Below are 71068 nucleotides of genomic sequence, written 5' to 3'. Positions count from 1 at the left end.
CAGCACTTAACTCAGAGGATTTAAACATTTGCCTCAAAGAGACAGCACATAACCTAGGCGGCATATTAGACACAAAGCTCTTAACAACTTGCATTGTTAAGTGCCTTGGGACAACCTTGTTGTGAAAGGCGCTATATAGAAATACATTGATTTGAATTGAATTGACAATGTAAAATGTTGTGTGTGTTGTTTGTTAAACAAGACTGTCTTTATTTATCAAAAAATAAAAGGAATTTGCTAGGAATGCAAACGTTAGGTTGCGCTTCTTCATGCTGCATCGTCGGCATGAGTGGAGCTTTTTAAACATCTGTACTTACTGTGCCCCATAAGAAATCGTTTGTCCCCGTTCAAAAGAGATTGTGCGATGTCCTGCAGTGTTCGCAAAGCAAACCTTTGACAGTTTGAAAAGAGGAATTTATTCTGCTTCCTGTGTGTGCAGTAGTTACAAAGTTGAACGTCTTTACACGATTTGCTGCAGTTTTCAGTGGGCGGGCTTTGTCAGATGGCTTGGAAAAACGCACTGTGTTTCGGCTTGGGAAACATCATGAGAAGTGTCCTGCATGTTTTCTGTGTATAGCTGTCTTTTAACGCATACAGAATTCATTCGAAATCATTGATTTCTCCAATTAACAAGGGTCCCTTAAAGGATGAGTCAAAGTAACGTCTAATCGGATTAGTTTCCTTAGAGCTGGTTCAGAGTTTCCTCAAGAGTTTACCTTACACAGATGCGCAAAGAAGAATGTTGGGGGTGCACGCTTCAAGGTGCCTTACAGCTGTAGGGAGTGATTCGAGATGATTCGTGGCGTGTGCTCGTTCCCATATACCGTACGCCCCGGGGTGCAGTGCTAGGATGACGTACAATACCGCTTGGGCACATAACGGCGTTATATGCAAGTGCGGGACGTGAGGGTTTTCGTTTGTTCATTTTGTTTTGCTCTGCTTTGCTTTGTTTCATGGTCAAGAGGCGTAAGGTAAGTCGTAATCCAGGGAGAACACTGGTGGCAAACAGTCCAAGGTGAGAGGCGAGGTCCAAAGTCAAAAAGGCAGAAGGGGAGTCCAATATCCAGAATAAACGAGGTAATGGAAAAAACGCCAGGTAGAGCTCTCAAGGAGTAGACTCAATACCAGCGGGAAGCAGGTAAAGATGGTAAAAATAGCACTGCGTACCGCACGGTGGAGTGTGTGCAGGTGGGTTAACTCGTGCGGCGGCGTTTGTTAATAATCATCCGCTGCTGGTGCTGTTTAGATTGCTTAAGAGTTGGTCTTAACTGCCTGGCAGTCATGACAAGCTCCTCTTTAAGCTGTGGTTTAGTTTTGCATTCATGTGTTTCTAGAGCAGTTATTTATGGGGGTGGGTGGGTCTTTCACAGAGGCTCAGGACAAATCCCCTGCATGAAAGTCTACTGTGTGCGTTCAAACAGTCACAGGTCAAGAGCCAGGCAGGAGGACAATGGACAGAAGAAGCAACGAACTAAAAATAAAAGAACGAATATGAAAAAGCCACCATCTTGTTCTTTTTGACATTTTCCGACTTTCATGCAAGCCAGGACAAAGTTGCTCGTAGCTACTTGTGGATTCAAATACTCTATCGAGTGCTTTGATGAGTTTTTGCAATTTGATTGTCGTCCTGTCAGCCTGTTTCTGTTTTTCTTTTCAATCTAGTGATGGAAAGTAAGAGGGAAATGATGGAGCAATCAATAACTGCTCCGGAAAAATGGCAGAAAGAAATGGCCCGTCACTAAGGACATTTGTGAAGCAGAGGAGTGACATCACCACAAAGGCGACACATTCTGCTGATGGTTTTGGTGAATAATGATTGAGGCGCGTTAAGAGAAAGGTAGCTGTGTCAGCATGCGTAGGCTGCAAAAGATAAAGCAAAGGTTTACTCCATGCTGAAAAGAGAAGAAAAGAAGCACAACGTTTCGGCTGTGGAGTCTTCTGTGCCATCTTCTTTAGCGATGGTGATGATGTTTACATTGGAAAAACTGAGACACGCATACTGGAGGGGCTTGAACCACCAACTTTTCAGCACCACAGAGTCTGACAGTCTTTTGTGCGCCCTACATTTGCAGGTTTATGGTCAAAGAAAACAATCACTTGCGCTTCTTGCAGCCGGCAATCTTTTTCCACTGACAACCAAGAAATGGATTTCATCTTTCACAAGCTGTATGGATTTCTTCAAAAACAAGTTATTCCAGAAAGGAAATGAATTCTTGCATTAAACTGAACCAAGCTGTACATGTTTGTCTGAAATGAGACATTCGGCACAACAAGACACGGAGAGAGGCACCGCTGGTATTCAGACCCAGGATCGCCTGCTTACTAGGCAGGCACTTTAAGCCACTAGGGAACAGCGCCAGCGGAGCCCGGCGCTTTTACAGACACTTGGATTTGGGTTTTTTTCATTTATGTTTGTGGACCTTCACCATTTGAGGAAGTGAGTTAGATAAGAAAGTTACAGGTATGGTGAGCAATGACTAACAAAGGCACGTACTGCGTATTCCTTACAGAAGAGTAAGCAATTTGTTCTAAAAAACACCGGCTAAAGTCCAACATCGTTAGCAATCTTATTACTTAAATAGAATAAACATCAATAAACTGTAAGGTGCTGGTATATGCGAGTAGATTTGATCTTCTATTAAACAAAAATGCAATTACAGCTCTAAAAAGGTCAACCTAGACTTCTGTAACAGATCTGTTCAGGTCATCGCTGTTCCTCTGACCTTGTGAGTCTTTGGAATTTTAAAAGTGTATTTTGCTTGCCTTTCATGTGGTCTGTGTACAAGTCACTGTGGCGTATGCGGTCCTACACAGCCTTGCTATAGACGTGACGAGCCTCCGCTATGTTGCAATGGAGAACAGGTTCAGTACGGAGCTGCCGAGAAAATTCAGCTGGAAAGCTTGTTGCAGAAAAGCATCGTTATCTGCGTCCAGCTGCAAAGCGTCACTCGTGGGTGCTGAAGAATCGATTTCACAGGCTGCGGGTATAGGCGATTTAGAGTGTTAAAGGTCCCAGCGAAAACAAAACAGCGCTGGTCCTTTTTCATGCACGCACGAGAGCAAATGCAAAGGATTTGAACCTGCGCAGGGAGACCCAAACAGATTTCAAGTGTGTTGCCTTAACCACTCGGCCACGATTACAGTAAGTACGCCAGCTGTTGGCTTCTTGCTACAATCGAACAAGGAGTGCAAGGCGGCGGCGGCAACTTTTTTCAAGTTCGCTCTCCGTTTAAGAAACCTTTTACGCCATACGTGTAAGCAGACACACACCTCAGAGTACTTAAGGGTGGCTTCAAGTTGGAATGATAAAGTCTCCCCGTTCGGACATGAAAATAGAACTTTCTTAGACAGAAAGAAATCAACAACGGAGACATGTGGATGACGATTTCAGTCACTGCACTTTGAATAGCATTTTTACTCGAGTTACAGGAGATGCACGAATGGCCCTTGACCTACGCTCTTACGAATGACTTGGAACATTCAAAGAGAACAGCCCTCAAGTCCTGCGGTTTATTATAATGCTGTTGCGTGTCGAGGCAGTATTTGACTCCGTCCTACCGTTGAGACAGGGGGCGTACTGTAAATGAACTGCACCTGACAGCTTTAGAAAAACACCTGGGCTCAGTACGGTGCTGAGAGCTCAGCGTTGCTGTTGTTCTTATTAGCACGCACTGCATCGGCTATGACCCGAACTTTTCAATTATTCCGATCAGTAAGTCAACACGTAGTCCACATGAAAGGTAGAAATATTCTCTTGTCTGTCTCATGTTTTTATAGAACTGAATGTCCCTGACAATGTACTGTTAGTTTTAATTGAAGAACGGCATCTGTGTTCAAATATACCAGAAAAGTTTACGTAACTGCTCATGCAACACTCAGTTGTAATTAATCAAGAAATAAAGTCGAACAACAGCTGCGAGATTGATTCTGAACGTATGAGATTGCAGCGCCTTTTACTTCCATTGACAAATGATAGATATTCGAAGAGAGATCCTTCAGACCAGCAAGCAAACCCACGGCTATTTCGGTTTTCTATCTAGGCAACGTTGGTGTCTGCAATAGCATACATGAAAGCGTGATGCAATTTCTGTGGCTACATTAGTTGCACGTCATGCACAGTAAGAGTGTTTCTAACACCAAATACAAAGTCAACAATTAGCGATCACGCCTTCTCCTCAGTTAACCCACTGAAACCCTTGCTGTTAACAGTTCTTTACTGCGTGCTTTACGAGCACCTACATATTGTGTCGGTTCTTTCAGCTTTATTCATTACGTTTTCAAAGGCATAAGTAGAGCACCAGAGGTGCGAACACAAAGTGTGTGGTTACTTGAAGAATTGATTTCCATGGCAGCGGGGACAATTGATTTAGCGTTTTTATAGCACGAGGAAAGGAGAAGCAGCACTACGCCTTTTCCGCGCAGGCACAAAGCGACGTGCGGCAGACGCCGTAGTCTGCAGGATTCGAATCTGTACGGGGAGTCCCCAATGCATTTCGAGTCCATCACCTTAACCACTCGGCTACGACTACAGCGAGCTCGCCGCTGCCGCATTCCTCCTATAATCTAACACGGAGTGCGAGGTGGCTGCGGAAACCTTTTTAAAGTCGCTCTCCGTTAAAAAAAAATACCTTTCACAAGATTCGTGCCGGCAGACAGACACGCCTCAGAGGGTTTAAGGCTGGCTTCACGTTCAAATGATAAAGTCTCCCCGTCCGGATGTCAAAATGCAACTTTGGCAGACAGAAAAAACATCAACAAACCACAAATGTGGACAAGGATTTTACAAGCTGCACCACACTGCACTTTCAAAAGCATTTACATTCGTGTTAGCCGCAGGAATTGCCTTTGATTTGCGCGCTTACGAACGCCATGGAAAACGAAACAAAACTAAAGCCCTCAGCTCTTGCACTTGATTATAATGCTGTTACGTGTCGAAGCAGTAATTTACGTCATCCTACCACTGCAACACGAGGAATAGAGGGAAATGAGCACACGCTACGAATCGTCTCAATCACTCCCTAGAGTTGTAAGGCGCATTGAAGGGTGCACCCCCATCATTAATCGTTGCGCCTCTGTGAAAGGAAAGCTCTTGAACAGTCTTTGAAACAGCTCGGATGAAACACTTGATTGCTTCCATGTGCATCTGGAGCCCATTTCTTATTTTCACTTCACGCCGCCCAAAGCATTTCTAAAACAGGAGATTCGCGTTTGGGAATGCTCCCTGCCCTACAAATAAAACAGGTCTACGGGCTGAAACCTGCTCCACGGAAAACAGTTCTGTTGCGCTTTTGATCACATAACACCCAAAGGGGCTTCTTTGGAGCTGGATTCCAACCAGCATCCTAAAGTTTCTTGGCGGTACCATTTACAGTCCTCTATTCGGTCGACAAGGGACAGAAGGGGGCAGCTTTCCTCACACATAGAGTGCAATGTACTGTAGTGTTCCCGTTCATTGAATTTCTCAGTTCTGCATCAGACCTCTAACTCGTTTCCTTAGCTTGGATTTAAGCCACGAAGCAGGCTTCTAGTGTATAAACGTCTAGAGGAATCACAAACTATTTGAGAGGCCATCATCCCAGGGGGAACTGACAAAGTCTATCCCTAAACACCTAGCGCAGTCTCTCGAGAGACTGTCAAAAATCGCTTTCTCCGTTTCTCCGTGCAAGTAAGTGAAAACGCGGTCTCAACCCAGAGCCACTTGGCAGCAGCGGCACGTAAATACTGGTACTGCCACTGCTCGATACCGACGTTAGCCTACTATACCTTCTTCAGCCACCGCTAGAAAATGTATGGCTCTAGTACCAGAGCAAACAACAGGAGGGCCAACGTCGAACAGGCACACATATCAGACATGGAAAGCGACAAGAACGGGATTTGAACCCATGCGTGCAGAGCACAATGGATTAGCGGTCCATCACCTTGGCCACTCGGCCACCTCGTCGAAACTTGTTGGGTAATGCGCTCCTGTCTAGTAAACAGGAGATCCTGGGTCCGAATCCCAGCAGTGCCTTCTTTGTTCTGTCTTCTCTAACAGAACTGGTCCTTACGGACAACCGCCTACGGCTAGACTTAATTAAATACAAGTATGCATTTCCTGTCTTTAACGCGACTTGTTTTTCTTAAAATGGATGCAACTTGCAAAACATGAAATACAAACCTGGCTAATTAGCGCTAGCGGCAGGCAAAAAAAAAAAGAAGTCAGCAATGTTTTTTTTCTTTAACCTTAACCCTGCTAATGGAGAAGAGTTAAACGACCGAGTCTATGCAGCTTAAACGCACGTCAGGTTCTTAGCTGAAAGGTTGGTAAATCACGCTCACCCCAGTCCTTAATCTTTTAAAGAGGATACAAAATTGAACCTAGTCGCCACATCACATACATCCTGTTCATTGATAAAAAGGTAACATCTATCCTCGCTCCAGAGTAAATCTTACGTTGAGGGCATAGTTTTTTTCACTTTACCGTGAGTCGGGCTTGGCTGCACAGAGGAGAGAGCAGAGCAATGAGGTCACGGGGACAGGGGAGTCACACGCTGGCGGTTTGAATACGCGGAAGATCACTGAGGGATCCACAGTATGTGGACCCTCCGTGCGCCATCAGTCCACACTCCGGACTCTGAATCCTGCCATCCGAGTTAAGATCTCGGCGGAACCTGAGGCGCAGTTCCTTCTTAAAACGTAATCTGGTGAGCATTTCTAGAATCGTACTTGTATAGATGCAGCCTTTAATGTGTTGCTAGGTTAAAATTGATGACTTCTTGTATTTCAGTAGGCAACTGCCCTCTTTATTTCGGATTGAATTTCTTTATTACAGGGGCGCTTTTATGAAGACAGAGTCATGTTCAGGTACTTTGGTTGATGGAGGAAGCTCATTTCGGACTCTGTGATCTGCTCACCTGGAAAGGTCTGCTGTACTACTACAAGAGAGAAGTAGAGTCTGGAAGAAGGGACAATTTTATGATGCTTTGGAAGATAATGTTTTTTTTTTCTTATACTGAAAATGAAAGGTAGGTGTTTATATATGGACTCAGTCTTTGGAATTTGTATATATATATATTTCAGTGATCCCTCAGCCATTCCTTCTGTATTGTAATTCAATTTCTCTTTTAAAATTCCTTCCCCACTTCTAGGACCTGCAGTTGCTGAACTCCACAATGGCTTCTATTGGAAAGTCTGTGACTGAGACCAAGTAATTGTTCACTTTTTTATGAAACCATTATTTATTTTGGAGCAATGAGCAATTCTTATATAAATGCAATAAAATCATTATGCTCAAACTATGAGAGAGAATTTTAAGGATAATTTAAGAAATCAGTCTTAGCTTGTTTCTATACACAGATGGTATTATTTATTTTCAAAGGAAACCCGTGAGGATTCCCCTGGTGTGCAAGATGTGCCTGAATACTTTTGATCAGCTTCCTGCTCACTTGAAGAGGGCATGTATGAAGCACGCCACGGCAGAAGAGATCAGGATGGCCTCTCAACAGGCGAGGGAGGACATGATGAATCACCTGAAGAACGGGGTCATCGTGGATTACCACAGAACAGAGATCGTGTCTGGTGAGGCAAACAGGATAGTGGTTGTAAGACTGCTAGAGTCCTTGGGCCTTTTTGTACACGGGAAGCCTGAAGACACATCGGCAAGGTGAGATATTTTTAATCTGTAAGGCTTCTGTAGTTTCTTTTTGAAATCATTGTTACAACATATTATGTAAAAGCATGTTGAAAAGAATCTACCTGCATTCCAGCGGCCCTGAGCAAGAGGCCGCTGTCCAGGAGGAAAAGATGCCAGAGGCTCCTCTAGAAACTGAAACAGAAGCGGATAAGGAAGGGAAAGATGTGAGCTCTGAAGAACTCTATCAGCAGTAAGACTTTTTATTTTTCAGATGTATCTTTTTTTACTAAAATTCTAATTTGTCTTATAGGTATAAAATGTTTAAGCCGGTGTTTTATATCCTTACAGGCCCTGAGTAGTTAAAAAGTATCAGCAGGCCGGAAGAGAGTGGCCCAAGCTGGACTCTATAGAAAGCACTCCCTGGATGCTCCTCTCCTGATTGGATTCAAACAGTACCTTACCAAGGATCTGGGAGTGGCAAATTATTCTCAGGAGGTATTTATTTTTTAAAGGCATTAAAAATTAAGCAATGGTATCTTCATTGTAAATGTTTTTATTTCTTAGCTTAAAATTCACACATGTGAAATGATGTCAGCCATAAACATCATGACTCTATATTTCCTACCTGAATCTATTCTACTTAAATTATTACATTATACACAATTTGAGTTCATTTTAAAAAGTAAAAGGTAATGAAAGGAATGCATTTTTATAAGAAAGATAATACCGATATGCATGTGATAATCTTCCTTATATCATGTAGTGCGTCATTTGGACACTTTGTGGGCTTGAAATACAAAGAAAATCATGTTCTATGGTACAAGATAAATACCAAACTTAAGCTTTTATTTTAATTAGATTTGTTTATAAAGCATAAGCAATCATTTATTACATCGCTTCTTGAATTAAATCTTTTGACAAGAGGTAAGACTTCTATTTTACATTTAAACCCATGTTTAGGTGTGTTTTTTAGATTTAACTGAACCAATTTCTGTGTGTGATAATGTCCTTGAATTCTGACAACATCACACTAAATTACATGATATAAAACAGCTAATGTTTCTAGAGATAAAGTTTCTGGGATGCTTCTAATTACTTTTTATTACCAGGGACAGTTTAATTCACCTTGTACAGTACTGAAAGACCAAGATGCTTTTTTTAAAAGTTATTTAACATTTTATAGAACTTTGTCTACTATGGCAACATGATGAGCTTGGTGAAACTTGGAAAAATACTGCTTGGCCACTTATCTTAAGATAAAGATAGGATAAAGGTTTATCTTTTGCACCTACCTGACCCCCAGGGAAGGCCAATGCTTTCTAAGTTGATGGTTCCCTACAGTAGACTGTACCTTATCTTCAAAGGTAATGTATATTGACCCAAATCAGTTTTGGAATCCAATCTACTGACGAGATGGAGCACATCCTTTTTTCAGGATTTTAGCATCATACGTTTGGTATATTTAGTCCCTAATGCTGAAAGAAATGATCATAGAACATTTGGACACTTTGTGGGCTTGAAATACAAAGCAAATCATGTTCTATGGTACAAGATAAATACAAAACTTAAGCTTTTATTTTAATTAGATTTGTTTATAAAGCATAAGCAATCATTTATTACATTAATATATGTGAAAATAACATTTAAGCATCATACGTTTAGTATATTTAGTCCCTAATGCTGAAAGAAATGATCATAGAACATGACATCTAACCTTACCTGTGGCGTCTTTAATCCCTATTGCTCAATGCACGGTGAAAGCATTGCATACATGTGTCTGACAATGAGGAATGGGCCCCTGAGACAGTCATTTGCATGTTTCACAAACGATCGTATATTACTAGAGATTCTGTTTGGGATTTGAATGTGCATTCGGACAGCAATCCCTTTCAAGAAATGATATGTTCTGGATGAGGTCAAAGGTGATGGAACACTGTATTTAGGATGTGTTTGCAGTGATTGTGTGTCTCCTGCTTCAACGCAGTGATATATAGATGTGCTCCTGTAATTTATTGGTTCATGCCCAGGGCAGTAAGCAGTCTGAGGATTTATTTCCAGACGGCATAGAGCAGTGAAGCAGTGAAGTAGTGCAACACACTGGATCATTATATTATTAGAATCTATTCTACTTAAATTATTACATTATGCACAATTTGAGTTCATTTTAAAAAGTAAAAGGTAATGAAAGGAATGCATTTTCATAAGAAAGATAATACCGATATGCATGTGATAATCTTCCTTATATCATGTAGTGCGTCATTTGGACACTTTGTGGGCTTGAAATACAAAGAAAATCATGTTCTATGGTACAAGATAAATACAAAACTTAAGCTTTTATTTAAATTCGATTTGTTTATAAAGCATAAGCAATAATTGATTACATTAATATATGTGAAAATAACATTTTAGCATCATATTATTACATACAGGTCTCTAGCTTCAACACAGTGCTATATATATATATGCTCAGTGATTTATTGGTACATGCCCAGGGCAACAATCAGAATGAGGATTTATTTCCAGACGGGCTACAGGTAGTGTTGTGAAATACTTCAACACACTGGATCACAGATTTAGACCCCCTGCACTCTTACTCCTTAAAAACCAAAGAAATGAAGATATGTAGCAATCACATTGTAACAGGGGTGACAGTGACTTAATGCTTATACTAGTGGACTTCTGGTACCTTTAGGGTACGGTGTTCCCTGAAGGGCTCTCAAACCCCGCATTTCAAATGCCTAGCTGTATCGCTGATGTGTTGCACCTCAGAATCACTTTTAAACCTTACCTCTGGTATCTTTAATCCTTATTGCTCAACGCATGGTGAAAGTATTGCATAAATGTGTCTGAAAATGAGCAATGGGCACCTGAGAGACTCATTTGCCTGTTTCACAAATGATCATATTTGACTAGAGATTCTATTTGGGATTCAGTTGTGCATTCTGACAGCAATCCCTTTAAAAAAACGATACATTCCGGATGAGGTCAAAGGTGCAGGAACACTGTTACTTGTTCCTTTATAACCCGGTTATTGATGTCATTAACAACATTAATCCCAAACAGAGCTGTTGGACTCCCTCCTCTGGCCGTTTTCCACCAGTTGATTATTTCATCAACCAATGCACTAATCAAGCTCCCAAGGCACTCTCTATACCCAGTAAACATAGGTCTAACCTCACCCAAGGAGAAAATCAGGCGCTCCAGTCTCTCCGCAACAGGGATGATATCGTCATCAAACCAGCGGACAAAGGAGGTGCTGTTGTGGTGTGGGTAAGGATCTATATATCTTTGAAGCCTCTAGACAACTAACTGACACTTCTGCCTACCTCCCTCTCCAACCGGACCCTACCACTGACTACCAAAAGGAAGTGGTATCCACCATTTCCCTTCTTATCAGCAGTAACGAGCTCCCCCAGGAGGCGAACCGGCTCATCATGGAACATCCACAGGTATCTCAATTTTACCTCCTCCCCAAAATCCACAAACCTGACACCCCTGGACGCCCCATCGTATCAACATGTAACTGTCCAACTACTTACATCTCAGCCTTTCTCGACAGCCTCATGAGACCGCTGGTTGAAGATCTTCCCTCATACATCAAAGACACCAACCACGCGCTCCAACTTTTCAATGATTTCCAATTTCAGGGTACCGAATGCCACATTTTTACCATGGACATCACATCTCTGTACACCGTCATTCCCCATAATGACGGCCTTACAGCCCTCAAGCACACGCTGGACAAACGCACAGTGCTTGATCCACCCACCCACACCCTGGTACGCCTTGCAGAATTGGTCCTCACACTGAACGCATTCTCTTTCAATAATCTTTTTTACCAACAGGTCAGTGGAGTGGCCATGGGCACCAGAATGGGACCCAGCTATGCCAACATTTTTGTCAGCTGGGTAGAAGAACGCTTCTTCGCTTCTTACACTGGCTATGTCCCTGACCTCTACAAGTGATATATTGATGACTGCGTCGGTGCCGCCACATGCTCCAGCGATCAGCTTGAGTTCTTCCTGCACCATTTCACCAACTTCCACCCGTCCCTCAAATATACGGTTAACATATCTTCCACCACTCTTCCGTTTCTAGACATCCACTTGTCTATCAACTACCCCCGACTGTCCACTTCAGTTTATTACAAACCCACGGATTCACACAGCTACCTCCTGTACAGCTCATTTCACCCCAACCATACTAAAAACTCTCTTCCTTTTTCACAGTTCCTTAGGTTACGACGACTATGCAGCGATGACATCGACTTCGAGAACCAAGCCCTCGAAATGTACTCATTTTTCATCAACAGAGGATACCCCAGCAGTGTGATTGACAGGGCCCTTGCCCGAGCCAAAAACACCCCCTGGACCATCAACCCGATCAGGAACTCCCGCCGTAACAACCGCATTCCTTTGGTGCTTTCCACCCTAACACACTTCCTATCCCCAGGACCATTAACCACAACTTTTCCATCCTACAGGATGATCCCTCCATTGGGGCCCTCTTTTCTGATCGCCCTATCATCTCATATCACCGACCACCTAATCTGCGTAACCTCCTTGTTCACAGCTCCCTTGACCGCCCTCAACAACCATCCACACCAGGCACTTTCCCTTGCAACAGAGCTCGTTGTATCACCTGCAAGTACACAGCCACCACCACACTCATTCAAGGCCCCTCAGGACAATTCCGGATCACCCAGACAGCATCTTGTACTTCCAGCAACCTCATTTACTGTATCTCTTGCAGTAAATGTCCAGCCATCTACATTGGAGAAACAGGAAGGAGACTCGGAGACCACTTCAGAGAACACGTCAGGGCTGTGAAGATTAAAGATCTCTCCAAGCCCATTGTTTCTCATTTCACCTCTGACGGCCCCGACCACTCTAATCTCTCCGTCTGTGTTCTCAAAAACGGTTTTCGGAACTCATACATCAGAAAGACCACCGAAACTAAAATTATTTTGCAGCTAGGATCACACATTCTCCCTTCCCTTAATGACAGACTACTGTTCTTTTAAATTTTCTCCATTCATTGGAAGATTCATTTCACACCTCTCTGCACCCATTCTGACTTCACACCTCTTGATTGGCCTCTCTTTCTGTCCCCTGCTCCCGTCTCTCACTCCTCCACCCTCCCAACCTTTGTTCTCCCGCTACTTTACCTCTGCCTACTGCCCTGTCTCTCTCACACCTGAAGAAGGCTCCATGGCCGAAACGTTGTGTTCTCTTTCTTCTTTTTTTCAGCATGGAATAAACCTATTACTTGTTCCTTTGCAGCCTACGCATGCTGACGCAGCTACCCACCTGAACTACACTGTATTTAGGATGTGTTTGCAGTTATTCTGTGTCTCTAGCTTCAACACAGTGATATATATATGCATGCTCACTGATTTTTTGGTACATGCCCAGGGCAATAATCATTATGAGGATTTATTTCCAGATGTGCTAGGGGTAGTGTTGTGAAATACTTCAACACACTGGATCGCAGGTTTAAACCCCCTCCACTCTTACTACTTAAAAACCAACAAATGCAGATATGTAGCAATCATATTGTAGCAGACACTCATTTGCCTGTTTCACAAATGATCGTATTTTACTAGAGATTCTGTTTGGGATACGGATGTGCATTCTGACAGCAATCTCTTTCAAGAAATGATTTTACCTTTTCGCGGCTTTGCCCTCTTGCCTCTTTGGACAATATCTCCATCATGTGGTCGTTGTTGGTAATGTCTTCTTATGCCCTTTTTTATTTCAATTCTCTATTGGTTGATTCTAGAATCTCTACAATGGAGTTGAAAACATCAGTTTTATAGCAGACAATATGACATTATTTATAGTCCAATAAGAAACTTATTACCCTGTTTTTAACATAATAACAAATTAAAATTGATTAAAACTAAGTTTGAAACACCAGGGAACATAAAAAATGATTTTTAGGAAAACCATGAGGTTCTCTGTGTCCGATGCCTGCAAGGGGAGAAAGATAGAATCCTTTGATTTTTCAAAATTTGAAAATAAACATCATATAACAACAGCTTTCATTCCTAGGAGTGAAAAATAACCATTTTTCAAGACATATTAGTTTCTAAAACACTACAATAAAGTTAAAAACATCTGTTTTATATTACATTATTTTTAGTGAAATTAGTCATTTTTTGCACTATTTGTAATATAATTTCTAATTAAAAGTGTTTAGAATTAAGTTTGGAACAACAAGGAATACAAAAAAAAAAAGATTTTTAGGAAAACCATGAGGTCCTCTGTGCCCGATGCCTGCAAGGGGAGAAAGCTAAAATCCTACACAGGCTCCTGGAGCTCTGGCCTGGCTAAAGAGGCTGAATTTATCCCCTTCAAAGCTCCATGAAAAATGATCATTTAAAATTTGAAAAAAAAAACCATCATATAACATCATACAGATGCAGCCATTCAAAATGCGCGATAAAAACCCACGGTACAGTAACCTACCCACAAGCCACTGCAGGGCACCGGAGGACACCGCGGTAAGTGCTTGGCTGGCCAAAATGACCGACAGGGGCACTCGTGGTGCATTGGTTGGTAGTGAAAAGATTTAATCATTTAATGTCTTTACTGTGCACATTTTAATCCGCTTAGTTTTGAATATTTATATGGATTTTACCACTAAAGGGAAATTTTAGTAGCTGAGCATAAAAAGAAGAGGAGCATAACGCATCTGAAGGTCATAAACAATATTAATTTAGGAACATAAACATTACTGTATGTACATAAACTGTACTGTGTATGGCTGGTCTTGGTAGTTTAAAGAAAAAATACACACCAGTCTTCCATTTCTCCCTAAACATTTTAAGCATGAAAGTTTTATGAAACGGTACCCAAATATGCGATTGCTGTATAGAATGAATTATTTAACACGAACATTAAGCTGTTTACATCTTCCGCCTGAGAACAGTCACCCGTTGCTACCCAACGCAGAAACACAGCCACTAGCAAAGACATTAGCTAGCCAATATGATAAAGAAATAAATGATTATTTTGTTTATTTCTTTTGCACATTTATTTGAACATTTCCATCGATTGTACAAGCACTTGGAAACTGTCCAATCCCTAGTTCATCTGGCATTTTACCGGTCTGGCGCCGGTCTGTGTCTTCTAGCATATAATGCCAGCGAACTCTTGTTTTTTTATGTCCACATTCAAGGGTCCCTTTTTGAACCTGCGAGAAGCATTCTTTCAATGTAACAGATTTACTCCGGGGAAAGGCAGCATGACATTAAGAGTAGCTCAAGCTTTCAGCACCCATATCGGACTGCGTGTATGCAGACACCGCTCAGAATCCCCTGGAAGATTCTCCCTCAATTCCGTTGTGCAGAGCTTTACCTCTTTCAAAAGGCTTCACTTTCCTAGTCACATTCCAAGGCTCATCGAACCCGGGCTGTTTCCTCCAGCGGTATAGTATTGCAGTGAGACAGCACGATGCCTGCAAGACTATGTCACGCTAAACGCCACAGATTGTGTTTGTCCGTTCGTGTCAGTCCTCCTGCAGCCACGGGAAGTGGGACACAAACATGCTGCAATGCTTTCAAGACGTTAGGATTTGTTTGTGCAACATCCGAGAAGAGTACTTGTGGCTTGAATGTGAACTGTACGTGCCCGCCCCCTTTCCTCTGTAGTGCATGAGTTCCTCCCGGCATGCCCTTCGTCATTGTTCTGTCATCTTGTATTTAAAGGGTTGTATTTCTGCTGCTGAAAATAAGCAACGGTTTTCTCACAACGCCCTTTGTTCCCGACGGAGCCCTTGTCTGTCATGAAATTCTTCAAAACCTCAAGCTAGAAGAAGAAGACGACAAATATGAAGCGTTACAGCAACAACATGCCATGAGACGATTGATAACGATTTCCATAGGATCCCCGCGGTTGCCTGGCAACCGTCAGCTTTGCGCATTGGCAGTATCGTAGCCTGTGAGGTTTAGCCGAGGCGCGATTATTGCTAGTTGAAAACTTTTCCCAATACCCCGCTTCCGCCGGTTTGCAATACAATCGGTGAAAGCAATTTTTGACAGTCTCGTCAGAGCGTGACATAGTCTTGCAGGCATCGTGCTGTCTAACTGCAATACTATACCGCTGGAGGAAACAGCCCGGGTTCAATGAGCCTTGGAATCTGACTAGGAAAGTGAAGCCTTTTGAAAGAGGTAATGTCGACGCTTTTTTAACAGAGCACCAAAAAAGCGTCTTTTTTGAAGGCCTGGGTACTGAGCATTGATGGTTCAGTGGTAGAATTCTCGCTTCCCACGTGGGAGGCTCTGGTTCGATTCCCAGCCAAAACAGTGGCTTTTGCAGCGAGCGGCTCCATCACTTGCATCCCCTTGCAACTCGCAACTGAAAACCCACTGAAGCTAAGCATTTGTTAGCCAGGTCAGTACCCGGATGAGGGTGAGCTACAGGGAAAAACAAAGTTTCCAGCTGGAAGCGGTGTTAATGGTTCCGGCGGGGGGGCGCTCACCCTGAGGTCTGTGCGGGTCCCAATGCCCCAGCATAGTGACGGAGACGCTGTGTTGTAAAAGGGCGCTGTCTCTTGGATGAAATGTAAAACCGAGGTCACAGCGCTCTGTGGTCATTAAAAATGACCACCAAAACCTTTGACAAATGCTCTTGGTAATTGATGGTCTTCAATAATGCTTCTCCTTTAGGTACATTTTAAATCAGCTGAAAAATGCTGTGAAATGGGGGGTCACTTCACGCCAGTGTAGGATTTGGGTTACAAGAACCATGAAACTGCACGAGAAAGCCCGTACACTGAATTACACGGCTTTCTATTCAAAGGAGGGCAAAAGAAATTCCCTGAGTTCGATTTTTTGCAGCACAGAGAGGATTGCTGTCGTGAGGCTGGTTAGCTCAGTTGGTTAGAGCGTGGTGCTAATAACGCCAAGGTTGTGGGTTCGATCTCCGTACAGGCCAGGTCCCTTTCTCCTCTCTTACAAAAGCTGTTAGGTTCCTTTCCGTGGTGAGATGGGTTGTCATGCAACCCTACCACATAGTGCCGACAGACAATTAAATGACAAAAATGAAGAGAGTTAAAGCAGCTGGAAAGGTTTTCTTACAACTTTTGAGCTGACACAGTTTTGGAAAATGTTTTTTTCACGCTGCACTGTACCACATAGGCAGCCAAGAGTCTCCAAAACAAAACAGAATTGACAGTCATATAATGTCCATTAACCCCGGTTTTAAACACAGCATCATGTCTGCCATCATAAGAATATGAGTCCAATATTTTAGAATATAGTCAGAATGTCTTCTAACCTTACCTGTGGTGTCTTTAATCCCTATTGCTCAATGCATAGTGTACGTACTGCATACATGTGTCTTGAGAATGAGGAATGGGCCCCTGAGAGAAATTATACGTTCTGGATGAGGTCAAAGGTGCTGGAACACTGTATTTAGGATGTTTGCAGTGATTGTGTCTCCTGCTTCAACGCAGTGATATATAGATGTGCTCCTGTAATTTATTGGTACATGCCCAGGGCAGTAAGTAGTCTGAGGATTTATTTCCAGACGGCATAGAGCAGTGAAGCAGTGAAGTAGTGCAACACACTGGATCATTATATTATTAGAATCTATTCTACTTAAATTATTACATTATACACAACTTGAGTTCATTTTAAAAATTAAAAGGTAATGAAAGGAATGCATATTCATGAGGAAGATAATACCGATATGCATGTGATAATCTTCCTTTTATCATGTAAATCATGTTCATCATTACATGATGGGAGCTAAAACAGAAGTTGAGAGAGAGCAAGGACGCCTACAGGAGGAAGGTATAGGACAAGCTGCAAAGGAAAAGCTACAACCCACGACAGCTACTCACCCACCCATCCCACACAGCTATCACTCTCCAACACCTCCGCCATTAACACCTCCAGCACTGAAAGTGCTATGTGCACCATCCACCAGGCCAGGCTGACCAGGCCAGTGCAATACACTGGATCTTTATATTATTAGAATCTATTCTACTTAAATTATTACATTATACACAATTTGAGTTCATTTTAAAAAGTAAAAGGTAATGAAAGGAATGCATTTTCATAAGAAAGATAATACCGATATGCATGTGATAATCTTCCTTATATTATGTAGTGCGTCATTTGGACACTTTGTGGGCTTGAAATACAAAGAAAATCATGTTCTATGGTACAAGATAAATACAAAACGTAAGCTTTTATTTTAATTAGATTTGTTTATAAAGCATAAGCAATCATTTATTACATTAATATATGTGAAAATAACATTTTAGCATCATATTATACATACAGGTCTCTAGCTTCAACACAGTGCTATATATATATATGCTCAGTGATTTATTGGTACATGCCCAGGGCAACAATCAGAATGAGGATTGATTTCCAGACGGGCTACAGGTAGTGTTGTGAAATACTTCAACACACTGGATCTCAGATTTAGACCCCCTGCACTCTTACTCCTTAAAAACCAAAGAAATGAAGATATGTAGCAATCACATTGTAACAGGGGTGACAGTGACTTAATGCTTATACTAGTGGACTTCTGGTACCTTTAAGGTACGGTGTTCCCTGAAGGGCTCTCAAACCCCGCATTTCAGATGCCTAGCTGATGTGTTACACCTCAGAATCACTTTTAAACCTTACCTCTGGTATCTTTAATCCCTATTGCTCAACGCGAAAACTTTACCTGTGGTGTCTTTAATCCCTATTGCTCAATGCATGGTGAAAGTATTGCATAAATGTGTCGGAAAATGAGCAATGGGCACCTGAGAGACTCATTTGCCTGTTTCACAAATGATCATATTTGACTAGAGATTCTGTTTGGGATTCAGTTGTGCATTCTGACAGCAATCCCTTTCAAAAAAGGATACATTCTGGATGAGGTCAAAGGTGCAGGAACACTGTATTTAGGATGTGTTTGCAGTTATTCTGTGTCTCTAGCTTCAACACAGTTATATATATATATGCTCACTGATTTTATGGTACATGCCCAGGGCAATAATCATTATGAGGATTTATTTCCAGATGTGCTAGGGGTAGTGTTGTGAAATACTTCAACACACTGGATCGCAGGTTTAAACTCCCTGCACTCTTACTCCTTAAAAACCAACAAATGCAGATATGTAGCAATCATATTGTAGCAGAGTGCATCGTTTCCGGCATAGTATGGCAGGGTGTTTTCCGAGTTATTGCACGGATTGGGCACGCCCGCAAGCCAAGAGCCGCAAGCGATGAGCCCGGAGCTGAACGGGCCCCACTGGCTCGTTTGTAAGGCCAGGTGCATTGCCAACCACGATCGGCAGGGCAGAGGCCTTGAAAGCAGCCTGGGCTCCTGCAGCTGTGCAGCCACGCACTCTGGTTTCTCTTCATTTCGTACAAATCTTTCGCCTTTTGCTAAAGATTTCCGTAGAGAGGAGCATGAATGAGTTCCGTGCAATTTTTGTGCTTCCCTGCCTTCGGGTGGTTGCAGCTGGGCTGGTCAAAGAGAGAAAACAAAACCGCTCACAATCACTCTTGTTATGGCGATTGTGGTTGTCTGCTCTGCGAGTCCTCGGTCTCTGCCCGTCTGATTGCCGCTCTCTTCTTTGGGGGGCGGGAAGTGTCCGGCCGCAGGGGATCTTGGGACCTCGCTTTGCAAAGCGGCTTCCCAGAGTGCGTCGTTTCCGGCACAGTGTGGCCGGGTGTTTTCCGAGTTATCGCACGGATTGGGCACGCCCGCAAGCCGAGAGCCGCAGGCGATGAGCCCGGAGCTGAACGGACCCCACTGGCTCGTTTGTAAGGCCAGGTGCATTGCCAACCACGACCGGCAGGGCAGAGGCCTTGAAGGTGGCCTGGGCTCCTGAAGCTGTGCAGCCACGCACTCTGGTTTCTATTCATTTCATACAAATCTTTTGCCTTTTACTAAAGATTTCCGTGGAGAGGAGCATGAATGAGTTCCATGCAATTTTTCTGCTTCCCTGCTTTCGGGTGGGGCGCAGCTGGGCTGGTCAAAGAGAGAAAACAAAACCGCTCACAATCGCTCTTGTTATGGCGATTGTGGTTGTCTGCTCTGCGAGTCCTTGGTCTCCGCCTGTCTGATTGGCGCTCTTTTCTTTGGGGGGCGGGAAGTGTCTGCCCCCACTGCCCCTTTCAAGTTTGCTAAAGACCACGTGGATGTTCCAGAGCAACTCCTGGAACAATGTTCTGTGGACAGACGTGACAAAAGCTGAACTTGTTGGTAAATGTGCACAGCGTTATGTTTGGAGATAACAAAACACTGCATACCAACTCCAAAACCTCATCCCACCTGGGAAGCATGGCGGAGGCTGTACGGCTTGCAATCATCTAGGATCACCCAGGATCTCCTGTTTATTAGGCATAATAAACAGGGCCACTGAACTCCACACTGGCCACTGAACCACAGCAGTGGCTTGCTGGCTTGACATCTCCCAAGAAAAATGTTGAAATCGCATGTGGAACAGGAAAATGACCCTCGAGTACGAGGGAAAAAAAAGAAAAAGATCATCTGGAGCGTGCCAACCCATGTCCGGAGCGTGCCAACCCATGTCCGGACAGCCCAGTTTCCTCGACGAGGTGGCCGAGTGGTTAAGGCGATGGACTGCTAATCCATTGTGCTCTGCACGCGTGGGTTCGAATCCCATCCTCGTCGCTCCGGTACTAGAGCCGTACATTTTCTAGCGGTGGCTGAACATGGTATAGTAGGCTAACGTTGGCTCTGGGTTGAGACCGCGTTTTCACTTATTTGCAACGCAAACGGAGAAAGCGATTTTTGACAGTCTCTCAGAATCACAGTTTGTCATTCCTCTAGACGTTTATACAGTAGAAGCCTGCTTCGTGGCTTAAATCCAAGCTAAGGAAACGGGTTAGAGGTCTGATGCAGAACTGCAAATTCAATGAACGGGAACACTACAGTACATTGCACTGTATGTGTGAGGAAAGCTGCCCCCTTCTGTCCCTTGTCGACCGAACAGAGGACTGTAAAGGATACCGCCAAGGATGCTGGTTGAAATCCAGCTCCAAAGAAGCCCCTTTGGGTGTTATGTCATCAAAAAGTAAGAACAGCGAATCTCCCTTTGATCAAAAGCGCAACAGAACTGTTTTCCGTGGAGCGGGTTTCAGACCCGTAGACCTGTTTTATTTGTAAGGCAGGGCGCATTCCCAAGCGCGAATCTCCTGTTTTAGAAATGCTTTAATGGGCGTGAAGTGAAAATAAGAAATGGGCTCCAGATGCACATGGAAGCAATCAAGTGTTTCATCCGAGCTGTTTCAAAGACTGCTCAAGAGCTTTCCTTTCACAGAGGCGCAACGATTAATGATGGGGGTGCACCCTTCAATGCGCCTTAGGACTCTAGGGAGTGATTGAGACGATTCGTAGCGTGTGCTCATTTCCCTCTATTCCCCGTGTTGCAGTGGTAGGATGACGTAAATTACTGCTTCGACACGTAATGGCATTATAATCAAGTGCAGGAGCTGAGGGCTTTAGTTTTGTTTCGTTTTCCATGGCGTTCGTAAGCGCGCAAATCAAAGGCAATTCCTGCGTCTAACAGGAATGATTGAGACAATTCGTAGCGTGTGCTCATTTCTCTCTATTCCCCGTGTTGCAGTGGTAGGATGACGTAAATTCCTGCTTCGACACGTAACGGCATTATAATCAAGTGCAGGAGCTGAGGGCTTTTGTTTTGTTTCGTTTTCCATGGCGTTTGTAAGCACGCAAATCAAAGGCAATTCCTGCGTCTAACAGGAATGTAAATGCTTTTGAAAGTGCAGTGTGGTGCAGCTTGTAAAATCCTTATCCACATTTGTGGTTTGTTGCTGTTTGTTCTGTCTGCCAAAGCTGCATTTTGACATCCGGACGGGGAGACTTTATCATTTGAACGTGAAGCCAGCCTTAAACCCTCTGAGGCGTGTCTATCTGCCGGCACGTATTTTGTCAAAGGTATTTATTTTTTTTAACGGAGAGCGACTTTGAAAAGGTTTCCGCAGCCACGTCGCACTCCGTGTTAGATTAAAGGAGGAATGCGGCGAGGGCGAACTCGCTGTAGTCGTGGCCGAGTGGTTAAGGCGATGGACTCGAAATCCATTGGGGACTCCCCGCGCAGGTTCGAATCCTACCGACTACGGCGTCTGCCGCACGTCTCCTTGTGCCTGCGCGGCAAAGGCGAAGTGCTGTTTCTCCTTTCCTGGTACTATAAAAACGCTAAATCGCTTGGCCCTGCTGCCATGGAAATGAGTTCTTCAGATAACCACACATCTTGCGTTCGCACCTCTGGTGTTCTACTTATGCCTTTGAAAACCTAATGAATAAAACTGAAAGAACCGACACAATATGTAGGTGCTCGTAAAGCACGCATTAAAGAACTGTTAACAGCAAGGGTTTCAGTGGGTTAACTGAGGAGAAGGCATGATCGCTAATTGTTGACTTTTTATTTGGTGTTAGAAACACTCTTACTGTGCATGACGTGCAACAAATGTAGCCACAGAAATTGCATCACGCTTTCATGTATGCTATTGCAGACACCAACGTTGCCTAGATAGAAAACCGAAATAGCCGTGGGTTCGCTTGCTGGTCTGAAGGATCTCTCTTCGAATCTCTATCATTTGTCAATTGAAGTAAAAGGTGCTGCAATCTGATACGTTCAGAATCAAACCCGCAGCTGTTGTTCGACTTTATTTCTTGACTAATTACAACCTTTTACTGTCAAGTTTATTGGTACAACTTGAGCTCTCAGCACCGTACTGAGCCCAGGTGTTTTTCTAAAGCTGTCAGGTGCAGTTCATTTACATGAAGGAAATCTCTTACTGGGTACGATTACAATGCAGTAAGTAGCACAGGCTACTTAGGGAGTAGGCTGGTGTGTTTAAAAACAACCAGCGCCAGGCAGGAGTCAAACCTCCAAACTCCTAATCCATAGTCAGACACATTATCCATTGCACCACTGGCCCTGGTGTGACACTGCAGGACTGTAACCCAGTGAGCTTAGCACTGCAACTAGTAAAATATTACCCCCGGTCCATTCTTTTCCAAAAGTGAGAAACACCTGTTTTCTACATTTTGTCTGTTTTAAAACCATATCTCTTTAAACCAAACCAAGAGTTTGTCTTTTGCACTGATATTCTGATTCATTTCGATTTCAAAGAAAAAAAAAAACATTACCTTCCAAAGCATCATAAAATTGTCCCTTCCTCCAGACTCTACTTCTCTCTTGTAGTAGTACAGCAGACCTTTCCAGGTGAGCAGATCACAGAGTCCGAAATGAGCTTCCTCCATCAAGCAAAGTACCTGAACATGACTCTGTCATCATAAAAGCGCCCCTGTAATAAAGAAATTCAATCCGAAATCAAGAGGGCAGTTGCCTACTGAAATACAAGAAGTCATCAATTTTAACCTAGCAACACATTAAAGGCTGCATCTATACAAGTACGATTCTAGAAATGCTCACCAGATTACGTTTTAAGAAAGAACAGCGCCTCAGGTTCCGCCGAGATCTTAACTCGGATGGCAGGATTCAGAGTCTGGAGTGTGGAATGATGGCGCACGGAGGGTCCACATACTGTGGATCCCTCAGTGATCTTCCGCGTGTTCAAACCGCCAGCGTGTGACTCCCCTATCCCCCTGACCTCATTGCTCTGCTCTCGCCTCTGTGCAGCTGAGCCCGACTCATGGTAAAGTGGAAAAAAATATGCCCTCAACGTGAGATTTACTCTGGAGTGAGGATAGTTGTTACCTTCTTATCGTTGAAACGGATGTATGTGATGTGGCGACTAGGTTCTTCTCCATTAGCAGGCTTAAGGTTAAAGAAAAAAACATTGCTGACTTCTTTTTTTTTTGCCAGCCGCGAGCGCTGATTAGCGAGGTTTGTATTTCATGTTTTGCAAGTTGCATCCATTTTAAGAAAAACAAGTCGTTCAAGACAGGAAATGAATACTTGCAATTAATTAAGTCTAGACGTATGCGGTTGTCCATAATGACCAGTTCTGTTCGAGAACACAGAACAAAAAAAGGCACCGCTGGGATTCGGACCCAGGATTTTCTGTTTACTAGACAGGCGCTTTAACCAACTAAGCCACGGCGCCCCGGGAGTGCTGTCCTTTTGCAGCCACTTGGACACACCACTCAGACACATCTGCATTCGGTGTGTGCTCCGCCTGCTCGCTGAGCAAGTTGCCATCTTTACATACAATAGCAACATCGACACCAAGAGAAAGGATGACAAATGGCTTTTATCTGGAACTTTTCATGTCCAAGGAGCTCAATGTGCTTTCTGTGTACAACAGGGCCACTGAACTCCACACTGGCCACTGAACCACAGCAGTGGCTTGCTGGCTTGACATCTCCCAAGGAAAATGTTGAAATCGCATGTGGAACAGGAAAATGACCCTCGAGTATGAGGGAAAAAAAAGAAAAAGATCAACTGGAGTGCGCCAACCCATGTCAGGACAGCCCAGTTTCCTAGATGAGGTGGCCGAGTGGTTACTGTATGCTGAGTCTAAAGACAGTTTCACCCATTTTCTGATTGCTCGGTTCTGTACCAGTGCAGACATGTCAAACAGTGAATGGCTGTACCTCTATTGTATCCGTGCTCAATGAATGAAATCGGTAACAAATGAATATATGTCTAGTTATACGAAAAACGAGTGGTTTATCGACTCATCTTCATTTGCAGATTTAGAGGCAGCTTCGATATTCGTTTTACATACGGGTTTTTTTTTTGAATATGGGTCACACACATGCCACAGCAACAAAACATCTCTAGAGATGAGGCTATAGATCACCTTTCCATCCTGCAGGTTTTCCTCCCAAAGCCTACGGCACCAACGGCGACCCCTGCTGGCCGGGAGAGCAAAAGCTTACAGCACCTGGTATTCCCAGGCAGACTCCCATCCAAGTACTAACCAGGCCCGACGCTACTTAGCTTCCAAATTCAGACGAGATCGGGCGTGTTCAGGGTGGTGTGGCCGTAAGCGAAAGCCCAGCCCCTGACTCGCTACTTGAAGCTGTGTGTGGCGGGGGTTCCGTGCCCCCCGAGCGGGACTGAAGGATCGTTCGTGTGCAACTCTTTGGAAAGGAGCTGCTTTCCAAATCGCATTGCGTGCCTGGATGTTGGCGAATGCGCTCCCTTGTGTTGGCTCGTCCCGCACTGGAGGAGGACAAACAATCTGCACGGAGGAGCACCAGGCAAGTCTTCACCAGACAAAAACCTCCAGTGCACAGCACTCTGGAAACATTTTGGGGCTTTCGCGTGTTTATTTCAGCACGTAAAGCGCACCGGTCCAACACGTCGGCCGGGCGCGCGGCGCCTCCGCCCTCTTGTGGCCTTGCGGCGTCAGAGCAAGAGGCTCCTTCTCGCTGCCCTTCCGCTGTGTTGCAGGGCCCCGAGAGGGAACCCGGAGCGCGCACTTTGTGGGGGGCGGGGGACCGCGTTCGCGCTCTGCCCCCGGTCTCTTGCGCGAGTACTAAATCTCACGGACAGGGGGGCCTCGTCATTGATTGTTACAGGTGAGACGGGGATTAGGAGGAGACCCCGACTGATGGGTAAAGGGGAGCACTAACACCAGAGGGACACCCCCGGCGTCTCTTTTTGAGAGACGCCCTGGGGTTTCCTAATGGCCAAGGAGGGTCGGGACCTCGGTTTGACCTCCATCAGGAGGCTGGGGCGTAAGAGAGCCACACAGCCCGCAGGGTGAGCGCTCCCTACTGGTCCCAGTCACACCTCTTGCAGGAGCAGCAGCAACCGGAGCTTTTCCGGGGTGGAATCTCCTATCCGGGTGCCGGACATGCTCACACCTGCTGGGCTGCCCCGGGGGTGAGCCCAGTCGAGAGTCGCAGGGCCAGATCTAGTCACCGGGGAGAAACGATACAAGTGAAGGATTGCTCAGCTCTCGGCACTTGAAAAGACCGACAAATGTCTCGTTCCCGCCGGAGCTGAATGTACCCGCATGTGTGGTGTCGTCTTCTTCCCCCGCCCCGCTGTGTTTGCTGTATTGTCTCTGAAGCCGCCCCCCCCGAGACGAGACGGGCTGTTCCTGTGCCCCAATTAACACTTTACAGGTGCCATTCCCCGGCATTGTGGCCATTGTCGGTGCTCACACGCGATAAGATAAGGCGGAGGAGAGCGGGGCATGCCCAGCGGCAGACATTCAAGGAGGGGGTAGGGCGAGGTGAGGTGAGGTGCGACACGCCGGAGCCCCGACGCAGCTAATGCGGAGCACTTGTTGGACTGGCATCGAAAGGACGTGTGCGCACGGAGCGAGCCTTCCCTGCGGCGGAGCGCGGGAACTTTCTCCCCCCCTCCCGCTGCAGGAGTTGTGTGCACTGCAGCGGTGCCGAGAGAAAAGCACAGAAGGCAGCAGGCTCTGGAGAGCAGGTAAGAGACGGAGCCTTGTGGGCAGGCGAGCAGGCCCGTTTTTTGGAAATTGCTGAAAAGGTTTGTTCGGTGTGTGGCAGGCGCACGTCGCGAGCTTGCGTGGCGATCTGCCGGTCTGGAGTTATGCAAATGAGGCCGAATTGCATCCCGGGACATGCTCCGAATGCGCAACGGCGACTGCAGATGTGTAGGAAACGGCGCGCTCGTTTTCTCGTTTTGCCCACACTTTTGAGTGTTAGTGTGGCGTGTGAGTGTGTGAAAGAGTGGGCCCAGCAGGAGGCGGTGGCGTGCGGGGCGTGGAGGTGGCCTTGGCTGCGCGATTTGTGCTGTGGGTGCGGGCCGCTTGCAGGGGCCTGTTTAACTCATACTTACCTGGCAGGGGAGATACCTTGATCAAGAAGGAGGTTCACCCAGGGCGAGGCTCGGCCATTGCACTCCGGCTGTGCTGACCCCTGCGAATTCCCCAAATGTGGGAATCTCGACTGCATAATTTCTGGTAGTGGGGGACTGCGTTCGCGCTCTCCCCTGATGTGCTTGGTCCAAAATCAGATACGGGAGGGTTAGGACACCACGAGCTGCGTGGCTGCGGAAGGATCCCGGTTCGACAGGAGTGGACGCCGCTGCTGGTTCTCGCTGGCTTTTAGTTAGGGGTCCGGAGAAGCATCTCAAGCTAGTTCCACTACTCCTTCCGGACGTTCATTCCCTTTTCAAAGTCAGTCGTTTTGCTGTAGTCTGCGTTCTTTAGGCTGATTATCGAGGTTAGCCTTTATTTGGTCATGGGGGGCCTCGGTACTGTATGCTGAGTCTAAAGACAGTTTCACCCGTTTTCTGATTGCTCGGTTCTGTACCAGTGCAGACATGTCAAACAGTGAATGGCTGTACCTCTACTGTAACCGTGCTCAATGAATGAAATCGGTAACAAATGAATATATGTCTAGTTATACGAAAAACGAGTGGTTTATCGACTCATCTTCATTTGCAGATTTAGAGGCAGCTTCGATATTCATTTTACAGACGGGTTTTTTTTTTGGAATATGGGTCACACACATGCCACAGCAACAAAACATCTCTAGAGATGAGGCTATAGATCACCTTTCCATCCTGCAGGTTTTCCTCCCAAAGCCTACGGCACCAACGGCGACCCCTGCTGGCCGGGAGAGCAAGAGTTTATAGCACCTGGTATTCCCAGGCGGTCTCCCATCCAAGTACTAACCAGGCCTGACCCTGCTTAGCTTCCAAGATCAGACGAGATCGGGCGTGTTCAGGGTGGTGTGGCCGTAAGCGAAAGCCCTGGCGCCTGACTCGCTACTTGAAGCTGTGTGTGGCGGGGGCTCCGTGCCCCCCGAGCGGGACTGAAGGATCGTTCGTGTGCAACTCTTTGGAAAGGAGCTGCTTTCCAAATCGCATTGCGTGCCTGGATGTTGGCGAATGCGCTCCCTTGTGTTGGCTCGTCCCGCACTGGAGGAGGACAAAGAATCTGCACGGAGGAGCACCAGGCAAGTCTTCAGTGCACAGCACTCTGGAAACATTTCGGGGCTGTCGCGTGTTTATTTCAGCACGTAAAGCGCACCGGTCCAACACTTCGGCCGGGCGCGCGGCGCCTCCGCCCTCTTGCTGCCCCTGCAGCTGCTTCACTTTTCCCTTTAGTTGCCATCGATTTTTTTGTAGTGCTATACATATACGATTGAGGTATCTTAGAGTTCTCCTTCGAAGACCCAGCACTCTCTTTTCTTTTCCCAGTGTTACTCATATCGGACTTTTTAAACCTAAAAAAAAATCGTTTTTTTTTTCTTTCAATTATAACTGAAGTTTAAACAACTAGTGTTAAGTCCTTATTTTTCTGTAGTCAAAAAAAGCAAAAATTAACATTCAGGTCATGAAAAACTCAAAAAAACTCCCCAACCACTAAACTTTACCTCCCACCTGAGCGCCATCTTGAACGCCCCTACCACCAGAGAATGCTCACGATTTCGGAAGCTGTCTCCGGGACGTGCTGATTCCACACATCCTGAATAAATCATGATATTGTTAGTTGCTGTAGCTAGACGTTCAAATGAGTTTCATGGCCAGATGGACTGTTTCCTCCAGCGGTATAATATTGCAGTGAGACAGCACGATGCCTGCAAGACTATGTCACGCTAAACGCCACAGATTGTGTTTGTCCGTTCGTGTCAGTCGTCCCGCAGCCACGGGAAGTGGGACACAAACATGCTGCAATGCTTTCAAGACGTTAGGATTTGTTTGTGCAACATCCAAGAGGAGTACTTGTGGCTTGAATGTGAACTGTACGTGCCCGCCCCCTTTCCTCTGTAGTGCATGAGTTCCTCCCGGCATGCCCTTCGTCATTGTTCTGTCATCTTGTATTTAAAGGGTTGTATTTCTGCTGCTGAAAATAAGCAACGGTTTTCTCACAACGCCCTTTGTTCCCAACGGAGCCCTTGTCTGTCATGAAATTCTTCAAAACCTCAAGCTAGAAGAAGAAGAAGACGACAAATATGAAGCGTTATAGCAACGACATGCCATGACACGATCGATAACGATTTCCATAGGATCCCCGCGGTTGCCTGGCAACCGTCAGCTTTGCGCAGTGGCAGTATCGTAGCCTGTGAGGGTTAGCCGAGGCGTGATTATTGCTAGTTGAAAACTTTTCCCAATACCCCGCTTCCGCCGGTTTGCAATACAATCGGCGAAAGCAATTTTTGACAGTCTCGTCAGAGACTGAGCAAGGTGTTTAAAGACAGATTTGGTCACGGTGATATCATGGTAGAAAGAAACGAACTTGTTACGTGTCAACAGAAACGCTCTTTAGCTCTTTCAGCTTTATGCAGAGAACAGCGTCTGTCGAGATTACTTTTGTGTCAGCGCGAAACGCCGTGTGCTTGTCAGTATGATTTCATATTGCTCGTAGCGGCGCCTGGCTTTTGTCTGTCAAACGTTAGGTTGCGCTTCTTCATGCTGCATCGTCGGCATGAGTGGAGCATTTTAAACGTCTGTACTTACTGCGCCCCATAAGAAATCGTTTGTCCCCATTCAAAAGAGATTGTGCGATGTCCTGCAGCGTTCGCAAAGCAAACCTTTGACAGTTTGAAAAGAGGAATTTATTCTGCTTCCTGTGCGTGCAGTAGTTACAAAGTTGAACGTCTTTACACGATCTGCTGCAGTTTTCAGTGGGTGGGCTTTGTCAAATGGCTTGGAAAAACGCACTGTGTTTCGGCTCGGGAAACATCATGAGCAGTGTCCTGCATGTTTTCTGTGTATAGCTGTCTTTTAACGCATACAGAATTCATTCGAAATCATTGATTTCTCCAATTAACAAGGGTCCCTTTTTGAACCTGCCAGAAGCATTCTTTCAATGTAACAGATTTACTCCGGGGAAGGGCAGCATGACATTGAGAGTAGCTCAAGCTTTCAGCACCTTTATCTGACTGCATGTATGCAGACACTGCTCAGAATCCCCTGTAAGATTCTCCTTCAATTACGTTTTGCAGTGCTTTAGCTCTTTCAAAAGGCTTCGCTTTGCTAGTCACAATCCAAGGCTCATGACAGCATTTGAAAACATTCGCAACTGCGTTGGCCGGGAATCGTACCTGGGTTAACTGCTTTGAAGGCAGCTATGCGCAACACTGGCTCGCTCCAGAATAAATCTCGCGTCGAGGGCATATTTTTTTCCATTTTACCGTGAGTCGGGCTCAGCTGCACAGAGGAGAGAGCAGAGCAATGAGGTCACGGGGACAGGGGAGTCACACGCTGGCGGTTTGAATACGCGGAAGATCACTGAGGGATCCACAGTATATGGACCCTCCGTGCGCCATCAGTCCGCACTCCGGACTCTGAATCCTGCCATCCGAGTTAAGATCTCGGCGGAACCTGAGGCGCAGTTCCTTCTTAAAACGTAATCTGGTGAGCATTTCTAGAATCGTACTTGTATAGATGCAGCCTTTAATGTGTTGCTAGGTTAAAATTGATGACTTCTTGTATTTCAGTAGGCAACTGCCCTCTTGATTTCGGATTTAATTTCTTTATTACAGGGGCGCTTTTATGAAGACAGAGTCATGTTCAGGTACTTTGCTTGATGGAGGAAGCTCATTTCGGACTCTGTGATCTGCTCACCTGGAAAGGTCTGCTATACTACTACAAGAGAGAAGTAGAGTCTGGAAGAAGGGACAATATTATGATGCTTTGGAAGATAATGTTTTTTTTTCTTATACTGAAAATGAAAGGTAGTTGTTTCTATATGGACTCAGTCTTTGGAATTTGTATATTTATATATTTCAGTGAACCCTCAGCCATTCCTTCTGTATTGTAATTCAGTTTCTCTTTTAAAATTCCTTCCCCACTTCTAGGACCTGCAGTTGCTGAACTCCACAATGGCTTCTATTGGAAAGTCTGTGACTGAGACCAAGTAAGTGTTCACTTTTTTATGAAACCATTATTTATTTAGGAGCAATGAGCAATTCTTATATAAATGCAATAAAATCATTATGCTCAAACTATGAGAGAGAAAATTAAGGATAATTTAAGAAATCAGTCTTAGCTTGTTTCTATACACAGATGGTATTATTTATTTTCAAAGGAAACCCGCGCGGATTCCCCTGGTGTGCAAGATGTACCTGAATACTCTTGATCAGCTTCCTGCTCACTTGAAGAGGGCGTGTATGAAGCACGCCACGGCAGAAAAGATCAGGATGGCCTCTCAACAGGCGAGGGAGGACATGATGAATCACCTGAAGAACGGGGTCATCGTGGATTACCACAGAATAGAGATCGTGTCTGGTGAGGCAAACAGGATAGTGGTTGTAAGACTGCTAGAGTCCTTGGGCCTTTTTGTACATGAGAAGCCTGAAGACACATTGGCAAGGTGAGATATTTTTAATCTGTAAGGCTTCTGTAGTTTCTTTTTGAAATCATTGTTACAACATATTATGTAAAAGCATGTTGAAAAGAATCTACCTGCATTCCAGCGGCCCTGAGCAAGAGGCCGCTGTCCAGGAGGAAGAGATGCCAGAGGCTGCTCTAGAAACTGAAACAGAAGCGGATAAGGAAGGGGAAGATGTGAGCTCTGAAGAACTCTATCAGCAGTAAGACTTTTTTATTTTTCAGATGTATCTATTTTTTACTAAAATTCTAATTTGTCTTATAGGTATAAAATGTTTAAACCGGTGTTTTATATCCTTACAGGCCCTGAGTAGTTAAAAAGTATCAGCAGGCCGGAAGAGAGTGGCCCAAGCTGGACTCTATAGAAAGCACTCCCTGGATGCTCCTCTCCTGATTGGATTCAAACAGTACCTTACCAAGGATCTGGGAGTGGCAAATTATTCTCAGGAGGTATTTATTTTTTAAAGGCATTTAAAATTAAGCAATGGTATCTTCATTGTAAATGTTTTTATTTCTTAGCTTAAAATTCACCCATGTGAAATGATGTCAGCCATAAACATCATGACTCTATATTTCCTACCTGAATCTATTCTACTTAAATTATTACATTATACACAATTTGAGTTCATTTTAAAAAGTAAAAGGTAATGAAAGGAATGCATTTTCATAAGAAAGATAATACCGATATGCATGTGATAATCTTCCTTATATCATGTAGTGCATCATTTGGACACTTTGTGGGCTTCAAATACAAAGAAAATCATGTTCTATGGTACAAGATAAATACAAAACTTAAGCTTCTTTATAAAGCATAAGCAATCATTTATTACATCGCTTCTTGAATTAAATCTTTTGACAAGAGGTAAGACTTCTGTTACATTTAAACCCATGTTTAGCTGTGTTTTTTAGATTTAACTGAACCAATTTCTGTGTGTGATAATGTCCTTGAATTCTGACAACATCACACTAAATTACATGATATAAAACAGCTAATGTTTCTAGAGATAAAGTTTCTGAGATGCTTCTAATTACTTTTTATTACCAGGGACAGTTTAATTCACCTTGTACAGTACTGTAAGACCAAGATGCTTTTTTTAAAAGTTATTTAACATTTTATAGAACTTTGTCTACTATGGCAACATGATGTGCTTGGTGAAACTTGGAAAAATACTGCTTGGCCACTTATCTTAAGATAAAGATAGGATAAAGGTTTATCTTTTGCACCTACCTGACCCCCAGGGAAGGCCAATGCTTTCTAAGTTGATGGTTCCCTACAGTAGACTGTACTTTAATTTCAAAGGTAATGTATATTGACCCAAATCAGTTTTGGAATCCAATCTACTGACGAGATGGAGCACATCCTTTTTTCAGGATTTTAGCATCATACGTTTGGTATATTTAGTCCCTAATGCTGAAAGAAATGATCATAGAACATTTGGACACTTTGTGGGCTTGAAATACAAAGCAAATCATGTACTATGGTACAAGATAAATACAAAACTTAAGCTTTTATTTTAATTAGATTTGTTTATAAAGCATAAGCAATCATTTATTACATTAATATATGTGAAAATAACATTTTAGCATCATACGTTTAGTATATTTAGTCCCTAATGCTGAAAGAAATGATCATAGAACATGACATCTAACCTTACCTGCGGTGTTTTTAATCCCTATTGCTCAATGCACGGTGAAAGCATTCCATACATGTGTCTGACAATGAGGAATGGGCCCCTGAGACAGTCATTTGCCTGTTTCACAAATGATCGTATTTTACTAGAGATTCTGTTTGGGATTCAGATGTGCATTCGGACAGCAATCCCTTTCAAGAAATGATACGTTCTGGATGAGGTCAAAGGTGCTGGAACACTGTATCTAGGATGTGTTTGCAGAGACTGTGTGTCTCCTGCTTCAATGCAGTGATAAACAGATGTGCTCCTTTAATTTATTGGTACATGCCCAGGGCAGTAAGCAGTCTGAGGATTTATTTCCAGATGGCATAGAGCAGTGAAGCAGTGAAGTAGTGCAAAACACTGGATCATTATATTATTAGAATCTATTCTACTTAAATTATTACATTATACTCAATTTGAGTTCATTTTAAAAAGTAAAAGGTAATGAAAGGAATGCATTTTCATAAGAAAGATAATACCGATATGCATGTGATAATCTTCCTTATATCATGTAGTGCGTCATTTGGACACTTTGTGGGCTTGAAATACAAAGAAAATCATGTTCTATGGTACAAGATAAATACAAAACTTAAGCTTTTATTTTAATTAGATTTGTTTATAAAGCATAAGCAATCATTTATTACATTAATATATGTGGAAATAACATTTTAGCATCATATGTTTAGTATATTTAGTCCCTAATGCCGAAAGAAATGATCATTTGTTTAACATGCACGGGCCTGTCTCAAAGGATGCAGTACTCCTGAAGGGTCTCAAACCCTACATTTCGGATGCCTAGCTGTATCCCTCACATGTGGCACCTCAGAATGACTTCTAACCTTACCTGTGGTGTATTCAGTCCCTATTGCTCAATGCACGGTGTACATACTGCACACATGTGTCTTGAGAATGAGGAATGGGCCCCTGAGACAGTCATTTGCCTGTTTCACAAACAGGGACCTGGACCTAGACCTGGCCCGTACAGGGCTCAAACCCACGACCTTGGCGTTATTAGCACCACGCTCTAACCAACTGAGCTAACCGGCCTCACGACAGTGCTCCTCTCTGTGCTGCAAAAAATCAAACTCAGGGAATTTCTTTTGTCTTCCTTTGAATAGAAAGCCGTGTAATTCAGTGTACGGGCTTTCTCGTGCAGTTTCATGGTTCTTGTAACCCAAATCCTACACTGGCCTAAAGTGCCCCCCCATTTCACAGCATTTTTCAGCTGATTTAAAATGTACCTAAAGGAGAAGCATTATTGAAGACCATCAATTACCAAGAGCTTTTGTCAAAGGTTTTGGTGGTCATTTTGAATGACCACAGAGCGCTGTGACCTCGGTTTTACATCTCATCCAAAAGACAGCGCCCTTTTACAACACAGCATCTCCGTCACTATACTGGGGCATTGGGACCCGCACAGACCTCAGGGTGAGCACCCCCCCGCCGGCACCATTAACACCGCTTCCAGCTGGAAGCTTTGTTTTTCCCTGTAGCTCATCCTCATCCAGGTACTGACCTGGCTCACACCTGCTTAGCTTCAGTGGGTATTCAGTTGCGAGTTGCAAGGGGATGCAAGTGATGGAGCCGCTCGCTGCAAAAGTCACTGCATTGGCCGGGAATCTAACCCGAGCCTCCTGCGTGGCAAGCGAGAATTCTACCACTGAACCACCAATGCTCAGTGCCTGGGCCTTCAAAAAAGACGCTTTTTTGGTGCTCTGTGCAAAACGCGTCGACATCTGCTTCCAGCTGCAAAATGTCATTTGCGGACGCTGAAGAACTTATTTCCAAGGCAGCGGGTACAAGCGATTGGGCGTTTTAAAACCACCAGGAACAGCAAAGAGGCACGCTTCTTTGCTTGTGCCGAAACACACCGACTGAAGGCGGACAACGTAGTCGGCAGGATTGGAACCTGTGCGGGGAGACCCCAATGGATTTCTAGTCCATCGCCTTAACCACTCAGCCACGACTACAGCAAGCCCCACCGCCGCTGCGTTCTTGCTACAATCTTACCTGGATCGCGAGGCGCCGGCGGAAGCCTATTTCAAAGTCGTTCTCCGTTTCAAAAAAACATTTCCAAAATACAAGCCTTGCAGACAGACACGCCTCAGAGGACTTAAGGGTGGCTTCATGTCGGAATGATAAAGTCTCCCCGTCCGGACATGAAAATGCCACTTTGTTACACACAAAAAAAGAATCAACAACAGAGAAATGCCCACAAGCATTTGAAAAGCCGCACCACGTCGCACTTGAAATAGCTCTTACATTAGTGGTAGACACAGGAATCGCCTTTTTATTTACGCTCTTACCAACGCGATGGAAAGCAAAACAAAGCAAAGCAGAGCAAAACAAAACGAACAAACGAAAACCCTCACGTCCCGCACTTGCATATAACGCTGTTACGTGCCCAAGCGGTATTGTACGTCATCCTAGCACTGCACCCCGGGTCATACGGTATATGGGAACGAGCACACGCCACGAATCGTCTCGAATCACTCCCTACAGCTGTAAGGCGCCTTGAAGCGTGCACCCCCAACATTCTTCTTTGCGCATCTGTGAAAGGTAAACTCTTGAGCAAACTCTGAACCAGCTCTAAGGAAACTAATCCGATTAGACGTTACTTTGACTCATCCTTTAAGGGACCCTTGTTAATTGGAGAAATCAATGATTTCGAATGAATTCTGTATGCGTTAAAAGACAGCTATACACAGAAAACATGCAGGACACTGCTCATGATGTTTCCCGAGCCGAAACACAGTGCGTTTTTCCAAGCCATTTGACAAAGCCCGCCCACTGAAAACTGCAGCAGATCGTGTAAAGGCGTTCAACTTTGTAACTACTGCACGCACAGGAAGCAGAATAAATTCCTCTTTTCAAACTGTCAAAGGTTTGCTGCAGGACATCGCACAATCTCTTTTGAACGGGGACAAACGATTTCTTATGGGGCGCAGTAAGTACAGACGTTTATAAAGCTCCACTCATGCCGACGATGCAGCATGAAGAAGCGCAACCTAACGTTTGACAGACAAAAGCCGGGCGCCGCTACGAGCAATATGAAATCAAACTGACAGCACACGGCGTTTCGCGCTGACTCAAAAGTGATCTCGACAGACGATGTTCTCTGCATAACGCTGAAAGAGCTAAAGAGCGTTTCTGTTGAGACGTAACCCATTGGGCAAAAGACGTATAATATACGTCTATTAAACGCATATCTTAGACGTCTAAATGTGGTCTACAATTCGTCTAGAATGAAATTCTAATATACGTCTAAAGTTAAACGTCAATTATACGTCTATATTTAGACGTTCATTATACATAAATGGTTGGAGTTCTATTATACGGATAAATTTAGAGGACTATTATACATATATGGTTGGAGTTCCGGATAACTTTAGAGGTCTATTATACGTATATGGTTAGAGGTCTATTATACGGATAACATTAGAGGTCTATTATACGTATATGGGTAGAGGTCTATTATACATCAAAGATAGATTTTATAGGTGTAGAAACAAGTAAAACAAGCCAATGATTAGGTTTAGAAATGTATTCTGAAAATACACATTCACACCTGAAACATATGTATTTCAAATTATACATTGTATACAATCAATCAACAATCAACATATGGGCAATAATCATAAAAACACAACTAGTCCTAAACTTCAGCTACAAATTCTGGTAACATGGCAATATACAGTATAGTAATGACAAACACAAAACTAATTACATTAACACACTAACTCAAAACCACATTTTGATTCAAATATACATTTTAAAATGTACAACTTCTATATTTCCAAGAAAAAAATATTACATAAAATATAAAATATTGCAATGGAAGTTAAGACGATTTTTGTCCACTATTTGCAAACCCTGTCTAATTGTCCTAACAGTTAGAACCAAAAACCTATTATTTTCAGAGTCCAGATCTCCTGGCCCCCTGCCTTGCATATGCATTCTTCAAGTAACACATTGCGTGCTCCTTTATTTCTTTTTCTGTTGATGTAGGGTGGGACTTCAGCACCGCAGCTAGGAGAAAATTATATAATATTACTTCCCAAATAAATGATGATTAATATCTTCTTTAGTATAATCTAAAAAATGAACGGTTTACTAAGCTCAAAGCTGAAATAAATGTATAAAATTTGGCTTGCATCATAGCAGTTGAGCAATAAAGTCTGTCCTAATTAAAGAGTACCCAAAGTTTGAAAGTACAACATAGAATAAGAATAAGAGAAACGGCAAAACGATTTTGTGTCATCTTCCCCATTCACACTATTTTATGTGCCATTTTTTTGCTTATTCACATACTATTTTAATCAAAATAATATTAAGAAAGATCTGTATGTATTCAGATAGTATTATTATTGTTCATACTTACTCGTCAAAAGAGGATTGCTGAGATATTTTCGGATATACTTTTACGTTTGAAAAACGTGTCCAAAATGGTGACCAACGAATACTAGCAATGCATTGTGGTATATAACCGGAAAATATGCTGGGTTCGATATTTTCTCAACGTATGCGTTTATTAATGTTGTCGATATTATGGTTGAAATTTAACATTGATAATACATCGCTGCTATGAGCTGATGTGCAATTTTAACGCATGCAATAAGTAAGGATCGGTCACTGTTGTATGGTATTATATATAATGACATTATGGAATAGGATGGGGACAGGCCTGGCATCACGGGGGGAGGGGGGAATGTCGCCCCTTCAGTTTTGGGCAAAAAGTTTTACCTAACTTAATTTGCACCCTAAAAAAATAGTTGTACTTTGTCAATGGTCAGACAACACTAAATGACACGAACAGTCACTCAGTCTGTTTGATAGGCAGGAGGGCTATCCGTCCAGGAACTGCACATATTATTGAGTGTCAACATTACGATCCTGTTTGCTCAGGTGGACCGATTCCTTGCAGTAGTTTATCATTATACTTAAAATCGTTATATAACTAGGACTAGTTATAGCAGTCTGTGCTTTCTGTTGGTTTTACAACATTTTTTTCTTAACGATTCAGAACGTCCATGTAGCTGCAAAAATGAACGCTTATGGTACTTTTCGCTCCAGGCAATACAAACCTTGAGAGTGACGAAAAATGTGAAACTGAACTTCATCGCAAATACCAGATTGCTAGTCGTTATCTTCTATCATGAAGCACTAATCAACGGCATAGCTGCGAGATTTCATTTGGGTAGCTGCACCGTACAGCTCCGTTTCAACTGAAATATCACTCCCCCCTCAGAATTTCAGACGCCCCCCTACAGATTTTTCCTCGGGCACCGCGCACTGATGGGGGACTTTTGTCAAGAAAATAAAAATAGAAACTCTATAGGCACTCAAACATTTTACTGTTTTTTTTCAGGCAGGTGGCAAGACCCCCTCAGCAAAACCCTTGTATGCCAAGCTGTGGGCATTGATTGTGTGCCGCAACTAGGAGTATACGGCACTCTGCACAGTGTACGAAGTAAATTATTTTCGCAGTAATTAATTTATTATATTTACTATATTTATTATACACGTGTAAATTAATTGCTGCGAAAATAATTTACTTCGTACACTGTGCAGAGTGCCATATACTCCTAGTTGCGGCACACACGATACATACAGTAAAAAGCCTCAGGCACTGTGTTAGATGTGTTTTCGACGTTATATATGCGTTTGTTAATGTCGTCAATTTTACGGTTGCAATTCGACGTTGATTATACTTCGAGGCGACGTATATATACGTATAGCCGTAATTTCACCGTAAATATACGTATATTCGACGAATCAATGCCCACTGGGAACAAGCTCGCTTCTTTCTACCATGATGTCACCATGACCAAATCTGTCTTTAAACACCTTGCTCAGTCTCTTACGAGACTGTCAAAAATTGCTTTTGCCGATTGTATTGCAAACCGGCGGAAGCGGGGTATTGGGAAAAGTTTTCAACTAGCAATAATCCCGCCTCGGCTAAACCTCACAGGCTACGATACTGCCACTGCGCAAAGCCGACGGTTGCCAGGCAACCGCGGGGATCCTATGGAAATCGTTATCAATCGTCTCATGGCATGTCGTTGCTGTAACGCTTCATATTTGTCGTCTTCTTCTAGCTTGAGGTTTTGAAGAATTTCATGACAGACAAGGGCTCCGTTGGGAACAAAGAAACCCGTTGATTCTTTTCAGCAGCAGAAATACAACCCTTTAAATACAAGATGACAGAACAATGACGAAGGGCATGCCGGGAGGAACTCATGCACTACAGAGGAAAGGGGGCGGGCACGTACAGTTCACATTCAAGCCACAAGTACTCTTCTCGGATGTTGCACAAACAAATCCTAATGTCTTGAAAGCATTGCGGCATGTTTGTGTCCCACTTCCCGTGGCTGCAGGATGACTGACATGAACGGACAAACACAATCTGTGGCGTTTAGCGTGACATAGTCTTGCAGGCATCGTGCTGTCTCACTGCAATACTATACCGCTGGAGGAAACAGTCCATCTGGCCATGAAACTCATTTGAACGTCTAGCTACAGCAACTAACAATATCATGATTTATTCAGGATGTGTGGAATCAGCACGTCCCGGAGACAGCTTCCGAAATCGTGAGCATTCTCTGGTGGTAGGGGCGTTCAAGATGGCGCTCAGGTGGGAGGTAAAGTTTAGTGGTTGAGGATTTTTTTTGAGTTTTTCATGACCTGAATGTTAATTTTTGCTTTTTTTGACTACAGAAAAATAAGGACTTAACACTACGTGTTTAAACTTCAGTTATAATTGAAAGAAAAAAAAACGTTTTTTTTTAGGTTTAAGAATTTCGATATGAGTAACACTGGGAAAAGAAAAGAGAGTGCTGGGTCTTCGAAGGAGAAGTCTAAGAAACCTCAATCGTATATGTATAGCACTACAAGAAAATTGATGGCAACTAAAGGGAAAAGTGAAGCAGCTGGAGGGGACGTGGAAAGAGTGCTGGAGATGCGCTCGTACGCGAGCGTTCGCAGCCCAAGTGAGACTCAGCTGCCAGAGGAAGAGCCGGAGTCCCTGCCCAGCACACCTGTGAAAACCCCGGCAGCCAAGAGAGGAAGGGGCGACCTGACGCTGGAGGAGCTCCAGACCAACATCTTCAACATGATGGCACAGAGCATGGGTGAGCTGAAGGAAATGATTTGATCTAATACAGTCGCAATCGAAAGTCTTAAAAAGTCCATGGACTGTGTGTTTAAAGAGGTTGAAGACTTAAAGAGTGAAGTAAAAGTTCTTAAACAAGTAAATACCAAACAAGAAAAGCATATTAAAGAACTTGAATTGAAAGTGAACGATGTAGATAGATACCGTCGATGATGGAATTTAAAATTATTTGGAGTTAAAGAGGAACGTGATAAGGACCTTGTTGCAACAGTGAAGGGTATCTGTAAAAGGACCCTGCCGGACCAGGAGGACGTAATATCGGCCATTGACTTTGTTCACAGGCTCGGGAGAGCGAACATGTCTGGGCAAGTGCGCCCCAGATCGATTATAATACAGTTCACCAAGAGGACGGCGAGGGACATGCTGTGGCGAGCGGCGAGGGAGAATGAGTATTTGAATGGGAACAAACTGAGGTTTGCAGAGGACCTGTCTGCCGCGGACAGGAGTACCAGGAACCAGCTGTGGCCCCAGGTTGAAGCTGCCAGAAGAGAGGGGAGGAGAGCCTACTTTGTGGGAGCGAGGGCCTTTGTGGATGGGAAGGAGATTTGCTCCCAGTGACTGCTCAGTTAATGATTATGTTTGGTTATATTTGTTATACCAGTATATACTAGTGTTTCTTTAGTGTTAGTTTGGAATGGTGTAGTTAAGTGTTAAGGACTGTTATAGTTCTGGTTGTTGTAACAGAAGAAATAAGGTTCTTGATCCCGAGATGAAGTAAAACAGATGAGTTTATTGCATGCAAGGAACAATAAAGCCGAAGTCTTGTTTCCCGCAAGAAACAACAAAACCGAAGTATTGTTCCACGTACTGTTACAAACTTTTGGGTTATATAGTGTTTTCTTCTCCGTTTCTGACGTCACTCGGTCTGATGGTAAAGAGGGGGGTTCATGGTATTTGGCCAGTTTACGATGTTCTGGGCAAATGGTCAGTTTAACATTACACCCAGGGGGGTTCCTGGGTAGCTTGCATCTGCAATCCTTATCAGTTAACCCCCTTTCCTGCCATAAACCCCAGCTTGTGACTTAGAAGTCTAAACCCCCTACAGAAAGGATTAAATTCAAACCCCCGTCTTCACATCTTTCTTCATTCCCCCCTTATAAAATATGGCATACGTCAGTGTAGCCTATTTTTATAAATACAATGTCAGGGCAGATCTTTCCTTTCTTGGCGAACAGGTATGTATTGCCATGTCATTGTACGTTCCACGGTTATAGCAAGATGTGATACATTTTTTTGTGAATGTGATGATTACAATTATACATATAAACAATACTACTCCTACGGATAAACACTATAAAAAGGTTCCACCCCAGGCCCCAAACACAGACTTTACCCATACTGAAATTTCTGTCCCTCATTGTAAATGTGTTGGGCCAGATCTGAGATGTGCTCAGAATTTTCAGGAATATATGTGCAGCATTCAGTGCCAATTACTGCACAAGTTCCTCCTTGGGCCGCCAGTACATAATCTAAAGCTAGTCGGTTCTGCATGGCCACTGTTCTGAGGGCTACCATTTCATCATTAACAGCCTTCAGACTAGATGAGGTAGAATTTGCTAATTCTTCTAAAGTCGAGGCCATTTGAATTAACTCTCGACTCAGAAAGTTCATGCCGGCTTGTGGAAATATTATACCTAAATAATATTCCCAATCAGCCAATTTTCTTTGTGGTCTGTGGTTAGGTCCGAAGGGGCTGTGGATTTGAACACGGATATGAGGAACCACATATCCTAAATAACATGAGCCAGACCACTGGGCTGGCAACCATGGGTAGGCTCGTTTTCCACAAATGAAATATGTTCCGTTTGGCGCTCCCCATGCCTCTGAAAATAAGAAACTTATACCGAATTGTGGGGTGTGCCGATCCCATCCTGGAATTTGGAAGGTAGAGGTGGATATATTTGCAGCGATGGTAAGGTTGCAACGACTCCATCCAACCAAGTGCAGACCATTAGTGTGCTGAAAACATATGTTTCCCTCACGTTCCTTATTTAGAGTCAGGTATGGTGGTGTATGGCTTCTGTTATATTTAGGAGCGTAAGAGCCTGTGAAACTCGTGGGCTCTAAGCCTCGCTCCTGTAGATATTGTAATGTTGTGCAGGTTAAAGTCGTGTTATGGCAACCCCCATAGTTTGTCATATTAAAATTTCCTAAATTATCCCTCCAAATGATCATGCCTATGACTTCCTCGCGACGCCAAGGAATGGCTCCCATAGGAAGTCCTCCCTGTACATATTTGGGTAATGCGGCACACACCCAGCAGGCACTTTGGTTGGTTTTCTTAGCTAGGATAGGAGAGGCCTAAAAAGGAATTAATTCCATGTTCTCCTTTGTGGGAGAGATGATCATTAATTCCTGCGGAACATAGTCCTACAGCAACAATTATTGTTATAAACAGAAATGATTTCATTCTGAGTCTGTAAATGGGGATGAGGCTCGTCGGCAGTGTGGCGCGTGGATCCAGCGATCTTTTCCTTCCACTCGAACCGCAGACTCGGTTGTCAACAGGATCTGGTAGGGTCCGTCCCACCTGGGCTGGAGAACCTGTGAAGGAAATTTCCTGATCCACACCCACTCTCCTGGGATGAGGTCGTGCCCTCCTTCAGGTGGTGGTCCCCACGCCTCCAGGACCTGCTCGCGGGCTCCTTGTGTGGCCTCTGTCAGCAACTTGCAATAATACAAAGGAATGGTTGATCCATCTGAGGAAACCCCAGTCTCAGCACCTGTAAGAGAACTTGATTCAAATTATTAAAGGCGGCTTTTGCTGCGGGAACCAAGGCAATCTTGTCCTTGTACTGCACTCCCCCCTTAAGCAGATCTGTTAAGAGTTGTGCTCACCCTGTAAAAAACATTGCACCCAGGCCCTGTTAAAATTTCACAATGCTAGACACAAAAGGGCCTTATCATAACTGCTTCTATTAGACACTCTAAAGCTGAAGCAACTCAGACTTGTGGGTTTCCTCGTCAGGGGAAGCACTCAGAATACCATCAACATACTGAGTGATCACAGCCAGTTGAAGCCACGTGATACCCTGTTCTGCATAGTCATTCTTTGTAATGCATAATATTCCAACCCAATAGATCTGGAATAAAACCACCCATTAAAATCTGGTACTCGGCAAGTAAAACTTGCTGTCCCAATACTCCTGTGGCCTCCTGCCATCTTCCCATATACATTGCTCTATAGTACACTGTTGAACAGAGGAGTGAAACAAGCAGGACAGTAGTGCTCCAGTATCCCCTAACAGAGAAACCAACACTCCATTAACAGTACATTTTTATCCACTGGACTGGGACAGACTTAGGGAGGCTACAAGGGATTTACAGGATCTAATCGTTAGGTAAACAGATTTTCTCACAAGACGTTATTCTCCCCAGTCTCGATTCTAAACCTACACCGTTTCAGCATGTCTGGTTTCGAGACATTCGAATAAAACCAAATTGTTTCCATTATTGCAACTAATTGTATAAATTACAATTTATAATAATTTATAATAATACAAAAACTGTTTAACTACTTTTACGTCCACCTGCACTGTACTTATACGTTTCAGACGCTCTTATATTTTCCAATCTCCTTAAGTTGATTTTCGTCAAGTCTCTTTAGTTACGTCTCTAGCCAGTCCCGCTGGCTAAACACACTCACACCGTCATTTAGTATACCAAAACTCACAGTTACACACATACATGCCGGCACACAAATTCATAAAACACACATACACATCGAGAATATATTTTTCTCTTCGTAATACAATGTGCTGTATTCTTGTTTTACTTCTACATGAATCCTTTTAATTCCTGAAGCGCACTCCAGGTTCGCTGCATTTCTAATTTCGGGTGCGGTACTTTAGCCCACCGGTCAATATCTTACGGTTTTGGATTTGATCGTATGGGGGAAATCAGGGAAGGTAGGTGCGATTGCAGACCCCCTCGACGGGGTGCGAGACAGTGTTAGAGTGGCACTGTCATCAACGGCGCCAGCCCCTGCTACATCAAGTCCTTTCCCACTTCGAGTGAGAGTACAGATCTGCGGGCGCCCTCCCTCTAACAGGGGAGACCCTGATCCGTCTTTATCACACTCATACCAAGTGTTATCCCAATCAGACCCCCCTTCTCCATATGGCCACTGAGGGAATTGATCCCAATTATTTTCGTTTCCTGCCTGTTTGTTCCCCTGTGGGAGAGCAGGATATAACTTAGTCGCTGGCTGCAGCACATTAACCAGTGCAGCGTGACCAGGAGTTAATTCCTTCTTTAGTTTCTCATTCTCCTGTACTGCCTCTTTTAGCTTTTTTTCTATACTCTTTCGTAGCGATTAAAATATCTTTTCTTCCGGGTTTTTGTTTTCCCCGTAAACACACTTTTAAGTCACATCCCAATTTCTTTTTTTTTTTTCTCATGTATCTGCCACCACTGGTGCCGGCCGTGCACCAGGGTGGGAGCTACATGCTTGTGCTTTTGCCAATCAATACTCATATATGCTTTCTTTACAGGCGTCTTCGCCCCCAAATTCCCTCTGACAAACTCAGCTTTTTCCATATTTTTCTCCTTCTTTTCCGTCAACTTACACTTTTCCGATATTTAAACGGATCCTTCCACCACTTTCTCAAACCATCAGTTAGCGCACATGTTCGGTCTCTTTAAGATTTACTTTTGTCGTGTGTGAGGTAACAGCTCATTCAGTAGGGGGATGTTTTCACTTGGAAAAACCTGTGCATTACTGCACTCATTCAGCCAAGGGCGTCTGTTACCTCCAGATCTAAATGCCTCTCCGAGACTTTAGAGAGGACTTACACCGCACTGTTCACAGGTAAGAAACGAGACCTCGAAAACCCCCTTTCTTGATCAGTAATTCACCATCCCCAGAACGCCAGCATCGCTGCTTTTGCCCCGGGGTGGACTTACGCACTGAGCTCAATCAGGGCGATTCTCGGGTCTCAACGTCCTTTAAATCCTGCTACTTAATGCTTTGCTCTTTATTATGAGGTGTGTTTATGTTAGTGTCGTGCGTGTGTATATGTATTTCACAAACAAGGAAAACACCAAAAACATACATACATATATCTCTTCTACTCCTGTTTCCTTTAAAACAAAAAAAAAAACCACGCCACGCCAGAAACCACGCCACTCCAATCTGTGCACGATCAAGGCGTAGCTAATCTCAGGACCCCGGGCGTAATTAAAGCCCACACCAATCCTGGATTATACGTGCATTTAATGCACCACTCAGCTCCAGAACCCCGGGCGCAATTAAGGCCCACACCGATCCCGAGCCACAGAACTCCGGGTGCAATTAAGACCCAAACCAGTTCTGACCTTCAGAACTCCGGGTGCAATTAAGACCCACACCAGTCCTGAACTACGTGCATTTAATGCACCACTTGCTCTAGAACCCCGGGCGCAATTAAGGCCCACACCGATTCTGAGCCTCAGAACTCCGGGTGCAATTAAGACCCAAACCAGTTCTGACCTTCAGAACTCCGGGTGCAATTAAGACCCACACCAGTCCTGAACTACGTGCATTTAATGCACCACTTGCTCTAGAACCCCGGGCGCAATTAAGGCCCACACCGATTCTGAGCCTCAGAACTCCGGGTGCAATTAAGACCCAAACCAGTTCTGACCTTCAGAACTCCGGGTGCAATTAAGACCCACACCAGTCCTGAACTTCACGGTAAGGGTCCAAAACCCGTTAAAAACTCCACGCGCAATTAAGGCATACACCAGCTTCGAACGCCTGTACACAATACCGCGGAACCCCTGCCAGACCAAATTCTGGGCTTACAGCAACCAACCCATTACATACACCGGTGCCTTCCCCGGGCCAGAGGAATTCAGAAACTCACGTTTACTCCGTCATCTCGGGCGATTCTCGCAGGGAGCAGAGATTTCCCAATCGGTCAGAGAGAGTCGGGACTTTTAAATAAAAGAGGAGTCCTTACCTCTTAGTTATGTGCGCGCTGACTGTCTCTCCTGCCGATGGGAAGTTCTGCGCCTTCTGGAGCATCCGCCGACTACGCCAAATTTGTTGTAACAGAAGAAATAAGGTTCTTGATCCCGAGATGAAGTAAAACAGATGAGTTTATTGCATGCAAGGAACAATAAAGCCGAAGTCTTGTTTCCCGCAAGAAACAACAAAACCGAAGTATTGTTCCACGTACTGTTACAAACTTTTGGGTTATATAGTGTTTTCTTCTCCGTTTCTGACGTCACTCGGTCTGATGGTAAAGAGGGGGGTTCATGGTATTTGGCCAGTTTACGATGTTCTGGGCAAATGGTCAGTTTAACATTACACCCAGGGGGGTTCCTAGCTTGCATCTGCAATCCTTATCAGTTAACCCCCTTTCCTGCCATAAACCCCAGCTTGTGACTTAGAAGTCTAAACCCCCTACAGAAAGGATTAAATTCAAACCCCCGTCTTCACATCTTTCTTCATGGTTCTTTGAAAAACTCAATAGTTTAGACAGTCTTAGAGTTAGTTATTTGCTTTTGTGTATGTCTTTTTCATGAATGCCAGAGGTACTCGAAATGTTGTTAAAAGAAAAACTGTGTGCTGAGTTTTATTTTTTACAGGAAACGCATGCATGTTGAAACTAAAGTTTATAAATAATTGAGAAATATTAAAGCAAGGAAAATATGATACGTGTAAAATATACAATTTGATCACATAATTACTTAATTACCTCTGGTAGTTAAATGCTTTTTTCTGCTGCGTTTTTTTTCTCTTGTACATGACTCTGATCCTCTTGTTGTATTTGTATTTGTAAATTCTATGTTTAATAAAAAAAAATTAAAAAAAGCATTCTCTGGTGGTGTCCTGCAGGCTTCCTGTGGGTGTGCGTTGGTGGTATAGTGGTGAGCATAGCTGCCTTCCAAGCAGTTGACCCGGGTTCGATTCCCGGCCAATGCAGTGGCGAATGTTTTCAAATGCTGTCATGAGCCTTGGATTGTGACTAGCAAAGCAAAGCCTTTTGAAAGAGCTAAAGCACTGAAAAACGGAATTGAGGGAGAATCTTACAGGGGATTCTGAGCGGTGTCTGCATACACGCAGTCCGATACGGGTGCTGAAAGCTTGAGCTACTCTCAATGTCGTGCTGGCTTTCCCCGGAGTAAATCTGTTACATTGAAAGAATGCTTCTCGCAGGTTCAAAAAGGGACCCTTGTTAATTGGAGAAATCAATGATTTCGAATGAATTCTGTATGCGTTAAAAGACAGCTATACACAGAAAACATGCAGGACACTGCTCATGATGTTTCCCGAGCCGAAACACAGTGCGTTTTTTCAAGCCATCTGACAAAGCCCGCCCACTGAAAACTGCAGCAGATCGTGTAAAGACGTTCAACTTTGTAACTACTGCACGCACAGGAAGCAGAATAAATTCCTCTTTTCAAACTGTCAAAGGTTTGCTTTACGAACGCCGCAGGACATCGCACAATCTCTTTTGAACAGGGACAAACGATTTCTTATGGGGCGCAGTAAGTACTGTTACTGTCACTGCTCGATACCGACGTTGGCCTACTATACCATGTTCAGCCACTGCTAGAAAATGTACGGCTCTAGCACCGGAGCAAACAACAGGAGGGCCGATGTCGAACAGGCACACGTGTCAGACATGGAGAGCGATGAGAATGGGATTCGAACCCATGCCTGCAGAGCACAATGGATTAGCAGTCCATCACCTTAACCACTCAGCCACCTTGTCGACGAAACTGGGCTGTCCGGACATGGGTTGGCGCGCTCCAGATGATCTTTTTCTTTTTTTCCCCACATACTCGAGGGTCATTTTCCTGTTCCACATGTGATTTCAACATTTTCCTTGGGAGATGTCAAGCCAGCAAGCCACTGCTGTGGTTCAGTGGCCAGTGTGGAGTTCAGTGGCCCTGTTTACACAGAAAGCACATTGAGCTCCTTGGACATGAAAAGTTCCAGATAAAAGCCATTTGTCATCCTTTCTCTTGGTGTCGATGTTGCTATTGTATGTAAAGGTGGCAACTTGCTCAGCGAGCAGGCGGAGCACACACCGAATGCAGATGTGTCTGAGTGGTGTGTCCAAGTGGCTGCAAAAGGACAACACTCCTGGGGCCCCGTGGCTTAGTTGGTTAAAGCGCCTGTCTAGTAAACAGGAGATCCCCGCCTACGGCTAGACTTAATTAAATGCAAGTATTCATTTCCTGTCTTTAACGCGACTTGTTTTTCTTAAAATGGATGCAACTTGCAAAACATGAAATACAAGCCTTGCTAATCAGCGCTAGCAGCTGGCAAAAAAAAGGAGTCAGCTATTTTTTTTTCTTTAACCTTAACCCTGCTAACGGAGAAGAGTTAAACGACCGAGTCTATGCAGCTTAAACGGTGCGCAAGTCGGGTTCTTAGCTGAAAGGGTGGTAAATCACGCTCACCCCAGTCCTTAATCTTTTAAAGAGGATACAAAATTGAACCTAGTCGCCACATCACATACATCCTGTTAAATGATAAAAAGGTAACATCTATCCTCGCTCCAGAGTAAATCTCACGTTGAGGGCATCTTTTTTTTCACTTTACCGTGAGTCGGGCTCGGCTGCACAGAGGAGAGAGCAGAGCAATGAGGTCACAGGGACAGGGGAGTCACACGCTGGCGGTTTGAATACGCGGAAGATCACTGAGGGATCCACAGTATGTGGACCCTCCGTTCGCCATCAGTCCACACTCCGGACTCTGAATCCTGCCATCCGATTTAAGATCTCGGCGGAACCTGTGGCGCAGTTCCTTCTTAAAACGTAATCTGGTGAGCATTTCTAGAATCGCACTTGTATAGATGCAGCCTTTAATGTGTTGCTAGGTTAAAATTGATGACTTCTTGTATTTCAGTAAGCAACTGCCCTCTTGATTTTGGATTTAATTTCTTTATTACAGGGGCGCTTTTATGAAGACAGAGTCATGTTCAGGTACTTTGCTTGATGGAGGAAGCTCATTTCGGACTCTGTGATCTGCTCACCTGGAAAGGTCTGCTGTACTACTACAAGAGAGAAGTAGGGTCTGGAAGAAGGGACAATTTTATGATGCTTTGGAAGATAGTTTTTTTTTTCTTATACTGAAAATGAAAAGTAGTTGTTTCTATATGGACTCAGTCTTTGGAATTTGTATATTTATACATTTCAGTGAACCCTCAGCCATTCCTTCTGTATTGTAATTCAATTTCTCTTTTAAAATTCCTTCCCCACTTCTTGGACCTGCAGTTGCTGAACTCCACAATGGCTTCTATTGGAAAGTCTGTGACTGAGACCATTATTTATTTAGGAGCAATGAGCAATTCTTATATAAATGCAATAAAATCATTATGCTCAAACTATGAGAGAGAATTTTAAGGATAATTTAAGAAATCAGTCTTAGCTTGTTTCTATACACAGATGGTATTATTTATTTTCAAAGGAAACCCGCGAGGATTCCCCTGGTGTGCAAGATGTGCCTGAATACTTTTGATCAGCTTCCTGCTCACTTCAAGAGGGCGTGTATGAAGCACGCCACGGCAGAAGAGATCAGGTGGCCTCTCAACAGGCGAGGGAGGACATGATGAATCACCTGAAGAACGGGGTCATCATGGATTACCACAGAATAGAGATCAAAGGACACTTTGTGGGCTTGAAATACAAAGAAAATCATGTTCTATGGGACAAGATAAATACAAAACTTAAGCTTTTATTTTAATTAGATTTATTTATAAAGCATAAGCAATCATTTATTACATTAATATATGTGAAAATAACATTTTAGCATCATACGTTTAGTATATTTAGTCCCTAATGCTGAAAGAAATGATCATAGAACATGACATCTAACCTTACCTGCTGTGTTTTTAATCCCTATTGCTCAATGCACGGTGAAAGCATTGCATACATATGTCTGACAATGAGGAATGGGCCCCTGAGACAGTCATTTGCCTGTTTCACAAATGATCGTATTTTACTAGAGATTCTGTTTGGGATTCAGATGTGCATTCGGACAGCAATCCCTTTCAAGAAATGATACGTTCTGGATGAGGTCAAAGGTGCTGGAACACTGTATCTAGGATGTGTTTGCAGAGACTGTGTGTCTCCTGCTTCAACGCAGTGAGAAATAGATGTGCTCCTGTAATTCATTGGTACATGCCCAGGGCAGTAAGCAGTCTGAGGATTTATTTCCAGACGGCATAGAGCAGTGAAGCAGTGAAGTAGTGCAACACACTGGATCGTTATATTATTAGAATCTATTCTACTTAAATTATTACATTATACACAATTTGAGTTCATTTTAAAAAGTAAAAGGTAATGAAAGGAATGCATTTTCGTAAGAAAGATAATACCGATATGCATGTGATAATCTTCCTTATATCATGTAGTGCGTCATTTGGACACTTTGTGGGATTGAAATACAAAGAAAATCATGTTCTATGGTACAAGATAAATACAAAACTTAAGCTTTTATTTTAATTAGATTTGTTTATAAAGCATAAGCAATCATTTATTATATTAATATATGTGTGTAGCGGCGAGGCTTATTAATAAGGCAGAATTAAGTGTTCTGAGCCTTCCCAAATGAGGCCCCATTTCTCTGTTCATCTCTGTGGTGCAGCCACAGAGAGACTATTCATGCAGGGTGATTTAAGGTCCTAGGACAGCTCCCAAAGGGGGATGCACTTAGCTAAGCCTGGCTATCATGATCAATGGTCATCCATTGGCGCCTATCTGTCTAGGGAGTGCCAGTTGGACATCTGGACTGCATTACTAAGTGTCAGGACTAAGTGACTCATATCTCACCTTGATCAATCAATCAGGGACTGGTAGGGCCGAGTAACCCACGTGGGACTCTGATGCCCATGGAACTTTCAGCCAATCAATGAGCTGAAGTTCCTCCAGGTAAAAACAGGCAACACAGAGAGCCTGTGAGATTCAGTAAGATTCAGAAGGGAGGATTCAGAGGATTCTGTGGACAATTCTAAAGGGAATTCAAAGGAGAATTCCAGGGCAGGGCGGCCCAGGAGCAGAAGGCTCCCAAGGGCAGGACATTCTCGCAGCGCGCCTCCTGACCATCCTGAGATTCAGCCCGGACAACCACGGAACGGCCAGTGTGTCCGAGTGCCAGAACTTTCCTTTGTTCTAAGAGTCTAGAGCGGAGGTTGCCAGAGAATAACCAGAGGATCCACCCGAGGTTAGCACCAGCAGCAGGCCTCGTGAACAGGTCGGAACTGTGGACAGCTGAATCACTATTCAGAACTAGCTCTTCATCAGAAACGAACCGGTCCTCTTCCTGACTTGCTGGGACCCACAGTCATCTTTTCTCCTGTGCACAAACTTTGCTAGTTAAAGCCCACAGTGAGCATCAGCAGCGCAGCGTCGCAAGCCGCACAGCACAGCCTGGCACGGAGCCAGAGAGCGCGGATTGGACAGCAACAGCCTGCAACTGTTTCTTTGTGCCCGCAGGAAGATCTGAATCCCCAAAGATTGGATGAGTATTCAACTTCAATGCATTACAGCTCGAGAATTCAATTGTTATCCCAACCAGTTGATATCAATTTAATTCCTAAGAGTTATGTACTTGTTTGAGTATCTAATGTAGAAGTTATAACCAAGTTCATTAACGAAACGGTCTTAATGAATGATATACTGAACGTATGTCCTCTTGATATGTGTAACACTTCGTAACTGACTGAATATATATCTTTTGTATTCTGATAACCCTCTCGATAAGATCTGTTAGGTTTACATGCATATTTTATGTATTAATAAATGTATCCTCGTGTATTAGTACCTGTGTGTGCGCGTTGTTTGAGTTATGTCACATGGTTGGATTCTAAAGCCATCAAAAGAATCAACTTTGTGATTTACTGCTACAATTAATAATTGTCTCAGTAAATGCCCAAACCCTACAGAACTGGTGCCTTCAGAGAGCCACTACATTTAATTTTGCTATGGCAACATTACATATTTGGCGTCCCTGAGCCGGTTTTCTTACATGTGAAAATAACATTTTAGCATCATATTATTACATACAGGTCTCTAGCTTCAACACAGTGATATATATATACTCAGTGATTTATTGGTACATGCCCAGGTCAATAATCAGAATGAGGATTTATTTCCAGACGGGCTACAGGTAGTGTTGTGAAATACTTCAACACACTGGATCGCAGATTTAGACCCCCTGCACTCTTACTCCTTAAAAACCAAAGAAATGAAGATATGTAGCAATCACATTGCAACAGGGCTGACAGTGACTTAATGCTTATACTAGTGGACTTCTGGTACCTTTAGGGTACGGTGTTCCCTGAAGGGCTCTCAAACCCCGCATTTCAGATGCCTAGCTGTTTCGCTGATGTGTTGCACCTCAGAATCACTTTTAAACCTTACCTCTGGTATCTTTAATCCCTATTGCTCAACGCATGGTGAAAGTATTGCATAAATGTGTCTGAAAATGAGCAATGGGCACCTGAGAGACTCATTTGCCTGTTTCACAAATGATCATATTTGACTAGAGATTCTGTTTGGGATTCAGTTGTGCATTCTGACAGCAATCGCTTTCAAAAAACGATACATTCTGGATGAGGTCAAGGTGCAGGAACACTGTATTTAGGATGTGTTTGCACTTATTCTGTCTCTAGCTTCAACACAGCGATATATGTATATGCTCACTGATTTTTCGGTACATGCCCAGGGCAATAATCATTATGAGGATTTATTTCCTGATGTGCTAGGGGTAGTGTTGTGAAATACTTCAACACACTGGATCGCAGGTTTAAACCGCCTGCACTCTTACTCCTTAAAAACCAACAAATGCAGATATGTAGCAATCATATTGTAGCTGACACTCATTTGCCTGTTTCACAAATGATCATATTTTACTAGAGATTCTGTTTGGGATCCGGATGTGCATTCTGACAGCATCTCCTTATCGCGGCTTTGCCCTTCTCTTTGGACAATATCTCCATCTTGTGGTCGTTATTGGTAATGTCTAGACAACATCTCCATCTTGTGGTCGTTGTTGGTAATGTCTTCTTATGCCCTTATTTATTTTAATTCTCTATTAGTTGATTCTAGAATCTCTACAATGGAGATGAAAACATCAGTTTTATAGCAGACAATATGACATTATTTATAGTCCAATTAGAAACTTATTACCCTGTTTTTAACATAATAACAAATTAAAATTGATTAAAACTAAGTTTGGAACACCAGGGAACATAACAAATGATTTTTAGGAAAACCATGAGGTTCTCTGTGTCCAATGCCTGCAAGGGGAGAAAGCTAGAATCCTTTGATTTTTTCAAAATTTGAAAATAAACATCATATAACAACAGCTTTCATTCCTAGGAGTGAAAAATAACCATTTTTGAAGACATAGTAGTTTCTAAAACACTACAATAAAGTTAAAAACATCAGTTTTATATTACATTATTTTTAGTGAAATTAGTCATTTATTGCACTATTTTTAATAAAATCTCTAATTAAAAGTGATTAAAATTAAGTTTGGAACAACAAGGAACACACAAAAAAAAGATTTTTAGGAAAACCACGAGGTCCTCTGTGCCCGATGCCTGCAAGGGGAGAAAGCTAGAATCCTAAAAAAAGGTAATCAATTCGGATTAGTTTCCTTAGAGCTGGTTCAGAGTTTGCTCAAGAGTTTACCTTTCACAGATGCGCAAAGAAGAATGTTGGGGGTGCACGCTTCAAGGCGCCTTACAGCTGTAGGGAGTGATTTGAGACGATTCGTGGCGTGTGCTCATTCCCATATACCGTACGCCCCGGGGTGCAGTGCTAGGATGACGTACAATACCGCTTGGGCACGTAACGGCGTTATATGCAAGTGCGGGACGTGAGGGTTTTGCGTTTGTTCGTTTTGTTTTGCTCTGCTTTGCTTTGTTTTGCTTTCCATCGCGTTGGTAAGAGCATAAATAAAAAGGCGATTCCTGTGTCGACCACTAATGTAAGAGCTATTTCAAGTGCGCCGTGGTGCGGCTTTTCAAATGCTTAACAGGATGATTTTGCATGCACGCGTGCTTTCATGCAGTCGTGTGTGCAACCATGTCTGCTTACGTGCAAACGGGCGTGGTTTCATGTATGCAAAAAACTTTCCTGGGCTCTTCTGAAGCACATAAAATTATTTGGAGATATACATTTGTCTTATTTTCCTCTTAGGCTCTAGAATTGATAACTTTTTTTTCATTTTTGGCATTTTTCATCATTTTCCAGAAAGTGGTTGCAAGCCCGATATCATGCGAAGAAACTTCAGGATTCCGGGATCAGTCAATGGATTTTCTTCAAAGTTGGATTTTTGCACTCTGTGGACCAAGAGATGTTGTTCTATAATGTTTTTTTTTTTTCAAATTTAAAAATATCATTTTTTCATGGAGATTTGAATGGGATGGATTCACCCTCCTTTAGCCAGGACAGAGCTCCAGGAGCCTGGGTAGGATTCTAGCTTTCTCCCCTTGCAGGCACCTGGCACAGAAGACATCATTTTTTTCCTTAAAATCTTTTTTTTTTTGTGTTCCTTGTTGCTCCAAACTTAATTCTATTCACTTTTAATTAGAGATTATATTAAAAATAGTGCAATAAATGACTAATTTCACTAAAAATACTAAAAGTAATATAAAACGGATGTTTTTAACTTTATTGTAGTGTTTTAGAAACTAATGTCTTCAAAAATGGTTATTTTTCACTCCTAGGAATGAAAGCTGTTGTTATATGATGTTTATTTTCAAATTTTGAAAAAGCAAAGGATTCTAGCTTTCTCCCCTTGCAGGCATCGGACACAGAGAACCTCATGGTTTTCCTAAAAATCATTTTTTATGTTCCCTGGTGTTCCAAACTTAGTTTTAATCAATTTTAATTTGTTATGTTACAAACAGGGTAATAAAGTCTTAATTGGACTATAACTAATGTCATATTGTCTGCTACAAAACTGATATTTTCAGCTCTATTGTAGAGATTCTAGAATCAACTAATAAAGAATTGAAATAAAAAAAGGGCATAAGAAGACATTACCAACAACGACCACAAGATGGAGATATTGTCTAGACATTACCAACAACGACCACAAGATGGAGATATTTTCCAAAGAGGCAAGAGGGGCAAAGCTGCGATAAGGTAAAATCATTTTTTGAAAGAGATTGTTGTCAGAATGCACATCCGTATCCCAAACAGAATCTCTAGTAAAATATGATCATTTGTGAAACAGGCAAATGAGTGTCAGCTACAATATGATTGCTACATATCTGCATTTGTTGGTATTTGAGGAGTAAGAGTGCAGGTTTAAACCTGCGATCCAGTGTGTTGAAGAATTTCACAACACTACCTCTAGCACATATGGAAATAAATCCTCATAATGATTATTGCCCTGGGCATGTACCAAAAAATCAGTGAGCATATATATATATATCACTGGGTTGAAGCTAGAAACACAGAATAACTGCAAACACATCCTAAATACAGTGTTCCAGCACCTTTGACCTCATCCAGAACGTATCATTTCTTGAAAGGGATTGCTGTCCGAATGCACATCTGAATCCCAAACAGAATCTCTAGTAAAATACGATCATTTGTGAAACAGGCAAATTACTGTCTCAGGGGCCCATTTCTCATTGTCAGACACATGTATGCAATGCTTTCACTGTGCATTGAGCAATAGGGATCAAAAACACCGCAGGTAAGGTTAGAAGTCATGTTCTATGATCATTTCTTTCAGCATTAGGGACTAAATATACTAAACGTATGATGCTAAAATGTTATTTTTACACATATTAATGTAATAAATGATTGCTTATGCTTTATAAACAAATCTAATTATAATAAAAGCTTAAGTTTTGTATTTATCTTGTACCATAGAACATGATTTTCTTTGTATTTCAAGCCCACAAAGTGTCCAAATGATGCACCTTTGACCTCATCCAGAACGTATCATTTCTTGAAAGGGATTGCTGTCCGAATGCACATCTGAATCCCAAACAGAATCTCTAGTAAAATACGATCATTTGTGAAACAGGCAAATGACTGTCTCAGGGGCCCATTTCTCATTGTCAGACACATGTATGCAATGCTTTCACTGTGCATTGAGCAATAGGGATCAAAAACAGAATGGAAACCAACGAGGATGGGATTTGAACCCATGCGTGCAAAGCACAATGGATTAGCAATCCATCGCCTTAACCACTCGGCCACCTCGTTAACAAAACTGGGCTGTCCCAACTGGGTTGGTGCGCTCCAGATGATCTTTTTCTTTTTTTTCCCTCGTACTCGAGGGTCATTTTCCTGTTCCACATGCGATTTCAACATTTTCCTTGGGAGATGTCAAGCCAGCAAGCCACTGCTGTGGTTCAGTGGCCAGCGTGGAGTTCAGTGGCCCTGTTGTACACAGAAAGCACATTGAGCTCCTTGGACATGAAAAGTTCCAGATAAAAGCCATTTGTCATCCTTTCTCTTGGTGTCGATGTTGCTATTGTATGTAAAGGTGGCAACTTGCTCAGCGAGCAGGCGGAGCACACACCGAATGCAGATGTGTCTGAGTGGTGTGTCCAAGTGGCTGCAAAAGGACAGCACTCCCGGGGCGCTGTGGCTTAGTTGGTTAAAGCGCCTGCCTAGTAAACAGGAGGCCCTGGGTCTGAATCCCAGTGGATAACCGCCTACGGCTAGACTTAATTAAATGCAAGTATTCATTTCCTGTCTTTAACACGACTTGTTTTTCTTAAAATGGATGCAACTTGCAAAACATGAAATACAAACCTTGCTAATCAGCGCTAGCAGCTGGCAAAAAAAAAAGAAGTCAGCAATGTTTTTTTTCTTTAACCTTAACCCTGCTAATGGAGAAGAGTTAAACGACCGAGTCTATGCAGCTTAAACGGTGTGCACGTCGGGTTCTTAGCTGAAAGGGTGGTAAATCACGCTCACCCCAGTCCTTAATCTTTTAAAGAGGATACAAAATTGAACCTAGTCGCCACATCACATACATCCTGTTCAATGATAAAAAGGTAACATCTATCCTCGCTCCAGAGTAAATCTCACGTTGAGGGCATATTTTTTTTCACTTTACCGTGAATCGGGCTCGGCTGCACAGAGGAGAGAGCAGAGCAATGAGGTCACGGGGACAGGGGAGTCACACGCTGGCTGTTTGAACACGCGGAAGATCACTGAGGGATCCACAGTATATGGACCCTCCGTGCGCAATCAGTCCGCACTCCGGACTCTGAATCCTGCCATCCGAGTTAAGATCTCGGCAGAACCTGAAGCGCAGTTCCTTCTTAAAACGTAATCTGGTGAGCATTTCTAGAATCGTACTTGTATAGATGCAGCCTTTAATGTGTTGCTAGGTTAAAATTGATGACTTCTTGTATTTCAGTAGGCAACTGCCCTCTTGATTTTGGATTTAATTTCTTTATTACAGGGGCGCTTTTATGAAGCCAAGGGACCAGGGAGCTGCCCCAGTACTGGGATGGCCAGTTCGAAATCATAGAAACTATTGTCAATTCCAGTCCCATGTCAGTGCGAGCAGGGATTTTGACATCTTGTTTTGCTATGTTCTGCACCAACAGGCAGGTGGCTCAGCCATTCCGTTCCAGTCTGGGGGTACAACAGACTGCTAGGTTCAGTCTGATAAACTGAGCTGATGGTTGGAAGAAAACCATCTCAGCGTCCATTCTCTGTCCCTTCTTTAGGACAAGGCGTACCGGAAACCCTGCTGTTGACGCAGGAACGATCAGGTCCGATTCGTTTACTACCTGGCAGGCCTGAGGAATCGTCTGACCTGACCGAATGTTCTCGGGGTCACCGCTTAGAGAGTGGGCATCTGGGTCCACCCGTTTCCACAGCACACTGTTTACTGTGTCCAGCTGGGCGCCCAGTCGAACCAATAGGTCTGCACCAATGCAGACCGAATGGGTCAGCTGAGGTGCTACCTGGAAGTAGTGAGCAAACTTCCTTTTTCCGATGGAGATGGAAGCTACACAGCTTCCTTTGCTCCAAATGGACCTATGAGGTGGGGGTGCCCACCACAGAACCTGTGACTGCGTCACCAGGGTCACCTGACAGCTTCGCGACAGGTCCTCGAACAGACCTTCACTGATTATGGACTTCTCAGAGCTGAGGCTAAGAATTACATCATCAACCTGCACTTCTGCCACCTGGACCCCCTCCCACCACCATGGGGTGGTAGTCCTGGACCCCCTGAGGTACCAGGGTGCACAGAAAGGACTCCCATTCATTACCGGACAGGGAGATCCACTCTTCTTCAGGGATGAAAAGGGGGTGTGCTTTACCTGGCGGGTCAAGCAGCTGCTCGGAGCACTGCTCCTGTAGTTGGGAGACCGTGGGAGTGCTGGCCTGGGCAGGACTTCCCTGTAGTTTTGGAAAGCAAGAAGAGACATTTATTCTCGTCCAGAGGAACCAGGAGGAACCTCCAACTCAGCTATAGTGTTCAGTGGGCACTGTGTGATCACAGCATAACCACTGAATCCCCCTTTTTGCTGTGCAACAGGCTTAGGGTTTTTGACCTGAGCCCACAATTTTCCACGCTGGCAGTCCACCAGAGGCTCCAGCCTGTCAAGCAGGTCTTGGCCAATGAGTAGTGGCTCTGTTTTTAACCTAGAGATGTAAACAGGATGCACCACGTTCATTGGCCCGAACCTAAGTGCCACCCACACTCGGTGTGTGATCCTGGCATGATCCTGGGTATAGCTGGAAATATCTATCTTACACGGTTCTACCTTAAGTCTGATGCCTTTTCCTTTCGCTACTCGTTTGAGCTCGCTGAGTAGATCGGCTGACATCAAACTAATTTCAGCCCCAGTGTCAATCAGTGCTTCTCTATCTAAGACGTTTTCAAGAGAAACCTTGATATAAATACGCCTTGCTTTGCCTTTCTGGCTGAGATTCCCTAAGAATTGTAGGAAGCCTGCCTTTTCTTTGACTTCAGTGGCGGGGTCAGCGCCCAACTCAGAGTCAAAGCCTTCTTCCAGGCAGGAACCCTCCCACCCAATCAGATAGACTGAGGGAGGGGCTTGGGACGGATCCCCGCCTCCTCCAGTGAGAAGGGGCGTGGTCCCCCTAAGCTCATTCACACTTCTGGCATTCGCTGCGGAAGGTTTACCCTGTCCTGATCTCTCAGGCAGGGCTTGTTCAAGCCTGGCCAGGCGGGCTGCAGTCGACTCCCTTCGTCCAGTCTTATGATAGACTCTGCCTGAGCCCTTGCCTTCCCCGTAGCGCTCACGGCGGCTCTGACGCTTAGTGCGGTCCTGCCTGCCTATTTTGCGCCGGGGCTTAGCGGGGCTTACCTTCGGCAATAGGATTTATACTCTCCAAGATGATATTTGCACTTTCTGGAGAGGCGATTTTCTCCACTTCAGTAGCCCGATTTCGTCGATTGCGTGGAGAGGGCTGTAGAATGTGGCGCCGTCTTTCCTGCTCCGTCCATGACAGGCGTGCTGGTCTCTGGAGAGAGAGCACGGTCCATCAGCGCACCCCAATAAAGGCACTGGAAGCAGCTGAATCGCATTGGTGAAGCTCAGCGCTGGGCCGCTGGGCACATCTGACCACAGTTTCCGTAGTGTAGTGGTTATCACGTTTGCCTCACACGCAAAAGATCCCCGGATCGAAACCGGGAGGAAACAGACCAGACTTCTTCTGTCGCCACGCACAAAAGGGGATTGGGGATTCGCCTAGTGCTGTGATCGAACAGACCCACTCACCTCTTAGTGTGGCGGGATCTGCACAGTGCATGTCGCAGCGCATCCTGCTTTCACTTCAATGCGCGTCCTGATGTACCCCGGTCTCCCGCGTGACAGGTGGGGACAGGTGACAGGTCCACGTGACAGGTCCTATACTAACGAGGAAGACATCGCTCTCTCCGACCCCCGGCATCGTGTCCCGACCCACCGTGCTGGAAGCCGACTCGTGCTGTGATTCCTTTACGGAGCAGAAATGACAACCGAGGAGCCGAGAGATCATTTCAGCATTTCGCGTCTGAACGGAAAACACAAACGACCAACTCGGAATGATTTGCCTTTGACGCTTATCAAAGCGTTCTTTGTGCATCGAACAGACCCACTCACCTCTTAGTGTGGCGGGATCTGCACAGTGCATGTCGCAGCGCTCCCTGCTTTCACTTCAATGTGCTTCCTGATGTCGAGTCGTGTGCCGTGCGGAGGCTCTGAAAGCGAGAGCAATGAAAAGGTGCACGACGCTATGTTAGAAAACAGAGAAGTGAAAGGCAGTCCTTTCTCTAAGGAGGTAAAAGAAAAGCTACTCCCCGTCGGGGAATCGAACCCCGGTCTCCCGCGTGACAGGCGGGGATACTTGCCACTATACTAACGAGGAAGACATCACACGCTCCGACCCCCGGCATCGTGTCCCGACCCAGCGTGCTGGAAGGCGACGCGTGCTGTGATTCCTTTACGGAGCAGAAATGACAACCGAGGAGCCGAGAGATCATTTCAGCATTTCGCGTCTGAACGGAAAACACAAACGACCAACTCGGAATGACTTGCTTTGGACGCTTTTCAAAGCGTTCTTTGTGCACGACAACTGCGCCGCCTAGCAGATACAAATGGGTTGTACAACTTTGAAGTAGCAAATGGAAGAGGGCTAAGCCTCCTCTCTTTTAGCCCAGGTTCGATCTGTCTCCCAGAATCACCAGGGCGCACGCACACACACACACCCGTGCCGTTGAAGTACTCTGCTTCATTTCTAAGGGCAACTCAACATTCACTCCTACCCCGAGTGCAGAAAAGACAGCGTCTGCAGCAACAGCAGCTCAGGTCTCTGCACAGGAGCTAAGCTGCCCCCATCTCCTCTGCTCTGCGGCTCCTACGGAGTGGAGTCCTGCCTGGAGCCGTGTTTGCAGGCGGCGGCTCCCCGCACCCTGTCTGTGCGTCGTGTCCAAGAGCTCCTGGGAGGAAGAGAGAGCCCTCCGACTCGGGGGCTTTTCCACGGTCTGTGTGAGGAGGGGCGGGTGTGTCCAGCAGCTTATCAAGCGGAAGCCTGGGGCGGCGGAGAGCTGTGATCGTGCAGACCTTGAGGTGTCACCTCTTTGTCTGCTTTCCCGCCCTCCCTCCGCCCAAGCTCTGCTCCAAAGTAGCCCGGCAACCCCTCACACCTGCACGTGTCACAACCTAAGGTGTGGTCATGAGACACCCATGGGGTGTTGTTCTGTTCTTGCTAATTGTTTCCTGCCCGTCGCAGGCAGGAGTCCATGCGAGGAAGATGCGCTGGACAGAGCTCAGAGGGCGCACCTGGGTGGCTTTCCTTCTGAGTGACGTTCCTGCAACACTCTCCCGCTACTCTTGGTGCGCTCATGCCGCAACACAGGAAGGCTGGAGCAGGTGGCTGTGGGCTCTGTGCACCGCCGAAATAGCTCAGCTGGGAGAGCGTTAGACTGAAGATCTAAAGATCCCGGGTTTCGGTGTTTTGTTTCATCGCGCCCTTTGTTCCTCTCTCCAGCGCCCCCTGCCTAAACGCGTCCCTTTCTCAGCCCGAAACGCAAGCGAGACACCAGCAGCAGTCCCCGCAGGTTTCCGTGGTGTAGCGGCTATCACGTTCGCCTAACACGCGAAAGGTCCCCGGTTCGAGACCGGGCGGAAACAGCCTCGTTTTGCACGCTCCTGTACTTCACAGAGGTATTGAGCGACCGGTCATTTGTTCCCAATGTATTTCCGGTGCCTTCATGCACTCTTGTACCAAACGCACGTTCCTTCTGTATGCGGAGCCGATCATTTGCAATTGGGCTGTGCCGACAGATCAGGACGAGCTCTGTCGGCTCAATAGCAGCGCAGGACCTGCAAGAACAACAGAAAGATTAGCATCCAGCGGGGGCTTCTTAGTGAGCCCAAGATCTCATCAAGAATCGGCTCCAGCAACAGGGCTGGGCGCATTGTTCCATTCTCCGACCACTCTCGGTGTAAACAAGTCCCTCCTGGTCTCTGCTTGAATTGCACTTTCCTGCGTTTGCTTTGGTGTAACTGGCTTCCCCTGCATGGGCGAATGTGAAGAAGATCCTTAGTAAGTCATTGAAGAAACCCGAGAAGAGGTCGGAGTGGTCTCTGTCGTTCATCAACGATCCAGTCAGGCAGTACTCCTCTGTAAAGCGCCGTTCGTTCACATCAATTGGCTTTTTTTTGCCTTCATTCGTGCAAGTAGTAAAAGCAGACGCCCCTGTTCTGCCGTGACCCGGATTCGAACCGGGGTTGTTGCGGCCACAACACAAAGTACTGACCACTATACGATCACGGCGAGTTACCGATACACACGTGGCAGGGCGGAAAAGGCTGTGCTCTCTTCGTGTGACATAATTCGGGAAAGTCCTGACGTTGCATTTCAACTGAGCCCCAGTATACATCGACCCTTCGACACTCTGAGTGACAGCTCTCTTGCGTGTTTTCTCATATTTATGTAGTTTGCTTGCATGATGCCCGGAACAGCAGGGTTGTGCACTCCCATATGGTCTAGCGGTTAGGATTCCTGGTTTTCACCCAGGCGGCCCGGGTTCGACTCCCGGTATGGGAACGTGTCAATCTTGCCTCCTGCTTTCCAAAAGATCAGCACTGTGTACGAAGGAGCCGCATTAAAACTACTCAACGTGCGAGAAGAGGGGGCGCTTGTTTCCAGCCGAAACTTCTCGCGTGTGAGACGAGCTGACCATCGCTGCAGTAGGTGGGAGGGTCACTCTGGTAGACAGGGCTGACCTTCGGCAATAGGATTTATACTCTCCAAGATGATATTTGCACTTTCTGGAGAGGCGATTTTCTCCACTTCAGTAGCCCGATTTCGTCGATTGCGTGGAGAGGGCTGTAGAATGTGGCGCCGTCTTTCCTGCTCCGTCCATGACAGGCGTGCTGGTCTCTGGAGAGAGAGCATGGTCCATCAGCGCATCCCAATAAAGGCACTGGAAGCAGCTGAATCGCATTGGTGAAGCTCAGCGCTGGGCCGCTGGGCACATCTGACCACAGTTTCCGTAGTGTAGTGGTTATCACGTTTGCCTCACACGCGAAAGATCCCCGGATCGAAACCGGGAGGAAACAGACCAGACTTCTTCTGTCGCCACGCACAAAAGGGGATTGGGGATTCGCCTAGTGCTGTGATCGAACAGACCCACTCACCTCTTAGTGTGGCGGGATCTGCACAGTGCATGTCGCAGCGCATCCTGCTTTCACTTCAATGCGCGTCCTGATGTACCCCGGTCTCCCGCGTGACAGGTGGGGACAGGTGACAGGTCCACGTGACAGGTCCTATACTAACGAGGAAGACATCGCTCTCTCCGACCCCCGGCATCGTGTCCCGACCCACCGTGCTGGAAGCCGACTCGTGCTGTGATTCCTTTACGGAGCAGAAATGACAACCGAGGAGCCGAGAGATCATTTCAGCATTTCGCGTCTGAACGGAAAACACAAACGACCAACTCGGAATGATTTGCCTTTGACGCTTATCAAAGCGTTCTTTGTGCATCGAACAGACCCACTCACCTCTTAGTGTGGCGGGATCTGCACAGTGCATGTCGCAGCGCTCCCTGCTTTCACTTCAATGTGCTTCCTGATGTTGAGTCGTGTGCCGTGCGGAGGCTCTGAAAGCGAGAGCAATGAAAAGGTGCACGACACTGTGAAATAAACATTAATAAACGCATATATAACGTCGAAAACACATCTAACACTAGGAGTATACAGCACTCTGCACAGTGTACGAAGTAAATTATTTTCGCAGTAATTAATTATATTTACTATATTTATTATACACGTGTAAATTAATTACTGCGAAAATAATTTACTTCGTACACTGTGCAGAGTGCCGTATACTCCTAGTGTTAGATGTGTTTTCGACGTTATATATGCATTTATTAATGTCGTCGATTTTACGGTTGCAATTCGACGTTGATTATACGTCGAGGCGACGTATATATACGTATAACCTTATTTTCGCCGTGAATATACGTATATTCGACGAATCAATGCCCACAGCTTGGCATACAAGGGTTTTGCGGAGGGGTCTTGCCACCTGCCTGAAAAAAAAACAGTAAAATGTTTGAGTGCCTATAGAGTTTCTATTTTTATTTTCTTGAGAAAAGTTGATACCATTTCCTGGAAACCCCGTCTCCCATCAGTGCGCGGTGCCCGGGGAAAAATCTGTAGGGGGGCGTCTGAAATTCTGAGCGGGGGTGATATTTCGGTTGAAACGGAGCTGTACGGTGCAGCTACCCAAATGAAATCTCGCAGCTATGCCATTGATTAGTGCTTCATGATAGAAGATATCGACTAGCAATCTGGTATTTGCGATGAAGTTCAGTTTCACATTTTTCGTCACTCTCACTGGAGAGTATTGCCTGGAGCGAAAAGTACCATAAGCGTTCATTTTTGCAGCTACATGGACGTTCTGAATCGTTAAGAAAAAATGTTGTAAAACCAACAGAAAGCACAGACTGCTATAACTAGTCCTAGTTATATAACGATTTTAAGTATAATGATAAACTACTGCAAGGAATCGGTCCACCTGAGCAAACAGGATCGTAATGTTGACACTCAATAACGACACTGATATGTGCAGTTCCTGGACGGATAGCCCTCCTGCCCATCAAACAGACTGAGTGACTGTTCGTGTCATTTAGTGTTGTCTGACCATTGACAAAGTACAACTATTTTTTTAGGGCGCAAATTAAGTTAGGTAAATCTTTTTGCCCAAAACTGAAGGGGCGACATTCCCCCCTCCCCCCGTGATGCCAGGCCTGTCCCCATCCTATTCCATAATGTCATTATATATAATACCATACAACAGTGACCGATCCTTACTAACTACATGCGTTAAAATTGCACATCAGCTCATAGCAGGGGGCACATAGCCGCGATGTATTTTCAATGTTATATTTCAACCATAATATCGACAACATTAATAAACGCATACGTTGAGAAAATATCGAACCCAGCATATTTTCCGCTTATATACCACAATGCATTGCTAGTATTCGTTGGTCACCATTTTGGACACGTTTTTCAAATGTAGAAGTATATCCGCAAATATCTCAGCAATCCTCTTTTGACGAGTAAGTATGAACAATAATAATACTATCTGAATACATACAGATCTTTCTTAATATTATTTTGATTAAAATAGTACGTGAATAAGCAAAAAATGGCACATAAAATAGTGTGAATGGGGAAGATGACACAAAATCGTTTTGCCGTTTCTCTATTCTTATTCTATGTTGTACTTTCAAACTTTGGGTACTCTTTAATTAGGACAGACTTTATTGCTCAACTGCTATGATGCAAGCTAAATTTTATACATTTATTTCAGTTTTGAGCTTAGTAAACCGTTCATTTTTTAGATTATACTAAAGAAGATATTAATCATCATTTATTTGGGAAGTAATATTATATAATTTTCTCCTAGCTGCGGTGCTGAAGTCCCACCCTACATCAACAGAAAAAGAAATAAAGGACCATGCAATGTGTTACTTGAAGAATGCATATGCAAGGCAGGGGGCCAGGAGATCTGGACACTGAAAATAATAGGTTTTTGGTTCTAACTGTTAGGACAATTAGACAGGGTTTGCAAATAGTGGACAAAAATCATCTTAACTTACATTGTAATATTTTTTTTTCTTGGAAATATAGAAGTTGTACATTTTAAAATGTATATTTGAATCAAAATGTGGTTTTGAGTTAGTGTGTTAATGTAATTAGTTTTGTGTTTGTCATTACTATACTGTATATTGGAACAAGTAATAGGTTTATTCCATGCTGAAAAAAAGAAGAAAGAGAACACAACGTTTCGGCCGTGGAGCCTTCTTCAGGTGCTACTCACCTATACTGTATATTGCCATGTTACCAGAATTTGTAGCTGAAGTTCAAGACTAGTTGTGTTTTTTATGATTATTGCCCATATGTTGATTGTTGATTGATTGTATACAATGTATAATTTGAAATACATGTTTCAGGTGTGAATGTGTATTTTCAGAATACATTTCTAAATCTAATCATTGGCTTGGTTTACTTGTTTCTACACCTATAAAACCTATCTTTGATGTATAATAGACCTCTACCCATATACGTATAATAGACCTCTAATGTTATCCGTATAATAGACCTCTAACCATATACGTATAACAGACCTCTAACCATATACGTATAATAGACCTCTAAAGTTATGCGTATAATAGACCTCTAACCATATACGTATAATAGACCTCTAAAGTTATCCGGAACTCCAACCATATATGTATAATAGTCCTCTAAATTTATCCGTATAATAGAACTCCAACCATTTATGTATAATGAACGTCTAAACATAGACGTATAATTGACGTATAACTTTAGACGTATATTAGAATTTCATTCTAGACGAATTGTAGACCACATTTAGACGTCTAAGGTATGCGTTTAATAGACGTATATTATACGTCTTTTGCCCACTGGGTGGGCTCCAGATGCACATGGAAGAAATCAAGTGTTTCATCCGAGCTGTTTCAAAGACTGCCCAAGAGCTTTCCTTTCACAGAGGCGCAACGATTAATAATGGGGGTGCACCCTTCAATGCGCCTTACGACTCTAGGGAGTGATTGAGACGATTCGTAGCGTGTGCTCATTTCTCTCTATTCCCCGTGTTGCAGTGGTAGGATGACGTAAATTACTGCTTCGACACGTAACGGCATTATAATCAAGTGCAGGAGCTGAGGGCTTTAGTTTAGTTTCGTTTTCCATGGCGTTCGTAAGCGCGCAAATCAAAGGCAAGTCCTGCGTCTAACACGAACGTAAATGCTTTTGAAAGTGCAGTGTGGTGCAGCTTGTAAAATCCTTGTCCACATTTGTGGTTTGTTGATGTTTGTTCTGTCTGACAACGTTGCATTTTGACATCCGGACGGGGGGACTTTATCATTTGAACGTGAAGCCAGCCTTAAACCCTCTGAGGCGTGTCTGTCTGCCGGCACGTATCTTGTGAAAGGTATTTTTTTTTTAACGGAGAGCAACTTTAAAAAGGTTTCCGCAGCCACCTCGCAGTCCGTGTTTGATTATAGGAGGAATGCGGCGGCGGCGGCGGGCTCGCTTTTGTCGTGCTCGAGTGGTTAAGGCGATGGGCTCGAAATGCGTTGGGGCTTCCCCGCGCAGGTTCGAAACCTGCCGACTCCGGCGTCTGCCGCACGTCACCTTGTGCCTGCGAGGCAGAGGCTAAGTGCCGCTTCTCCTTTCCTGGTACTATAAGAACGCTAAATCGCTTGGCCCTGCTGCCATGGAAATACATTCTTCAGATAACCACACATTTTGCGTTCGCACCTCTGGTGCTCTACTTATGCCTTTGAAAACCTAATGAATACAGCTGAAAGAACCGACACAATATGTAGGTGCTCGTAAAGCACGCAGTAAAGAACTGTTAACAGCAAGGGTTTCAGTGGGTTAACTGAGGAGAAGGCGTGATCGCTAATTGTTGACTTTTTATTTGGTGTTAGAAACACTCTTACTGTGCATGACGTGCAACAAATGTAGCCACAGAAATTGCATCACGCTTTCATGTATGCTATTGCAGACACCAACGTTGCCTAGATAGAAAACCGAAATAGCCGTGGGTTTGCTTGCTGGTCTGAAGGATCTCTCTTCGAATCTCTGTCATTTGTCAATGGAAGTAAAAGGCGCTGAAATCTCATACGTTCAGAATCAAACCCGCAGCTGTTGTTCGACTTTATTTCTTGACTAATTACAACTCAGTGTCGCATGAGCAGTTACGTAAACTTGTCTGGTATATTTGAACACAAATGCCGTTCTTCAATTAAAACTAACAGTACATTGTCAGGGACATTCAGTTCTATACAAACAAGAGACAGACAAGAGAATATTTCTACCGTTCATGTGGACTACGTGTTGACTTACTGATCGGAATAATTGAAAAGTTCGGGTTCATAGCCGATGCAGTGCGTGCTAATTAGAATAGCAAAGCTGAGCTCTCAGCACCGTACTGAGCCCAGGTGTTTTTCTAAAGCTTTCAGGTGCAGTTCCTTTACATGAAGGGAATCTCTTACTGGGTACTCTTACAATGCAGTAAGTAGCACAGACTACTTAGGGAGTAGCCCGATGCGTTTAAAAACAACCCGAGCCAGGCAGGAGTCGAACTTACAATCTCCTGATCCGTAGTCAGACACGTTATCCAGTGTGATACTGCAGGACTGTAACCCAGTAAGATCAGCACTGCAACTAGTAAAATATTACCCCCGGTCCATTCTTTTCCAAAAGTGAGAAACACCTGTTTTCTACATTTTGTCTGTTTTAAAACCATATCTCTTTAAACCAAACCAAGAGTCTGTCTTTTGCACTGATATTCTGATTCATTTCGATTTCAAAGAAAAAAAAAACTATCTTCCAAAGCATCATAAAATTGTCCCTTCCTCCAGACTCTACTTCTCTCTTGTAGTAGTACAGCAGACCTTTCCAGGTGAGCAGATCACAGAGTCCGAAATGAGCTTCCTCCATCAAGCAAAGTACCTGAACATGACTCTGTCATCATAAAAGCGCCCCTGTAATAAAGAAATTAAATCCGAAATCAAGAGGGCAGCACAGTGGGCAAAAGACGTATAATATTCGTCTATTAAACGCATACCTTAGACGTCTAAATGTTGTCTGCAATTTGTCTAGAATCTCTGCACAGTGTTCGAAGTAAATTATTTTCGCAGTAATAAATTTACACGTGTATAATAAATATAGTAAATATAATAAATTTATTACTACGAAAATAATTTACTTCGAACACTGTGCAGAGTGCCGTATACTCCTAGTTGCGGCACACACGATACATACAGTAAAAAGCCTCAGGCACTGTGTTAGATGTGTTTTCGATGTTATATATGCGTTTATTCATGTCGTCGATTTTATGGTTGCAATTCGACGTAGATTATACGTCGAGGCGACGTATATATACGTATAGCCGTATTTTCGCTGTAAATATACGTATATTCGACGAATCAATGCCCACTGGGAAGGCGCATTGAAGGGTGCACCCCCATCATTAATCGTTGCGCCTCTGTGAAAGGAAAGCTCTTGAGCAGTCTTTGAAACAGCTCGGATGAAACACTTGATTGCTTCCATGTGCATCTGGAGCCCATTTCTTATTTTCACTTCACGCCGCCCAAAGCATTTCTAAAACAGGAGATTCGCATTTGGGAATGCGCCCTGCCCTACAAATAAAACAGGTCTGCGGGTCTGAAAGCTGCTCCACGGAAAACAGTTCTGTTGCGCTTTTGATCAAAGGGAGATTCGCTGTTCTTACTTTTTGATGACATAACACCCAAAGGGGCTTCTTTGGAGCTGGATTCCAACCAGCATCCTAAAGTTTCTTGGCGGTATCCTTTACAGTACTCTGTTCGGTCGACAAGGGACAGAAGGGGGCAGCTTTCCTCACACATACAGTGCAATGTACTGTAGTGTTCCCCTTCATTGAATTCGCAGTTCTGCATCAGACATCTAACTCGTTTCCTTAGCTTGGATTTAAGCCACGAAGCAGGCTTCTACTGTATAAACGTCTAGAGGAATCACAAACTATTTGAGAGGCCACCATCCCAGGGGGAACTTACAAAGTCTATCCCTAAGCACCTAGCGCAGTCTCTCAAGAGACTGTCAAAAATCGCTTTCTCCGTTTGCGTTGCAAGTAAGTGGAAACGCGGTCTCAACCCAGAGCCACTTGGCAGCAGCGGCACGTAAATACTGTTACTGTCACTGCTCGATACCGACGTTAGCCTACTATACCATGTTCAGCCACCGCTAGAAAATGTACAGCTCTAGATCTGGAGCAAACAACAGGAGGGCCAACGTCACACATGTCAGACATGGAAACCGACGAGGATGGGATTCAAACCCATGCGTGCAGAGCACAATGGATTAGCAGTCCATCGCCTTGACCACTCGGCCACTTCGTCAACAAAACTGGGTTGTCCCAACTGGGTTGGCACACTCCAGATGATCTTTTTCTTTTTTTTCCCTTGTACTCGAGGGTCATTTTCCTGTTCCACATGCGATTTCAACATTTTCCTTGGGAGATGTCAAGCCAGCAAGCCACTGCTGTAGTTCAGTGGCCAGTGTGGAGTTCAGTGGCCCTGTTGTACACAGAAAGCACATTGAGCTCCTTGCACATGAAAAGTTCCAGATAAAAGCCATTTGTCATCCTTTCTCTTGGTGTCGATGTTGCTATTGTATGTAAAGGTGGCAACTTGCTCAGCGAGCAGGCGGAGCACACACCGAATGCAGATGTGTCTGAGTGGTGTGTCCAAGTGGCTGCAAAAGGACAGCACTCCCGGGGCTGTTTCAATGTAACAGATTTACTCCAGGGAAAGGCAGCATTGAGAGTAGCTCAAGCTTTCAGCACCCGTATCGGACTGCGTGTATGCAGACACCGCTCAGAATCCCCTGTAAGATTCTCCCTCAATTCCGTTTTGCAGTGCTTTAGCTCTTTCAGAAGGCTTCGCTTTGCTAGTCACAATCCAAGGCTTGTGACAGCATTTGAAAATATTCACCACTGCGTTGGCTGGGAATCAAACCTGGGTCAACTGCATGGAAGGCAGCTATGCTCACCACTATACCACCAACGCTCAAATGAGTTGCATGGCCAGATGGACTGTTTCCTCCAGCGGTATAGTATTGCAGTGAGACAGCAAGATGCCTGCAAGACTATGTCACGCTAAACGCCACAGATTGTGTTTGTCCGTTCGTGTCAGTCGTCCTGCAGTCACGGGAAGTGGGACACAAACATGCTGCAATGCTTTCAAGACGTTAGGATTTGTTTGTGCAACATCCGAGAAGAGTACTTGTGGCTTGAATGTGAACTGTACGTGCCCGCCCCCTTTCCACTGTAGTGCATGAGTTCCTCCCGGCATGCCCTTCGTCATTGTTCTGTCATCTTGTATTTAAAGGGTTGTATTTCTGGTGCTGAAAATAAGCAACTGTTTTCTCACAACGGCCTTTGTTCCCGACGGAGCCCTTGTCTGTCATGAAATTCTTCAAAACCTCAAGCTAGAAGAAGAAGACGACAAATATGAAGCGTTACAGCAACGACATGCCATGAGACGATCGATAACAATTTCCATAGGATCCCTGCGGTTGCCTGGCAACCGTCAGCTTTGCGCAGTGGCAGTATCGTAGCCTGTGAGGTTTAGCCGAGGCGCGATTATTGCTAGTTGAAAACTTTTCCCAATACCCTGCTTCCGCCGGTTTGCAATACAATCGGCGAAAGCAATTTTTGACAGTCTCGTCAGAGACTGAGCAAGGTGTTTAAAGACAGATTTGGTCATGGTGACATCATGGTAGAAAGAAACGAGCTTGTTACGTCTCAACAGAAACGCTCTTTAGCTCTTTCAGCGTTATGCAGAGAACAGCGTCTGTCGAGATCACTTTTGAGTCAGCGCGAACCGCCGTGTGC

At 44.2% G+C, this 71068-nt stretch overlaps 17 non-coding genes and 1 pseudogene across 17 annotated transcripts; 11 read left to right on the top strand and 7 right to left on the bottom strand.

Annotated features, from left to right (window-relative positions):
* Window positions 1-15526: 15526 nt before the first annotated feature.
* Window positions 15527-15668, top strand: LOC138236269 (U4 spliceosomal RNA). Its single transcript, XR_011188562.1, has one exon. It is a non-coding gene; the product is annotated as a U4 spliceosomal RNA (small nuclear RNA).
* Window positions 15669-18963: 3295 nt separating this feature from the next.
* On the top strand, window positions 18964-19077 carry LOC138236299 (U5 spliceosomal RNA). The gene has a single exon (XR_011188591.1). It is a non-coding gene; the product is annotated as a U5 spliceosomal RNA (small nuclear RNA).
* Window positions 19078-19470: 393 nt separating this feature from the next.
* LOC138236294 (U5 spliceosomal RNA) lies at window positions 19471-19584 on the top strand. Its single transcript, XR_011188586.1, has one exon. It is a non-coding gene; the product is annotated as a U5 spliceosomal RNA (small nuclear RNA).
* Window positions 19585-20180: 596 nt separating this feature from the next.
* trnas-gcu (transfer RNA serine (anticodon GCU)) lies at window positions 20181-20262 on the top strand. The gene has a single exon. It is a non-coding gene; the product is annotated as a tRNA-Ser (tRNA).
* A 1389-nt stretch (window positions 20263-21651) lies between these two features.
* Window positions 21652-21733, top strand: trnas-cga (transfer RNA serine (anticodon CGA)). The gene has a single exon. It is a non-coding gene; the product is annotated as a tRNA-Ser (tRNA).
* Window positions 21734-23613: 1880 nt separating this feature from the next.
* On the bottom strand, window positions 23614-23687 carry trnat-agu (transfer RNA threonine (anticodon AGU)). The gene has a single exon. It is a non-coding gene; the product is annotated as a tRNA-Thr (tRNA).
* Window positions 23688-24458: 771 nt separating this feature from the next.
* LOC138236320 (5S ribosomal RNA) lies at window positions 24459-24577 on the bottom strand (annotated as a pseudogene).
* Window positions 24578-26342: 1765 nt separating this feature from the next.
* Window positions 26343-26506, top strand: LOC138236321 (U1 spliceosomal RNA). The gene has a single exon (XR_011188611.1). It is a non-coding gene; the product is annotated as a U1 spliceosomal RNA (small nuclear RNA).
* A 636-nt stretch (window positions 26507-27142) lies between these two features.
* LOC138236314 (5S ribosomal RNA) lies at window positions 27143-27261 on the bottom strand. Its single transcript, XR_011188606.1, has one exon. It is a non-coding gene; the product is annotated as a 5S ribosomal RNA (ribosomal RNA).
* A 1293-nt stretch (window positions 27262-28554) lies between these two features.
* LOC138236264 (U4 spliceosomal RNA) lies at window positions 28555-28696 on the top strand. The gene has a single exon (XR_011188557.1). It is a non-coding gene; the product is annotated as a U4 spliceosomal RNA (small nuclear RNA).
* Window positions 28697-38382: 9686 nt separating this feature from the next.
* Window positions 38383-38524, bottom strand: LOC138236277 (U4 spliceosomal RNA). The gene has a single exon (XR_011188570.1). It is a non-coding gene; the product is annotated as a U4 spliceosomal RNA (small nuclear RNA).
* An 8011-nt stretch (window positions 38525-46535) lies between these two features.
* Window positions 46536-46607, top strand: trnag-ucc (transfer RNA glycine (anticodon UCC)). Its single transcript has one exon. It is a non-coding gene; the product is annotated as a tRNA-Gly (tRNA).
* A 9181-nt stretch (window positions 46608-55788) lies between these two features.
* trnas-gcu (transfer RNA serine (anticodon GCU)) lies at window positions 55789-55870 on the bottom strand. The gene has a single exon. It is a non-coding gene; the product is annotated as a tRNA-Ser (tRNA).
* A 4068-nt stretch (window positions 55871-59938) lies between these two features.
* trnad-guc (transfer RNA aspartic acid (anticodon GUC)) lies at window positions 59939-60010 on the bottom strand. Its single transcript has one exon. It is a non-coding gene; the product is annotated as a tRNA-Asp (tRNA).
* A 1192-nt stretch (window positions 60011-61202) lies between these two features.
* trnav-aac (transfer RNA valine (anticodon AAC)) lies at window positions 61203-61275 on the top strand. Its single transcript has one exon. It is a non-coding gene; the product is annotated as a tRNA-Val (tRNA).
* Window positions 61276-61849: 574 nt separating this feature from the next.
* Window positions 61850-61921, bottom strand: trnah-gug (transfer RNA histidin (anticodon GUG)). The gene has a single exon. It is a non-coding gene; the product is annotated as a tRNA-His (tRNA).
* Window positions 61922-62122: 201 nt separating this feature from the next.
* On the top strand, window positions 62123-62194 carry trnae-uuc (transfer RNA glutamic acid (anticodon UUC)). Its single transcript has one exon. It is a non-coding gene; the product is annotated as a tRNA-Glu (tRNA).
* An 8571-nt stretch (window positions 62195-70765) lies between these two features.
* On the top strand, window positions 70766-70907 carry LOC138236260 (U4 spliceosomal RNA). The gene has a single exon (XR_011188553.1). It is a non-coding gene; the product is annotated as a U4 spliceosomal RNA (small nuclear RNA).
* Window positions 70908-71068: the final 161 nt, after the last annotated feature.

This window comes from Lepisosteus oculatus, unplaced genomic scaffold (assembly GCF_040954835.1).
Source record: "Lepisosteus oculatus isolate fLepOcu1 unplaced genomic scaffold, fLepOcu1.hap2 HAP2_SCAFFOLD_88, whole genome shotgun sequence".
Taxonomy (NCBI): Eukaryota; Metazoa; Chordata; class Actinopteri; order Semionotiformes; family Lepisosteidae; genus Lepisosteus; species Lepisosteus oculatus.
Note: the sequence above shows the minus strand (reverse complement) of the source record. Positions and strands in the feature narration are given on the sequence as shown.